This window comes from Miniopterus schreibersii (assembly GCF_964146895.1).
Source record: "Miniopterus schreibersii genome assembly, chromosome: 10".
Lineage (NCBI taxonomy): Eukaryota > Metazoa > Chordata > Mammalia > Chiroptera > Miniopteridae > Miniopterus > Miniopterus schreibersii.
Genome location: NC_138110.1, coordinates 50,261,101 through 50,330,324, shown reverse-complemented (window position 1 = coordinate 50,330,324; position 69,224 = coordinate 50,261,101). Strand labels below are relative to the sequence as shown.

The 69,224-nt window shown below is 41.9% G+C and overlaps 1 protein-coding gene and 1 long non-coding RNA gene across 3 annotated transcripts; one reads left to right on the top strand and one right to left on the bottom strand.

The window, feature by feature from the left end:
• Positions 1 to 11,304: 11,304 nt before the first annotated feature.
• RAB7A (RAB7A, member RAS oncogene family) lies at positions 11,305 to 59,833 on the bottom strand. Of its 2 annotated transcripts, XM_081148515.1 has the most exons (7): positions 37,545 to 37,595; positions 33,486 to 33,543; positions 26,262 to 26,322; positions 23,775 to 23,901; positions 18,470 to 18,688; positions 16,639 to 16,767; positions 11,305 to 12,757 (listed from the first exon to the last, which is right to left on the bottom strand). In XM_081148515.1, exons 3-7 carry the CDS (start codon positions 26,312 to 26,314, stop codon positions 12,662 to 12,664), a joined length of 624 nt encoding a protein of 207 aa, XP_081004641.1. In that variant the 5' UTR covers positions 26,315 to 26,322; positions 33,486 to 33,543; positions 37,545 to 37,595; the 3' UTR covers positions 11,305 to 12,661. The 2 variants fall into 2 exon arrangements, with proteins under 2 accessions (XP_081004641.1, XP_081004640.1); XM_081148514.1 differs by lacking the exons at positions 33,486 to 33,543; positions 37,545 to 37,595 and adding an exon at positions 59,609 to 59,833.
• LOC308562430 lies at positions 59,811 to 66,751 on the top strand. Its single transcript, XR_013999611.1, has 4 exons — positions 59,811 to 60,030; positions 64,522 to 64,680; positions 64,882 to 64,984; positions 66,426 to 66,751. It is a non-coding gene; the product is annotated as an uncharacterized lncRNA (long non-coding RNA).
• Positions 66,752 to 69,224: the final 2,473 nt, after the last annotated feature.

Sequence of the window (69,224 nt, the reverse complement as noted above, 5' to 3'; positions counted from 1 at the left end):
ACATGGAGTAAGAATCCCCAATCTAGAGACAGGACCTGAGAGCTGAAAGAGTTGTGCACGACTGGGGATTTGAACCTGTCATCTTAAGCATGAACAGTTACACATCTTCAGAAAGGATTTAGCCACCTCCGTCAGTTCTCCAAGAACTGTAAAGGCGGCTGGACTGGGCATTGTGGTGGCACAGGAGAAAAGGGAAGGTGGGAGCCACGACCTGGCCTGGGCCCAATCCTGCTTTAAGTCACACAGCCTTTAAAAGTCAGTTAGTTTCGCCCTAGCTGGTGTGGCTCGGTTGAGTGTCGTCCCGTGCACCAAAAAGTCACCGGTTCGATTCCCGGTCAGGGCACATAATCAGGTTGTGGGTTTGATCGCTGGCCGGCGTGTGTGCGGGTGGTAACCAGGGGATGATTCTCATGTCAATGTTTCTCTCTCCCTCTCCCTTCCTTTCTCTCTCTCTTAAAAAAATAAAAGCCAGTTTTTTCTTAAAGTTTTTCATGGTATAAAATCCAAGTGGTATAGAAGGATGTGAAGTGAAAACAAAGCCCCCGTCCTTACTCCCATTGCCTGGATATGGGCACAGCTAGTGGTGGGCATACAGCCGGACCTACCCAAGTGCACACGTCTGTGAACGGCACCCTCCTGTTCCTTGCAACGGGATACACATGCACACGGCTGCATCCTTCTGTTTGCTCTGGGCATCTCCACTTCACCTGGGTGTAGCTTGTTCTTTTGAATGGCTGCGGAGTCCCACAGCTGCTGTGCCTGAGTTTATTTAACCAGACCTCTTGATGGGCACACGGTGCTGGTACAATGGTGCAACCCCTATCCTTTCTTTACGGGCCAGATATATCTCCAGGATTGATCCTTACCAATGGGTTTCTCTGTTAGCAATGTTCATTCTTGATGACCTGTGACCAGGCTGCCTTCAGGGCATGCACCCCCGCTTTCCTCCTACCCATGCCTGTGTCCCCACCTGGGGGCCTGATTCCACACATCCTGCCGCACTGTGTGAGCACTCAGACCTCAGGGTTTGTTTTTCATCCATTTCATAATTTGTGACCACCCAGCTTGGTTTGCATGTGTCCTCCCCTGGACCCCACTTCAGGCACTGCCATCACCGCCAAACCCTCAGTGACCTGCCCCCCCCGGCCCCTCCTTGTCCTCCGGGCCTTCCTGTCTGTGCTCACCCCTTGCCCCACTGCCACCTCTATAGGGCCATTGCTCAGTCTGGGTCAGCCTTTTCTGGGGGGCTTGAAAGCATGTGACTTCATGTCCCTTCACAGTCTGGCTTCTGCCTGCTTTTCTAACTTCGTCTCCCACCAGCAGTCAGCCTCCTGCCCTCCGCAGCCACGCCAAGGGGCTGGGTGCCCTTTTCTCTCCCTCTCACCAGAGGCTTGACTCTGCTCCCCCCCCCCCCCCCCCAAGCCTCCTTTGCCCTCTGCACCCTGCAGCACAGAACTGGGGCCTTTACCTGCAGCCTTTTGGCGGTACAGGGCCTGGTGCTGGAGCTCAAAAAGCTTGGACCAGGAGTGAGGGGATGAACGAGGGAATGAGCATTAGAAACTAGAAAATGGTTTCTCCAGGCCCTACCCTTGAATAACCGGCCGGGCATGAGTCAGTGTAAGAGCTCCTGACCAGGTTCACCCTTGGGTGGAAGCAGTGGAGAGGGAAGCTCAGAGGAGCTCAATCATTTAAGAAACATTTACGGAGTAAAGGCCTTGGGAGGAGAGGGAAGCCACACTCTTGCAGCCCAGGAGAGGCTTGCTCCCAGCCCCCACTATGTCTGCCTTCAAGGGATTCCCTTTACTTTGGGGGGCAGTGTCTTCTAGATACAATCCTGAGCCTCCCTGACACGAATGCCAGTTTAGAGGCTGAGAGAGAGCACTGCCCTGGCTCGAGCTCCCAAGGTCCCGAGCAGCAGCCAGTCTGAACCAGCCTCGCCCGTGAGAGGCAGCCTCCCCTCAGGGCTTGGTTTCCACTGTAGGGCCAGGATTGTCTTCCAGCCTCACACCTGGGGTAGAGCTTGACATCTCTTCTCCAGAAGCCCCAAGGTTTGAGGCCCAGGGAGCCAGGACAGAATCAAGAGACCATTCTGGCAGGGAGCTCTGGGCGACCAGGACAAAGCCTGACAGAGAAACGGTCTTCCAAGTGTCTTTCTGGGCAGCCAGCCCTGGGCAGCCTGCTCTGGCCACTGCTGCAACAGGATCCCTCTTGGCTGAGGTGCAGGCAAGGGAACCTTGGCTTTATCTCTCTCTCTGAAGCAGCCTCATTTTGTGGAGACTGCTTCTGGGGGAAGACCTGAAAGTCATAAAAGATGTGGGAGCAGCCAAAAGCCTCATGCTCAGCAGACGGAGCTGGGGCACCACACAGAGTGGCCTACTTGCTAGGAATTGCACATTCCCATGGTGGGGGTATTTCTACCTCCACTGTCCAGATGAGGAAACTGAGGCTTATGAGAGACTGGGTAATATTCCCAGTGTTATCCAGCCTGCAAAAGATGGGAAAGCATATGCTGTTTACCCCACTGAAAGGCACCCCTCTGCTGCCCCAGTCACTTTTTAGTATTTTGTTTTATACCACTTATCACTTTCTGAAGTTAACTTGTTTCATGCCTGTCAGCCCTACTAGAGCAGGGGCTCTAACTGCTGCTCAGGGCCTGGCACATAGTAGGTCCTCAATAAATATTTGTTGAATGAATGAGATGGGATTCAAACCCAGCTCCAGCTCGGTACTCTGATACTTCCTGTCACAGCACTAACCCTGTGCAGGTTCTAACTCAAAGTGCCTGTGTGCTGAGCCCCACTAGGCCACCTGGCAGAGCAGGCAGTGGCCCTACAGGGATTGTGACACCTTTGAAAAGCTTAGTGATAAGCCTACTATGACCTTTGCAAGGCTCACTTTATTTCATACAGTTATTGCTTGTCCAGTCTTGGGGATCCTGAAATTCTCTACTAGTCAAGAACGAGTGAACAGCTGACTTGAGAGTTTCCTCCTGAGATGAGGTCCTCAACCTCAAACCAGACTGCTCCCTAACTGCCGTTATCTGAGGGGGGCTGGAAGAATGGGGGCATGGCTACATCAGGCAGGAGGTAGGAAGGGGATTTGTCACTTCAGGTGGCTGCTGGCCACCTGGCCCATACTATCATCATCTTCTCCTGTCTGGCCCCCTATTTCCTCTCCATGCCTTCCCCTGAGTTCAATCCAATCCTTTCCCCACTTAGAGGCAGCCAGAGCCTTTAAAAAAGTGAACCAGCCCCGCCGGGCGTGGCTCAGTGGTTGAGCATTACCCAGCATGCCACTCAGGTGTGCCAGTGGTCAGCTCAGGGGCCACATTGTCCCAGGAGCCCTTGCCTCCTCCAGATCCAGGTTTGACTTCCCAAAGGGAAGTAACAGCCACGATTTCCTCCGGTAACCATATTCATGTGCACACACAAAGGGCATGTGAAGAGCAGTTTTGCAGGCTTCCCATCTTGATTTAAGAAGAAGGGATTTCTCTTTCCCTACCCAGAAACACACAAAGCAGGAATACAAATAAACCCTGTCATCTTACAGGGCAGTGGATGCTGGAATACAATGACTCCAGCTCCTTTATAAGTTTTATAAGGAGCCGTGCGTGATCTACAGGAAAAGGCTTTCAGTCTCTCATCACTGAATATGATATTTGCTGCAGGGGTTTTCATAATGGCTTTTAATATGTTGAGAAAGGTTACTTGAATTGCAATAGACGTTTCGGTGTTTTTATTATGAAAGAATGTTGCATTTCTTTTTATATGATTGACATTCAACACACAAGTTGTTTTTTTGTGTGTTGGTCAGGCAGGTAAGTTTTAAATAAGGTGGGGTCCTCAATTACTGATAATTACAAAGAATTCAGGAATGAGATCAGTGTTGCATTTTCTTCCAATTTTTTAAGAGCAGCTAGAAAACTGGATTTTGTGTGGTATCTTCCAATTTTAAATATTGGTTGGATGTGTGCGGGGTAAGTGGGTCAGAAATATGTGCAGGATTACAACAGTGGTGGTGGGTGGGGAAGGTTAGAGCACATTTGAGATCTTGAAATTTTTAAAGGCTAAATCTTCTGTCTCACAGAAAAACAACGGGCCCTACACATAACTGTAGCTCAAAATACTTAGGGTAACATTTTTATACCAGTTCCACTCTGGCTGCCCAGTAGAATCACCTGGAAAGGTTTTAAAAGGATACCTGGGCCCCACCACACCAGTGCTGTAAAGTTCCATAAATTGAGTAGGGTCCAGGCTCTCAGTTGGTTCCAATATACAGCCAGATTTGAGAAAAAGGAAACTTCCTCTAGCCAACTTTTGGCAAGTAATTGTTTTCTCCTCTTTACAGAAGGTAGTTCGTACCTTAACAAGTTTTTAATTATTAAAACAAGCCAGGAAAGGGGAAACCCACCAAGAAGCCAGCTTAAAGAAAGTAAAGCCCAGCTGGTGTGGCTCAGTGGTTGAGTGTTGACCCATAAACAGGAGGTCAGTTTGATTCCGTCAGGGCACATGCTGGGTTTCAGGCTCAATCCCCAGTAGAGGGCGTGAAGGCAGCTGATCGATGATTCTCATCATTGATGTTTCTCCCTTTCTCTCTGAAATCAATAAAAAAAATATATTATTTAAAAATATATCTTCATTGATTTCAGAGAGAGGAAGGGAGAGTGACAGAAACATCAATGATGAGAATCATTGATTGGCTGCCTCCTGCACACCCCCTCCTGGGTATCGAGCCCAAAACCTGGCATGTGCCCTGACCGGGAATCAAACCGTGACCTCCTGTGGTTCATGGGTCAATGCCCAACCACTGAGCCACGCTGGTGGGGCAATTCTGCTGACATCTTCATCTCAGACTTCTATCCTCCGAACTGTAAGAAAATTCTGTTTAAGTCACCCAATCTGTCGTATCTGTAAGAGCAGTCCTAGCAACAAATGTAAGAGCCAATGGAAAAGAACAAGATGGGATCTGGAGGTGATAGCAGTTTGGGACATAGGAAAAGGACACGTCATGGTCAGGATCAGAGTTGGCTTCACAATTGTTTAAGGTGTGGCAGTGATCATCAGAGTCATGGTGAAGGTAAAAATGAGGGTAAATATCAGTGTTATGATCAATTTTAAAGATAATTTAATAATTGGGGTGGGGGTCAAAAGTATGAATGACGGTCTGTGATGAAAGAATGTTAAGATCAGGGTCAACACAAGGTTCAAGGTCAAATGGGTCATTTTCAGTACAGTAGCAGGATCAGTACGAAGGTAAGGTTATTTCAAGGTTAGGCTGAGAAAGGTTAGGATGATTGTCGGTGTCAAGGTGAGAATCTCTAGCAGGGTCAAGGTTGGGTTCAAAATGAAAGCAACACCTGAACACAATGTTCAGGGTCAGAATCAAATTCATGAAAAAACTTATATTCAAAAGCACTTCAAAATCAGAGTGGCTCAAGGTAAGGAAGACTTAATCTAAGAGGGTCATGGTAAGAATTAAAGTCAAGTTCAAGGTCAAAACTTAGGAAAAGTTGGCATCAGGGTGAGGGTCAGGTCAAATGTCTGAAAAAAGCTAAGGATTGCCTGGCCGGGCATGGCTCAGTGGTTGAGCACTGACCTAGGGTCCTGGAGGTCGTGGTTCAATTCCCAGTCAGGGCACATGCCTGGGTTGTGGGCTGGATCCCCAGTCAGGGGTGTGCAGGAGGCAGCCGATCAATGACTCTCTCATCATTGATGTTTCTCTCTCCCTTCCTCTCTGAAATCAATAACGATCATTTAAAAAAAAAAAAAAGTTAAGGATTAGGGCCAGGATCAAAGTCATTTTAAGTTCAGAGCAGCTCAAAATCAGGTCTATCATCAGTAACAGGATGGCAGATTCAATATCAAGGATAAACTTAGGGCATGATATGGCCAGAACAATGATCAGGGTGTTTTAGATTGAGGTTGAAGGTCATGAAAAGTATCACTGTCAGTGTTTGGTTCAGTATCAGTGTCAAGGTAAGTTTCAAGGGCAAGTTTAAAATGGGGGCAAAATATGGTAAGGATGATGGTTAGGGTAAAAACAAGGGTCAAAAATAGGGCCTGGTTCAGGGTCACTTTCAAATTTCAGATCAAGTTCATGGTAATTTCAAGTTCAGGAAGGGTTATAAGGTTAGGGTGATTGTCACTGTGCAACACTCAAGATCAATGTGAAATCCTATTCAAGGTCAAGTTCAATATCAAGTTAAAAAAAGGCGTGACACAGAACATTAATGGATCAAGGTCAAGTTCCAGGTTAATTTCAAAGCTAGTTCAACATCACTTCAAAGGGATAATATTCAGGATATCCAGTATATGAAGGACAAGATTGGAGTCAAGAAGTTCAAGGTTAAATTCAGTGACTGAGTGTGAACACTGGAAGGATCATCAGAGTGAGAATAAGGGTCAATTTTAAGGCCAACTTCCAGATAATCAAATCCAAGGGTAAGTTCAGCACTGACCTTGATTAACATGCCAGCAGTAGGTTGAAGGTCAATTTTAAGGTGAAGTCCAACTTTATTCCAAGGTTGTGATGAACATTAATGTGACATTTAGGGTCAAGTTCAGGTCAAGCTAAAAATTAGGGCAATTCATGAGGTCCATTATATTCACAGGGGGAGGAGCTGGATCAGGGTCAAGATCAAGGTCAGTTTCATAAAAATCAAGTTGAAGGTCATTTCAAAGCCATGTTGGGTCAAGATCAGGTTCATGGTAAAGAATCACTTTCAGGTAAAGTACAAGGTCAACTTAAAATTAGGATGAGACCTGGTCATAATGAGTTTGAAGGTCATTTCAAGGCCAGGAAGTATTGTGGTCAATGTGAGGTCCAGGAAGACCTTCAGGATCACAAAGAGGTAAGAGGTTGACCACCAAGGTCAAGTTTCATGTTTAGTTTCAGACTGGGGGCAAAATCATGGATCTTTCACCTCAACAGCAAACTCTTAGAGTTTGAGCCAATTAGGGTGAGTCTAATTAGTGGAATTGAAAATAATCCATATTAGTGCAAGCCACTTCAGTCTCAACCATTCAATTTATATAACTCTTAATCTCATGTTAGTGTCACAATGGACATAAGCAGTGCTACAAACATTCATCTCTATGGTATACCCTTACTGTGAGTAAATTAACATGAATCTAATTGGAAAGCATCATCAATAGTGCAAACAAGCTCAGCCCCAGACATTCTTCTAAAAGGTAACTAACATGAACGTGAGCAACACATTAATCTCAAAGATACATTCTGAGAGGTAGGAGGAATTAGGATCAATCTGAATAGGAGTCTGGATAAGAACTCTTCCTGTTAGGGTAAAAGACCTCCACTCAGAAAATTATAAGATACTGAAGAAAGAAACTGAGGAAGACACAAATATGTAGAAACATATACCATGTTCATGGATAGGCAGAATTAAATCATTAAAATGCCCATGCTACCCAAAGCAATCTATAGATTCAACACAATTCCTATTAAAATGCCAATGGCATATCTCACATAACTAGAATATTCCAAAAATTTATATGGAACCAAATAAGACCCCGAATAGCCACAGCAATTTTGAGAAAAAAAGAACAAAGTTGGAGTTATCATGCTGCCTGATATAAACTATACTACAAGGCCATAGTAATCAAAACAGCATGGTACTGGCATAAAAAGAGATCAATGGAACAGAATAGAGCGCCCAGAAATAAACATGCCTTTATGGTGAACTAATATTTGACAAAGGAGGCAAGAACATAAAATGCAGTAAAGCAAGTCTATTCAATAAACAGTGTTGGGAAAACTAGAGAGACACATGCAGGGAAAAAAAAACTAAATGACCTCCTTACACATACACAAGAATAAACTAAAAATGGGTTAAAGACTCAAATGTAAGTCATGAAACCATAAAAATCCTAGAAGAAAACATAGGCAGTAAAGTTTCAGACATTTCTTTTAAAAAAAAAAAAAGTCCTTACCCAAGGATATGTTTTTAATGATTTTGAGAAAGCAAGCAAGAAACATCGATGTGAGACAGAAACACCCATCAGTTGCCTCCCCTATCTATGCACCCTGACTGGGGATCAAACCCACAGCTTTTTGGTGTAAGGGGCGACACTCTAACCAAGCAAGCCACCTGGCCAGGGCATTGAACATTTCTTGCAGCAATACTTTTTCATGTATCTCCTTGGGCAAGAGAGCCAAAAGAAAAAATAAACAAATGGGACTACATCAAACTAAAAGAGTTTTGCACAGCAAAGAAAACCATCAATAAAATGAAAAGACAACAATGAATGAGAACATATTTGCCAATGATACATCTGATAAGGTGCTGATATCTGAAATTTATAAAGAACTTATACAACTCAACACACACAAAAACAAAATCCAATTAAAAAATGAGCAAAGGACCTGAATAGACTTCTCCAAAGAGAACATACAGCCTGACCAGCGTGGCTCAGCAGTTGAGCATCAACCTAGGATCCAGGAGACTGCAGTTTGATTCCCAGTCAGGGCACATGCCCGGGTTGTGGGCTCAATCCCCAGTGGGGGGCGTGCAGGAAGGAGCTGTTCATGATTCTCTCATTTTCTCTTTCTCTCTCTCTCTCCCCCTTCCTCTCTCTGAAATCAATAAAGGTTTTGTGTGTTTTTTAAAAAAAAGACAACATACAGATGACCAAGAGACCTATGAAAGGATGCTCAATGTCACTAATGAGAAATGCAAATTAAAACCACAGTATCACCTCACGCCTGTCAGAATGGCTATCATTAATAAATCAACAAACAAATGTTGGTGAGGATGTGGAGAAAAGGGAACCCTTGTGCACTGTTTGGAATGCAGATTGGTGCAGTCAGTGTGGAAAACATTATGGAAGATCCTCAAAAAATTAAAAATGGAAATACCTTATGATCCAGCAATTCCAGTTCTGGAAATATATCTGAAGAAACCCAAAACACTAATTCAAAAGAATATATGTTCATTGCAATATTAATGGATGGCCTGGGAAATTTTTATGCTAAGTGAAATAAGCCAGTCAGAAAGACAAATATCATATGATTTCACTTATGTGTGGAATCTAATGAAACTAAACTAACAATATAGAAACAGACTCATAGATACAGAGTATGGACTGACAGCTGTCAGAGGTGGGCGGGGGGTAGAAGGGCTGGATGAAAAAAGTGAAGGAATTAAGTAAAAAACAAAACAAAAACAAATACAGACAAGTGTGATTTCCAGAAGGAAAGGGGGTTGGGAGGAGGTAGAAGAGTAAAGCAAGGATAAATGATGACAGGAGACTTAGACTTTGGATGGTGAACAAACGATGCAATATACAGATACTATATTATAGAGTTGTACATTTGAGACCTGTTTAATTTTTTTTAACCAGTGTCACTCCAATAAATTTTTTAAAAACCTTTGAAATGATAATTATAGTAATGCTTGTATTAGTCAAGAATTCTAAAAGCTCAAAAACCCCCTGTACTGTTTAATGTACTTGCATAATATTCATGAGTAGCTAAATTACAAATTTCCATAACAAGGATAATGCAAAAAAAATCAACATTGGTAGTGTCTAAGCCTTTTATCATTAAATTTTTAAATGTTAAATATAAATAGCAAAAAGAAAGAAAAAAAAAGAAAAAAGAAGAACTCTTCCTGTCTTCCTGTTAGTACAAACTCAGTCCTGGACTCCTCATAGCTTGAAGTAAACTGAGATGAAGGTAAGCACAGCAGTACTGTATTTCACATTCATACTGTGAGACAGTGAGTTTGGATTAAACTAAGCAGTACTATTGAAGTGAATCTGTATTAGTACAACAAATTCATTCCCAGACATTCTTCTTGAAAGTAACTTATCGTTAGAGCAAACTGAGATGAACACATTCATCTTAAATTCAAATGAACCTAAGAAGTATTATTGAGAAGAATCCTTACTGCTTGGTGAAGCAGATGGACTCGTTTCTCTCAAAAGCATGTTTATGGTGAATCTAAATAGGAATATGGAAAAAGATACTATATTAGTGCCGACTTTAGTCTCAGCCATTGCTTCTCACTGTAGATAAACCAAATTTAGATGAACATAGTGTGTAAGTGTACAATTTAGGTATACACGATAAAATCAAGGTCAGCCAGACACTAGGCTGATGGGATATTAGACTCACTAGTCCCAGGTTGGAGAGTAAGGTTGTCAAAATAGAGTTCAGTGTTAACTTCAAAGTCAGGATTATGATTAGGGTCCATTTTAATGTCATTTCAAGGGAACCATGTTTATAGGATGACCATCAGTACCAAGATTAAAGTTAGGGTGAGCTATTACTGGGATCAGGGCCACTTACAAGGTTACATTCAAGCTTATTTCAAGATAAAGCAGGTTAATGTTAGGGTGACCATCAGTTTTAGGATGATGGTCAAGATCAGAAGCCAAGTTCCATTTCCATGCCACGTTCAAGGTTAGGACCAGAGGAACAGATCAGAGGAATAGTGGCCTGGTTTGTAGAGATGAGCATCACACAGGGTCCATAAACTATGGCCCAGTCACTGGGCCCCAAGTTGGAGAGGACTCTGCTTCTCTAGAAGCCAAACAGAACACCAATTAGGCCCTGTTCAGGGGGTGGGACCAGAGAAGATGTAAGCCATGCACCCCTAGCCATGGTGGAATTGTAGTCATGAGCTTCTAAGAATGCTATTTTTAATGCATGAAGTATGAGCCAAGAACAGGTACAAGGAAAGAAATCAACTGAAGAACCTGAGAAGTGGAAGTGTAGCAAACTAGAATCCAAGAGCTATGTCAACAAGCCACTTCCGCAAAACCTACACCCATCCACTGACTGAAATGCTACTATTTTCTAAACTGGTTCTAGGCATCTATTCAGTTGCAGTTGGTGGCTTATATATGTTGGAATACAGGGTGCCTGCTGCCAGATCTTCCTTTCCTACGAAAAATCAGAAATCCAGAACTATGTAACATCTAAGTACCAGCAACTACACCAATTAAAAAGACAAAACACAACACATAGACTAAGTTACACTCACAGGCTGTGCATGGTCCATAGGTCACCAGTAGTTTGAGGTTGCTCCTCTAAAGGGACAGTATGTTCTCCATTTACGGTCCCCACCCCTACCCCCAATACTATGATTCAAAAGAAAAAACAAAAACAAACTAGGGACAGGTACTGCAGGACCAGGTATTAGAAGGCCTTTCTGCCTCAAAGCACCACGTGCCCAGTTATGGAGGGCTCCTTTGCTTAATAAAGCACTGGTTATGACTAGCTAACATGGTGTCTACTAAGCCAACGGTCTGGAAGAAGGAAAAAAGACAGGGCAAAGGCAGATGATCTTTGCTCTTGTTACATTTTATTGGCATCACGTTCATCTCTTTACAGAAGAACTCGGCCCACACCCTAGAATGCAGACCTTTGAGAAAAAAGGAAGTGCTTCGTTAAGCAAGCTACAATGCAGGGGCAGATCCTAGGGAGGGCGCAAAACTGCCACGGTTCCATACCAAAGAAACAGGTTAGGTAATAATGGGCAATACTGGGGAGTCGGTGGGTAAAAGGAGAAAAAGGTTTGCTAGCCTAAGGATACCACAACCCTGAAAGGAGTGCCTTCTAGAACAAAGGTAAAATCACTAGGACAGATCTGTTAGGATTTTCCTTTTCCTCTTATAAGTTGCTGATCTAATGGGAAGTTTCAAAGTGTGGAGCGGGGGGGGGGGGGGGGGCGGGGGGGAGAATAAATGAGAATTTTAACAACAGTCATTTATCCACTGCACACGCCACTGTATTATGCAAATTAACCTTTTGGGAAATTTAGATACAGAAGGGAACTAGACAGTTTCCCCCCTGGAGAGATGAAAAGCTTTTTGGCTCTTAAGTCTTTGATAAAAGGCATACATAATTCTTGTGCCAACTGTACAGAATACTGCCTCTAGCTGGATTTCTGAATTCTGAGTTGCTAACACTATGCAATCCAGACAGGGTTCAACCCTCCATCTTACACGCCTGCATTACAGGACTTAAACACATAATCCAAGAATTTCTTACACTAATTTATACATTTTTAATTGGTTGCATATATTAACATGTACTATAAGATTCTTTTCTAAGAAGCATTACATAATAAATGGATACTGTAAAAAGATCTGATTAGTTAAAAGTAACAAGCATTAACAGATACATACAAAACTCAGCCTGATCAGACTGGGTGTGAGCCTGTAATGAAGCATGGGGCACCAGCCTTCCCAAGTGATAGCCTTCACAAGAGGGGGGTGGGGATGGGGTAAAAAGATCACAAGACCGTTAAAAAAATCAGATAACTAATTAGACACAGATTAACTGTAAACAGTCCTCTCTCCCTGGTGGACAAAAATAATAAGCTTCTGATGTTGACTCTACACCAGAACAATTTCTACAGCTGGCCCATCCTGTTGCCACATGAGGGCTGATGCAGTGGGTGGGCAGACCCTGATGCAGCCACCACAGGCCTGGGCTGCTGGAGTCTGTCTGCTTGTGTCAGATCTGTGTGTGTGTGTGTTGTATGGAGGGGTGTGTTTGGTGGGGTTTCTTTTGGCAGCTGGATATGAGAGATTACTTTATGTTTTGTTTGAAAGAGGAGAGGGGGGTTTGTGTTGGAAGGCCTAAGTGTGTTCTTGGTTTGTGAAGGGCTCTGTGCTCTGCTCTCACTGCCCATTCAGCAACTGCAGCTTTCCGCCGAGGCTTTGGCCCGGTCGTTCTTGTCCAGTTTGATGGGTTCAGGAAATTCATTGTACAGCTCCACCTCTGTTTCCTGGGCAAGGAGAGAGACAGAAAGGTTTGTTACTCAGGGCACCAGGAAATTCCTGTGGCAAACTTCCACCTAGGCATAGTGGGAAGTGGGGACAGACCTAGCAGTGAAGGGAGGGCTGTGGCAGAAGGCATTCAACCCTCAAAGGCTGAGCAAGAAGAACAAAAGTTTTGTGATAATTCCAGAACAATATGAAGAGAGAAATTCAACAGGAAGAGCAGCAATTGACATTGAGAAGTCAGGACAGAAGCTGACTCATGCTTTGCATTAGATGGCAATCTGGTGGCTTGGAGACCACAGCCAGCTCACAGATGCTTTCAGTATGGTCCTCAAGAGTTACCAACACAAAAAGAAATCAGGCTACATGGCCTGGATTTTTGGCAACTCTTGGACAGCATTTTCACAAGGCAACTGGGAGCTGAAGCTGAGTGCTAGCTGCCTCTCAGTCCTAAAACATTCCTCCAGTTCCCTATTTGCCACTTATTTTTATGGAATTAGGGTCTATTTTCTTTTCCCCCCAAAGGTTTAGGAGAGTTTTGTTTCCAAGTGCTGCATGTTTAAAAACCAGCTGTGGATGAATTTTATCACCATCTGTGGTAAGGGATCAAAAGAGAGGGACTGTATCAGTTTAGTGGGACTTTTGCTAAATTAACATTTTCCAATGAGGAGCAGGTTTCTACTTCCTGGTGTAGGAAAACAATTTGTCATTTAAGCACTGAGTACCAGGAACTGTTCTAGGATTTGGAGATTGAAGAAGGGAATGTTTCTATTCATTAAAAGTTTTTTCTCAGAAAAATTATTCCACTCACAAATAGCTATAAAAAACAACAAAAAACTCTTAGTAATAACATGTGTATATAATATATATATTTAAATATGTTTTTATTGAATTCAGAGAGAGGAAGAGAGAGGGAGAGAAAGATAGAAACATCAACGATAAGAGAGAAAGTTACTGATTGGCTGCCTCCTGCACAACCCCACTGGGGATTGACCCGGGCATGTGCCCTGCCTGGGAATTAAACTGTGACCTCCTGGTTTATAGGTTGATGTTCAACCACTGAGCCATGTCGACCGGACTAGTAATAATATTTTTAAAAATTAGCTTTCTATCTCCATCTGACACTCTCAACCCTTGCTAACCACCTATCTACTTTCTGTCTTAATAGATTTGCCTATTTTGGCCATTTCCTTTGATCAACATTTGTTTGGGCCACTTCCAATTTTTCGCTATTATGAATAATGCTGTTATGAACACCTGTGTACAAGTTTTTGTGTAAACCTGTTTTCATTTCTCTTGGGTATATACTTAGTAGTGGAATTGTTGGGTCATACGGTTGCTCTTATGTTTAACTTTTTAAGGAACTGCCAGTTTTCCAACCTAAAATAATAGCTGTTATGGACTTAATGTTTGTCTTCCTCCAAAATGAATATGCTGAAGTTCTAACACACAGTGTGATTGTATCTGGATTAAGAAAGTAATTAAGGTTAAAATGAAATCATAAGAGTGGGGCCCTGATCTGACAAGATTAGTGTATCCTTATAAAAGACGCCGGAGTTCTCTCTGTCTCTCAGTGTTTTCTCAGTCTTTCCCTACTATCCCCAATCTGTGCATGTTCACAGAGAGGAAAAACCAAGTGAGAACACAGGGAGATGGTGGCACTCTGCAAAAGATGAAGAGAAAAAGAATTTGCTAGCCTCCAAAACTGAGTGCAAATAATATTTTGTTGTTTAAGCCACCCAGTCTGTATTTTGTTATGGCTCCCAGATGATACTAATACAACAGCTATAATGCAATCCCAATCAGAATCTCAATAAGGTTTCCTTTTTGGGGAGGGTGAGGAAAGAAAAAGGTGGAACTAAAATAATATTCTTAGTCTTAGTCTAAATGGAAAATGCACCAAAAGAGCCAGTAGTAAAAAATATAAATAGGACTAGTAAGGGGAGAGTTGGTCAGATAGATCATACTATAAGGAAGTCAAATCAAGATGGTCCAAACAAGGAACACATAAGTCACTAGAACAGACTTAGAAGACTGGAAATAGATCCAAATATACATGACCGTTTATTATAACAAAGGTAATGTTTCAACCTGGTGGGAAAAATAGTTTATTTAACAACTAGCTACTAATATTTGAAATAACTGGCTATCTCTCTGAGAAAAAAAAAAAAAAAAAGGAGAGTCCCTATTTCCTGCCATAAGCCAAAATAAATTCCAGCTGAATTAGACAACATGTGACCTAGACATAGGAAACCCAGAAATTTAAAATGACATACCCAACTAAAAAATTACTTTTTTCTATGGCCAAAGGAGATATATATATATATTATATAAAGATAGCAGAGTTGGAAAAATCACTTGCAATATAGGTGAAGTTAATTTCAGCTCACGAAGAGCTCATGAGAACAGACAGGTGCCCAGGCCAAGTGCCTATGTACTGGCTATCTGCAACAGAGAAAACCCAAAGATTGGCAGAGTGTCAGCAGACTTACAGATGATAACTACCATTTGCTGAAAAGCAGGAAAGAGAAAGAAAACATGCACTGCTGGTGGCAACTAAAATATTACTGCCCTTGCGGAAAGCAATCTGGTATCATCTCTTAAAAATACATACCTTTCAATTTAATAATCTCACTCCTGAGAGGACAGCTTGTAGAAATGCAAGCATTATAATAAAGCTATAGAGACAGCAATATTCAAAGAGAAAAACTCCAACAGTGATGGTAGTCAACAGGGAACTGGTGGAAAACAACTCCCCACACATATTTATAGTTTTGCATGCAATTAGGAAAAACACTAGGTTATTAATCTAGGTGTGAGGGTAGGTTAAAGGCAGGGGGGGAAAGGGAGACAAAAAGGCCTTAAATCTGCATTCTGTGAGTTCCTTCTCAGTGTATCAGTGTTTCTCAGTAGGGGTCTACTGGCATTTTGGGTAGACCAATTCGTCATTGCGTAGGGCTGTCCCTTTTTATTATGGAACACTCAGTGCAGCCCCCAGTCCTTGGAATAACTCATTCCAAATTATCTCCCTGCCCACAGGTCCAGATGCCCTATCCTACTGAGAACCATTACCATCTATACACTGATTCCGGGAGCAAGCAGAACCCACTTGGCCCTTTATAACTACAAGGCGCTTCCTCAAATGTTCTCTGCATCCCTGATGTGTAACTCACCTCTGACACCCCCGCAATCCTTGTGTGTGACTACCACACATGACTGACAATGCTTCATGACTTGCCTTAACTCATTGGCCCTAATGGAGCTGCTAAATCAAAAAAGCCTTCAACTCCCACATGCCAACAAGTACCATTTTGTCTGTGAACAGGTGAGTGAACAACGTAAGAAAGAAAATGCAGGTAAATTTTATTTAAGGAATACAATTCCTAGAGCTTCTGGTTAACCTTTCTGATGACAAAAGTAAGTCCATCTCATTTAATCTGTACAACCACTGTGCAAAGCTGGTATTCTCGTTTTCCAGATGAGGGGATGGAAGCTCATGTATGATAAACTATCTAATGATAGCAGCAGAGCTGGGATTTGAATTCAAGTTATCCCCTCTATAAAACAGAAGGAATAACCCCACCAGGGACCTCCTAGTGGCCTAATCTCCTCAGCAGGCAAAGACAGCAAGAACATGTCCAGTCAAACAAGAGTAGCCTCAGCCGGTCTTCACTGCCAACGCATCATCCAGATTATTCACAAACAAGTGGAATTTCTAGACGCTTTAGCAGAATGTGCCATTACCTTTCCAGATAAACATACAGTTTTTTCTGGCTACACGAAAAAGAGAGACAGCTAGGAAAGAAGATTAAGAATAAGGAAGCCAGGCAGGGGCTGGGTCAATGGTCAATCACCACAGGGAGCTAGACAGCTGCCAGAGACCCACCTGTTTAAGTGCATTCCGTGCAATCGTCTGGAATGCCTGCTCCACATTGATGGCCTCCTTGGCACTGGTCTCAAAGTAGGGAATGTTATTTTTGCTGTAGCACCAGGCCTGTGCTCGTTTCGTGGCCACCTGAAAGGGGAAGCAGGGCGCATGTGTGCTCATATTAGAAGCAGCTAGCACTGACTCAATCCTTCCCAGGATTACTGTCCCTAGTCTACAGGTAGTACAGGTGAGGAAACAGACGTCAGGCATTAGGATGTGCAGCAGGTACGGGATAGAGAGACCTGCTGGCTATGCATAGTATAGCTAGGATTCAAACCCAAAGCCCACTTTCTGTTTCGAACCCATGGCTTTTAACCCTTAGCTACATATAAAAGCAGCTTGTGAAGGAAATAAGAAGCCAGCCCAGAAAGAAATAAATGGTCTCTCCTGGGACCTCAGAGGTCCTAGCACAGGAAGTACCTGACAGCTTCGTCTTAAGGTTTGTAGTCCCTTACCCATTACCGCTAATGTTACGTCACCTGTGTCATACATCAAAGTGCCAAAAAATTCTGCAGCTCTCAGTGACACCTTTGCCTCTCATATCCTAATTCCTTCCCCTACCCCAGCCCACTTTCAGGTATAAGAGCAGAACTAAGTCACTTAGGAAAGGGAGGAAAAGAGATCAATGATCAGAAATAAACTTAGAGAAATGCTATTTGAAAGTAAGATCCAGGCAGGTCCTTGAGGTGTTGGGAGAGCATTTGAGAATGACAAAATCTAATTCCCTCTTTTCAAGTGCAGTAAGGGAACTGAGGCTCAGAGGCCAAAGGCAATAATCCAGTATAACAGCCAGCTGGGGCAGCATAGGGGTTTAAACCAGGTCTCCCGGGCCTTAAAGGCTACTGGTCTGAAGGTAGTTCACACTCTCACATGCAAATACTAGAGCAATTCTGGACTTAGCACAGAACCCTTCAAATTCATATGGTACCGTAGAAGCAGGTGTCTCTCACAGGAGAGGAAATCAACAATGGACAATTGGAAAGAGGCATCCAATCAATGACGACACTCTCATCACTGATGTTTCTGTCTCTCCCTATCCCTTCTCTCTCTGAAATCAATAAAGATATATTTTTAAAATACATTATATATATATATATAAATGATTTTAGAAAGAGGAAGGGAGAGGGGGAGAGAGAGACAGAAAGATCAATGATGAGAGTCATTGGTGGGCCGTCTCCCGCAGGCCCCCAACTGGGGGTCGAGCCCGCAACCCCGGGCATGTGCCCTGACCCGGAATGGAACTGCAATCGCCTGGATCCTGGGTCGACGCTCAGCCGCTGAGCCATGCTGGCCTGGTGCAATTATGCCTTTAAATCCAAAAGACCAAAATGCAAGATACCACTGGCCTCAAGTCAAATTGTTTCACTGGAACAGACCACGAGGAGTGGCCAGCACAGGTAGCACCACAGAATGGACTTGCTGCTTTGCTGGCATGACTTTAAAGGGAATACTACTGCAGAATTCACTGTTCCTGTTTTACCACAGGGGAAGCCACAATGGTATGCCTTTACCAAGTTAGAGAGCAAGACTCCATTCCAAGGCCTGAGCATGTAACTCATTAGTTATGCCTTCCTCCACCCCCACTATGGGGCACACAGAGACTGTGTGTGTATACTGGTCCTTGAGGCATGTGGCATTATACCAATCAAAGCTAAAAATAGCACCTGTCATCACAAACTTAGCTGTCACTTTTAAAAGAAGGCCTTTTCTATGATCCAATAGCCATAACCTACATGATGGTAGGTTTATAAGTCTCCACATTTAGATTTCCACCATCTTTGGCACTTACTTGTCTGTTTTCAAGGTCAATCTTATTTCCCAACACCACGAAAGGAAAGTTTTCAGGATCCCGAGGACTGGCCTGGATGAGAAACTCATCTCTCCAACTGTCAAGGGTTTTGAACGTGTTGGGGGCAGTGACGTCAAATACCAGAACGCAGCAGTCTGCACCTCTATAGAATGCCACACCAAGGGACTGGAACCGTTCCTGTCCAGCTGTGTCCCAGATCTGTGAGAGACAAAACATTATTCTTTGGGGTTAAGAGCACTAAGAATGAGGAGATACCAGAGGAAAACGAGATGGATTATGGGGCTACCCAGAAACAAATGACTTCAGAATTCAGGAAACAGATTTCACCACCAGAGTATCCAAAACAACCCTGACAAACAGCACATGTGTGAATACATGTGTCTATGAGGGGTAACACTGGAGTTTGAACTCTGGGGTCCTAGAAATTTTTCTTATCTTAATCCAGGTGGTAGTCACATTGATAAATATTTATGTAAAATTTACACTATAAACTTAACATTTATGTACTCTGGGAACTTTTTTTGGGGGGGGTGATAGAAATATAGGGAGGTAATTTGTCACTGAATTATATATATAAATCTATGCATTTTACTGCATATAGTTTACCTGAAAAAAAAAAAATCAGTATGTTTAATAACAAAGCAAAGAAAAAACCCTGACAAAGAGATAAAGAAAAAGACAAGAACACATTCTAGAGTATACATGAAAGTCAGCTTTTAATCAAAATAACACCAGGTATTAGTGACCAGCTCAAAGAACTTCGCATCATTCACTGCCATTCTAGGTTCAAGGGCAAGGATGGATTTCCTCACTGACCTGGATCTCTTAACAGGGCTACCCTGGTCAGCCTGGAAAGATGACTAGTGTTCTGAGGAATGGTCTGACTCCCCCCAACAAGCCACCTGGTTTAAGAGAGTGCCTGGGTCAGAAGCAGCATGCAGTTACTTCCAGTTGACATGGGTCTTCAACTTTTGGATCAACAGTCTGTTTTGCAGGAAAAACACTTAGGAAAACATGAAAACTTGGACCATCCTCATAACCCAAATAAATTCTAACTTTATGTCCAAATCACCAGCCAACGTCCCCAAAGGCCCAGGGTTCAGACCAAAATGGAGGAGTATGTAGGCCACTACAATTTTATATCCAGACCCAGATTTTGCAAAAGGATGGTTGAGCTCTTCTGTGAAGCCCTTCTCAGGCAGTCAATACTGCCTCCCTGTGATCCAGAACACTCGGGGAACATGTCAATTACAACGTGTGCTTTCTTTCTCTATTTTATTTTAATTAATTAATTTTTAATCCTCACCCAAGGATACTTTTCCATTGCTTTTCAGAGAGTAGAAGAGAGGGAGGAGAGGGAGAGAGAGAGAGAAACATCAATGTGAGAGAGACACATTAACTGGTCGCCTCCCACTCATGGGCTGACTGGCAGGGATCGATCCTGCAACCCAGGTATGTGCCCTTGACCAGAACAGAACCAGAGACCCTTCAGTTCACGGGCCGACACTCTAATCACTGAGCAAAACCAGCTAGGGCTCTATTTTAAAAGCCTAAGGTAAAAAAAGCTCTCTTATTTTCATTTTTAAAGTTTTCATTCTGGCCCTGGCCAGTTTGGCTCAGTGGTACAGCATCAGCCCAAGGACTAAAGGGTCTGGGTTTGATTCCAGCCAAAGGCACATACCTTTGGTCAATCCCCAGCCTGGGTCGGGGCGAGTGCGGGAGGCAACCAATCTATGTCTCTCTCTCACATCATGTTTCTTTCCCTTTCTCTTTCTCTCTCCCTCCCTTCCACTCTCTCTGAAAAGCAGTGAAAAAACAAATCCTCTGGTGAGGATTAAAAAAAAGAAAAAATAAATAAATACATACATACATAAATAAAAGTTTTCATTTTGTATCTTTGCCATCCAGGTCATGGACCCTCTGGCTACTACCCACCTAAATGGAAAGCCCCTGGCCCGGCCAGCCTTGTGGACTATGTAACTCCTCCTCCTCCCCCTAGACGTCTTTCAAGTCTGTTCCCTCTCCAGTGTCCAGCTAGGTATGCCCTGCTTCTATGTCCTCTGCTCCCTTGATCTGTATATCTCGGACACTATCACACAGTTTAAATTACTACGGGTTCATAATAAATCACATTTAATTTTTCATGCATTCTTGACTCCATCTAATGTTTAATAATGATTATTTTCTCTCTCCTTCCAGAACAATATATGAAAAATTTAAAACCCACAAGTCACTAATCTTCCTCTACACATTAAATTTTACAGTTCCAATCCTAGTTTCCTTATACTAGTTTGGAAGTAACATGCTCTTAATATTCGGGTAACAATTGTAAAAATAGAAACACACACACATACAATTAAAGTTTATCTCAGTGTATCTTATCTCAGACCTTTCCAAATGCAATCACTTTCCTTCTGCCTGAAAGTACATCCTTTAGAACTTTTGTCACTAGAACTGAAGGATGTATGCTTTCATATCTTTCATGGAAGATATTTTCAGTAGGGATGGAATACTATGCTGACAGCTCCTTTGAGAATATATTCTATTAACTGCTGATTTCCATCATTACCTTTGACAACAGAAATGCTGCACCATTCAAGGTCATCTTTTTCCTCTGGCTGCTTTCAAGTTTGTCTTTATTTTATTTCATTTCTCAATTTTATTATGAGTCACGCAGATCTCTTTAAATCATCCTTCTTAGAATCTGGGCCTCCAGAATCTGTGGACTGGTGCCACATCGGTTCCAGAAAACTCTCAGCAAATACCACCTTTGATCTATTCTCTCTGCGACAGGTTAAAAACAGGCCCAATCTACTCACTGAGTCCTGTTTTTACCTCTTTCATATTTCCTATCATTCTTACTTTTCAGCCCCTTTTTCTCTGCTGCTAAAAATAATCTCTGAATTTCCAATTTTTGGTTATTGTATTTCATTTTTAGAGGTTCTATTAACCTACATGATTTGTTTTTTCTATGCAGATATGTAAGATTGCCTTATTTCTTTAAACATAAAAAAAATTCTAAAATTAGCATTTCCACTGGTTCTTGCCTGTTTTCTTATTTGGATTATATTTTATTATAAGCTGCTAACAGTTCCTGAAAAGTATGTGAGGATTCCTCAAGATCTAAGATGATGATGCCTTTGTCCAGAGACGACGGTGTTCATTTACTTCTAGTCTTTTAAATTGGCTACAACCTCTCAGGAACACATTCTCTTTTATACTCTGGACTCCACTCAAGTGCCCTGGGGTTCTCTAGATGGTGTTTACTCCAGAAGTGAAGCACTCCTGGATCCTAGATTACTAGTTTATGGGGGGCTCTAGTATAATGGCCCCTAACCCTGAGGGGCTAGGCTCTGACTTCTGAATCATCTCACAAGACTATCAAAACCACAGCTTGGTTCTCCAGGTCCGTTTCTCCTGGTGCAGACAGCAGCATACATGTGTAAAATCTGCACGTGGTACTTCACCCCCAGCACTCGGAAAGCATTCCATTCCCTTCTGCCTTCTGTTGCTCCTGAGGACTCATCCACCTGTTGTTCCTTTATAAGTAGTCTGTCCTTTCTCTCTAGTTGCTCTTATGATTTTGCTTTTTGGTGTTTTGCAGTTTTGAGTTTTCTTCAAGGCAATCTGCTCAGTTCTTACAGTTTACTGTTTTCTTCAGCTGTCTTTAATTTGCAGTTTAACTGTTCATTTAGTTTATTTCAATTACTATTTTTTCACTTCTTGAAGTTTTAAGTATTCCATATCCTCATTTTTAAAAATAGTATCTCTTTTCATTATGGTTTCTATTCCTTTTTCTAAAGTCTCTAGTCATTGTGAACATTTTTTGTGGTACATTATTTCCTCATGTGGCTATGAGCTCATCTTCTGTTCATGGATTCTAAGTGCCCCTATAGGGGAGTCTTATTTTTGTTTTTGCCAGGAGTGCTCAGGTTTATTTTAATTCTTCCAGACAAAGATTTGTGTGCAGAGTATAAACTCAATACACCTATGAGTATATTGGACTAAGATTCTCCAACAAGGAGGAAAAGCCCCAAGCCTGTACTTCACACACAAACTTTGCCACTTTCTTTGGTGAAGGTATTTGGTCCTGTTTTCACATTTTTCTAAAGTCCTAGACAAGTGTGTGCGTGCATGTGTTTCCAAGGGGATTCTCAGTTCTAGCTCCCCCACCTTGTGCAGTCACAACTCCTATCTCTGCTAAATGATAAAACTCAAGTCTGCAGCAACCCCTGAGCTTATCATTAACTTTCAATTCCCTCTTCTTTCCTGTAATCTGGAAATTTCCCTTTCTCAAGCCTGGCTTCTTTAAATGTTAGCTATATTTTGAACATCTCTAGGTACATGTGTGGGGAAGGTGAGGAAGGGAGATCTAGAATAACTGTGTCCTAAATGTGTGAGTCAAGAAAGTGTCAAGTCCTTACCCTCTGGGAGCATGTCATAGCTCAGGATGAACACATGTAAAAACTACCTGAAACCTGTATCATTCAAACATTTCAGTGAATCTGGTGCTTGCTAGGACTACAATGGAATCGAATTGTATTTGTCTCTAGAGACTTAGTCATCCAGGGATATCATTTTAACATGGAAAGAAACAACTGCTATGGAGGTAGGAGTTTCAAGACATCATCTGGGCTAAAAGTTGGAGACTTCAGGAAGGGGTGTATGTGACAAAGTGCATCACTGGAAGCACATGATTTGGAAAAACTGGCAGGAATGAAGAATATTTTGTAGCCAGAATGTGAAGGCTTTCAAAAAGACATATAAGGAGTCTGTATGTTACTCTGGAGAAAGAGAAGCCCCTGAAAAATTAAGCTGATACATGAAAAAACAAAAACAGATTGGCTTAATAGAAACACAACTTTGGCAGCTACAGATAGGATAGATTAAAAGAATCCAGGAAAAGAGGGAAACTAATGCCTGCTGTAAGAACCTAGGAGAGAGACAACAATATTTTTTGGCCTAAAGCACTAGGAAAGGATATTAAGAAAGGAAATAGTTAACACATTTTGGAGATACCAGTAGGAACCTGTGCTAAATTTAGAAAACAAAATAAAACAAACAAAAAACAGAAAGTCCAGTTAAATTTTTAGTATGTCTCATGCTATATTTAGAACATATTTGATGTTTTGTATTTTATTCTGGCAATTCTACCTGCAGTGAACACTCCATGAATATAACAGTGGGATTTGAAGACCAGGGAGGCGAAATGCCTAGGCATGAAAAAAGGGTTAAGACTCAATGAACGAGCATGGCTTGGTTGGCCAAGTTGAGACATGCTTACCTGCATTGTAACTAGTCTGTCATCCACCATCACCTCCTTTGTCAGAAAGTCTGCTCCTATTGTGGCTTTGTACTGATTACTGAATTTCTTGTTCACATACTGGTTCATGAGTGATGTCTTACCAACTCTGAAATTGGAGAAAAACCACAAGTATAAATCAACTAGAAAGGGAGTGACACTGATTGTGATACTTGCAGCCTTGAAGAAACCTGCCTATTGTGAAGAACGAGGAACTGAGCTCACAAGAGGGTAGACAGCAAAAATCTCAGCATTGCTCATTTGAGGTTGTACTTTCTCCTGGGTTAAAAATCCAGGGTATAGATGTGGGCCGCATGTTAAAAGCTGATATATACAGGGTGCCCTCCAAAAATGTATACACATTTAACAGCTGATAACTCAATTGATGTTTCTTTCTTTCAGATTTAACCCATTGGAATTAATAATTATTCAAAGTGTATATACATTTCTTGGGGACAACCTGTACATATATTTTATTGGTTTTAAAGAGAGGAAAGGAGGGAGAGGGGGGAGGGAGGAGGAGAGAGAGAGAGAGAAAAGGGGGAGGAAGTGAGAGGGAGAGAGACACTGACGTAAGCGAGAAACATCAACTGGCTGCCTCCTACACATATGCTGACTGGGGATTGAGCCAGCAACCTAGGTATGTGCCCTGACCAGGAATTGAACCCACAACCTTTTGGTGTACAGGGACACTGCTTCAGCCAACTGAGCCACACTGGCCTGGCCAGGGTGCTGTTTGTAAGTTTTGGTACTGACAATTCAGTAGGTAGAACTTTTGTTTTCCTTCCAGAAGGATGCCGGCAAATATTCCCCAAAATTCTCTCTGCTGTCTTGGGTGTCTCTCCATCTGATGGCTGCTATTCAGTCCAAAGGAAATAGCAAAAGAAAGCCTTTGGATTCCAGAGACACATACAACAGTCAGCCAACCTGCTGCTTCAAAGTATCAAATCTGAAACAGAAAAAGCACCAATATTCCACCATACCAGAATCTAACTCAAAGTATGCTCTTCCAGAGATGTTTTTCAGTAAGAAAATTAAGCAAGAGACGACGTGTGATTTTTCTGGTGATGAGGTTAGTTATGGCAGTCTGAATATAACACAAAAAAGCCTTCCTTGTGGTCAGTAACATCACTGTTCTTTCCCACAAAGAAGCACATTTGTTTTTTTATGCTGACGACCTGAAAGCACAGGCAGTGTTCTCCAACCCAGGCTACCAGAATCAGAATTTTCAGGGAAGCATTTGGAACCAAGGGCTAGTGTTTCTTTTCAGGCAAGTCTGGGTAACACAGGCCTAAAAGAAGTACCTATCAGTCCTGACAGCACAGCAGAATCACCAGGAGAGTGGGTGAATGTGAGTGAGTGAGAAAGAAGGGGAGGGAGGGAAACACTGATTCTTGTATGTGTCCTGACTGGGGATCAAACCTGCAACCTTGGCAAACCTGGAAGATGACAACGCTCTAACCAACTGAGCAAGGCCAAATGCTAAGTTTTATTTATTTTTATTTAAACATGTCCTTATTGGTTTCAGAGAGAGGAAGGGAGAGGGAGATAGAAACATCAATGATAAGAGAGTCATTGATCGGCTGCCTCCTACACGCCCCCACTGGGGACTGAGCCAGCAACCTGGGCTTGTGCCCTGACTGGGAATCAAACCATGATCTCCTGGATCCTAGGTCAATGCTTAACCACGAAGCCATGCTGGCTGGGCCAAAAGCTAACTTTTAAATGGCTACTCAGGTGATTAAAAACAAACAAAAAAAAACCCTTAAAAAAAAAAAAAAAAAAAAAAAGCTGGCCGGGCATGGCTTAGCATTTGAGCATCGACCTAGGGTCCAGGAGATCGCAGTTTGATTCCTGGTCAGGGCACATGCCCAGGCTGCAGGCTCAATCCCGTCAGGGGCCTGCAGGAGGCAGCCGACCAATGACAACTCTCCCATCATTGATGTTTCTATCTCTCTCCCCTCTCCTTTCCTCTCTCTGAAATCAATTGATATATTAAAAAAAAAAAAAGTTAGTAGATGATCTTGGATCAGAACCCAGTTCCCTAGTCCTGGGCTCTTTCAAATATAGGCCTGAAATAGGCATAGCAGTAGGAGGATACTGCACAACATACCCCAAACCCACATGTATTATGCACAATGCCAACAGCAACAAACCTACATAAACGGGAGTCCCTAGTCTAACCAGCTTGGAAAAAAGGGATTCCATGAAACTATTATTAGCTGAGTGGCTATTATTAGCTCAATAACCACCCCTTTCCCCAAATCATGCCAAAAATCAGAGAGCACAGTGTTACATAACAAGGAATAAACCAAATACTACTGTGTCCCAAAGCAGGGAGGCTAGGGCACTGATGCCACTGTAATTAGAGAAGGAAGTGGCAATATCAGCATGGAGGGCACGGGTTCCAAGGAGGTGAAGTTTAAATCCAAGCCAATTTGTTAGCTCAAATTGATGTGAAACACTTACCCAGAATCTCCCAGAATGATAACCTTCAGCAACACTTTCTTCCTAGAGGTCATCCTTCAAACTGAAAGAAAAAAGCAAGCACTGTAAATGGGATGGAAACACCAAGGTAAACCACTTTCTTTGGCACCAACATCTAAATGCCCCAAAGGAACTGTGCGCTGAACTTCCTACTGGCCATTTTCCCTACTATCTAGTAGGTACTATAGACAGCAGCATCAGTCATTACAACTATGGACCTCACAGTTAGGGTAAAAGAGCATGACAGGGTCATCCTGCCCCTGAGAGTAGTCTGAGAGAATGCATTGTCCCGCTTGGAAGTGGGATCAATTTGGATTCATGCAGCGACTTACAACCTCTTCCATCTCGTGGTACACATAAACTAATTACTAAAATTCTGTGGCACACCAAAAAATATGTTTTGCTGATCCGACCAAAACATAGGTGGAATTTTGATTCATTCACACCAGATGGCTGTTGTTGTGTTGGCTGCTGTTATTTTTATTCAACAATCTAAGGGAAAAGAGGTCAGTGCCCCTGACTAAATAGATATTACATGTTTTAGAGATTCTTGTGGTACACCAGTTGAAAAATCACCGGATTAATGCTCCAATTTACTCAGCTATATTCTACTTCCTCTGGGTCTCTGCTCAAATATCAATTCCTCGGAGAGGTGATCACTGTATCTAAAGTAGCACACCCCTCCCTATTTGCTCTCTATCCCTTTATCCTGCCTCATTTTTCTTCAGAGCACTTACCACTACTTGACATTTTTATGTATCATGTTGTCTGTCTTCTCCCTCTTCTAATAATCTTCATGAAGACAGTTTTATTCCCCACTGTATCTCCAGTGCCAAGTAGGGAATTATTATCCAACAGGAGTGCATGAATAGTACCTGACTTTGAGGCTCTAGGAACCAGCTTTTTCCAGAAAAACTGTTAGGCAGCCCTCCCATACCCTTCATCAGACAGGTAATCTTTGCTTAATGCTCTTCCACAGCTGACCACACCATGATCTATTTTATTTATCAAGGCAAGGCCCCTCTTGTTATAATTACCTCTCAGTCCCTAGAGCCTGACTCAGTGACTTTCAGAAAATAAGTAGCTTTTAGAAAAGTAGGAGTCCTAAATTCTGGACGTCAACATGAGCGACTTATCTAAAGACTGTTAGAGGAGCACTCCTTCTCATACAGTTGGAATCCCCAATATAAGTCTTGTGCTCTCCTCCAGAATCTGGAATTCAACACTGAATGTGAGTGCCCTCAAAAATGGCATCTTATTCCTTCTGAAAACCCCTAGCTTTGGTCCATTAGTCTCAGTAGACACTGAAATAGCCAGGAGACTATGAGTAACAAAGTAACATCCAACTCCTGACTTCAGCAGAGCTGGGAAAAATAAGTGTGTCTACCTAAACAAATAGGTAAGGAGGTAGATCCAAAACAGCGAAAATGGGTCTCAGAAAAGCTAGTTTTCAGTTTCATCTTTAAACACCTAGCTTCCTGAAGGATGAGGCTGATAGTTCTGTCTACAGTGGGAGTAACTTCATCATGAAATTCAGATCCCAGACTACCAAAATTTTTATTCTTGCTTTGCTACCTGTTATTAGCTGTATGCCCTTAGGCAAGTCATATAACCTCTCTGTTGGGATAGGGATATGGGAATAATAATAGTAGTAGTAGTAGTAATAATAATAATAATAATAATAATAATGATGATGTGAGGTCTGAATGAATAAAACACTCAGGAGAGTGACTAAAATATAGTGGCTGGTAAATGTTGACTGCTATCATTTTAATGTGTGCCAAATACAGAGATGAATAAATAACCAAACAGAGTACAGGGGTAATAAGAGAACTAGTATGTCACAGAGCATAGGCAAGGTAATTAAGCTACACTCTGCTGTTTCCAGATGCTTGCCTGTCAACTGTTCTTTTTCAAAAGGTGGTATTGCACCAAAGACCACAAACTGAAAGGAAATATTAGACCTGACTACTGCTCCACAGAACAGGATTAGAAAACAAGCACCATGCTACTAAAAGTGGCATTTTCCGTGGCTTCAGAAACAGTGTGGGAACGGGCCCAGACTAGAAGCAATTTATTAGGCATTTAAACCAGGCCCCATTACCTATACCTCTAGGTTCAAGCTGTCTCAGTGCCCAAAGCCTCATGCCCAGGGCTGGTCTATGAAGATACCATATCTTAGTGCCCCAGTATTTGTCTACAAAGCTCCCACTTGTGCTACTTGGAAGGTAGTATAAGATGACGATGAGTTGTGCAAAGCCCGTTTCCTTTAGGCTTCCATCATATCTAGGTTTTTTTGTTTTTCCTGTCAGCATACCTCAGAGATATTGCATGTCCAGTTCCAGACCACCACAATACAGTGAACATCGCAACAAAGGGAGTCACGCCAATTTTTGGTTTCCCGGTGAATATAAAAGTTATGTTTTCAATATACTGTATAGTCTAGAACTGTGCCAGAGCATGTCTAAAAAAGTGTATATACCTTAGTTAAAAATATTTTACTGCTTAAAAATCATCATCTGAACCTTCAGTGAATCATAATCTTTTTGCTGATGGAAGGTCTTGCCTCAGTGTTGGTGGCTGATGATTGATCAGGGTGGCTATTGCCGAAAGTTGGGGTGGTTGTAGCAATTTCTTAAAATAGGACAACAATGAAATTTCCTGCATTAACTGACTCTTCTTTTCATGAATGATCTCTCTGTAGCATGTGATGGTGTTTGATGGCATTTTACCCACAGGAGAACTTTCAAAGTTGGAGTCAGTCCTCTCAAACCCTGCTTCTGCTTTATCAACTCAGTTTATGTTATTCTAAATCCTTTGTTGTCATTTCAACACTCTTCACAGCATCTTCACCGGGAGTACGTTCCATCTCAAGAAACCACTTTCCTTGCTGATCCATAACAAGCAACTCCTCATCCACTCAAGTTTTATGAGATTGCAGAATTCAGTCACATCTTCAGACTCCACTTGTAATTCTAGTTCTCTTGCTGTTTCTACTACATTTACAGTCACTTCCTTGACTGGAGTCTTGGACCCCTCAAAGTCATCCATGAGGGTTGGAATTAACTTCTTCCAAATTCCTGTTAATGTTGATATTTTGACCTCTTCTCATGAATCATAAATTTTCTCCATGAAATCTAGAATGGTGACTCCTTTCAAGAAGGTTTTCAATTTACTTTGCCCAGATCCACCAGAGAAATCACTACCTATGGCAGTAATAAGACTTGAAGTTAAATGGATGCTGTGTTAGCAGACATGAAAACAACATTAATCCCATACATCTCCTTGGGTGACCAGCTGCATTGTCAATGAGCAGTAATATTTAGAAAGGAATCTTTTTTTAAGAGCAGCAGGTCTCAACAGTAGGCTTAAAGTGTTCAGTAAACCATGTTGCAAGCAGATGTGCTGTCATCCAGGTTTTTTTGTTCCATTTATAGAAGAGAGGAGTAGATTTAGCATAATCTTAAGGGCCCTGGGATTTTTACAATGGTAAGTGAGCATTGGCTTCAGCTTTACATCATCAGCTGCATTAACCCCTAATAACAAGAGTCAAGCTGTCCTTTGAAGCTTTGAAGCCAGGCACTGACTTCTCCTCTTGCCATCAAAGTCCTAAATGGCTTCTTCTTCCAATATAAGGATGTTTAACCTACAATGAATATCTGTTGTTTAGTGCAGCCACCTTCATTATCTTAGCTAGATCTTCTGGATAACTAGCTGCAGCTTCTACATTGGGACTTGCTACTCCAACTTGCACCTTTATGTTATGGAAATGGCTTCTTTCCTTAAACCTTGCTGACCAATCTCTGCTAGCTTCAAACTTATTTTCTGCAGTTTTCTCACCTCTCAGTCTTCACAGAATTGCTCTGAATTAGGCTTTGCCTTAAGGGAATGTTACAGCTGGTCTGATGATCTATCCAGACCACTAAAACTGTTGCCATACCAGCAATAAGTTTGTTTTGTCTTTTTATCATTCATGTGTTCACTGTAGTACAACTTTTAATCTTCTTCAAGAACTTTTTCTTTGTTTGCATTCACAACTTGGCTAACTGGCATAAGAGGCCAGGCTTTCAACCTAACTCACCTTTTAGACATTCCTTCCTCACTGAGCTTAATCATTTCTAGCTTTTGATTAAAAGTGAGAGACATGTGACATTTTCTTTCACTTGAATATTTAGAGGCTATTGTAGGGTTATTAATTGGCCTAATTTCAATATTGTTGTATCTTAGGGAATAGGGAGGCCCAAGGAGAAGGAAAGGTGGGGGAATAGCTGGTTGCTGGAGCAGTAAGAACAAACAGTAATTATCGATTACATTTACCATCTTATATGGGCACGTTTTGTAGTGCCCCACCCCAAACAACATCCCAGTTACAATATTAACATCAAAAGGTCACTGATCACAGATCACTGTAACAAATATAATGATGAAAAAATCTGAAATATTGGGAGAATTACCAATATGTAAGAGACTGAAGTGAACAAATGATGTTGGAAAAATTACGCTGATAGACTTGCTCAAAGCATGGTTACCACAAACCTTAAATTTGTAACAAACAAACCCCACAATATCTGCAAAGCACAATAAAATGAGGTATGAGTTTATATTCCAAACTACCTGTTATCTGTGGAGTCTCACAGCCCCATCCCCCTCTCCAGGGACTGCCTTGACCAAGGTTTAAGAGTCTTATCCCAAGGTCTGGTACCGTATTTTGGACTAGAGATCAGAATATGCTTGGGTCAAATTTCTAATCCAAAGAAGGGCAAATTAAGGAAAGGAATAAACAGAAGATGAGAAGCTTTGCAAAGAAATTCTTGAAGAATATTTAAGAAAGTCATTAATTTTGAGAATAGGAAAAAGCATTTCTATAATTTGGCTTAGTAAGTTTCACTTGTATAACAAGTACTATTTAATAATAATAGAAAGAAAACAAAGCAAACAAGGAAAACACAACCTCCCTAGTTCTGCATGACAGATTTCATGTTTGTTTCCTTTTTCCTTTTTACTCACACAGGCTGCAGGCTTGTCTGTGGCCATCTTGTCAGGATGACCGTCTTGGGCAGCAGAGGAGCCTCTTTCCTCATCTGCAAATCCCAGTCATAGTAATCCCAGAAACTACCTGAGGATGCAGTGTGGAAGTCCCATAAGTCCCCACTATAGCAGTCATACAGCCTCAGCACACAACCTGGTATTTTGTTCCTCCCACATTCACTTGGGGCTTGCTAAACATCTGGGGGTTGTTGCAAATGGTACTCAATAGCTGATCAGAAGAAATCACACATGGTTTCACCAGGACATTGAGCTATGTTATTATACTCAATGTTCTCCAAGATCAAGAATGGGACACTTGTTTCTAGAAAAAAAGCTAAGAAAAAAGCAAAACAAAACCTGAACACAACTTTTGCCACAAGAAGCTGCCCAAGCAGCAGTGGCATTAAAATCTCCACTGGCAGTTTTTGTAACCCATTTCCATCACCATCTTCATGGATTTCTGAATACTGAAATTACCTTTTTAAAACTTACAAAGTTAGAAATTTGTAACTGGAAAACAGTTCCCTAATGCATAGACAACTTCTTTTTACAGGAGAAAATTAATCAGGCAGAGCAGAAACAGGTGTATACAAGGTCCCTGACCTCTGTTCCTTGGAAATGAACACTTTAGATAACATCTATTAATCTGGTTATATATAAATATCTTCTACAACCTTTCTAGAATAAAGTATATTCAGAACACATTTTCTTTCTTCTGCTATCAAACCAAACTTCATCAGTGTGCTTTAGAATCAGTTCCCCAGAAGAACAGGCCTTTTTGGGGATAAACACTAATGTGCTGAATTGATAATCTTTCCCTCAAGTATATTTCTTGTGTAATAAATCAAAACCTAGAATTTCCCTCCATTTGCCTGGAGTTATCATCACTTTTCTCATCTCTGAAGCAGAGAAGCCAACTGACCATATAGGCAGACACAATAAGAAAACACCAAGAAGGTAAAAGGTCAGGGGAAATACTGTTCTAGCATCTGACTGCACAGGGTTAGTGAGGGCAGAAAAGGCCTGACAGAATGCAAAGGGGTGAGTGTGTAGGGTGAGAACAAAGGACTGATGTGGGAAAAAGGAGAAGAGCAGGGAAGGAATAGTAAGTTGGGGGTCAGTGGGCCATTTCAAAGTCTGAATTTCTGGAGGTAGAACAATTTGCATGGTGATCAGAAACAAACAACTAGGCTCAAGTGAAGATGGGGCTCTACAGGGAGTTGCAGAATCAAAGACGTGAGAGCAAAGTTTTGGGGAAGCCATAAAAATAAGTGTAAAATGCAGGGAATTAAACTGAATCAAGTATTTATCAGATCCAAGGGTACAAATCAATTAAGTGGCAGAGCTGGAATTATTAGGTGTTAGTGCAGGCCCAATAGTTAACCATGCCGTTCTGCAATACTACCAGCTCTCACCACAGAGAGGATTCTGATTTACTAGGGCTAGGAAGCAGGCCTCCATTAGGCATTTTTATAAGTCCCTCTGGCGACTGAGACAATAATCACTGTTCTGATTTACATGTGTGTCTGATACAAAATTGTAATGATGGCACTAAATATCTGAATAAATTTTAAAAGTTTCAACAAGGCTGGGACAGTTAAACCAACTGATTTTTCTATATTCTATTAACATTTTATTTGCTTGGTGTTTCCAAGTTGCCTACCTATGAACAACTAGATCTTTTTTTATATTAAAAATTTTTTATGTTCACATTATTGCAGACTTTCCCTATTTTCCCCACTTTGCCCACCTCCACCTACCCCCGCACCTCCCCCTCCCTTGGCCTTTACCACACTACTGTCGGTAAAGGCCAAGGGATATACACACATGTATTCTTTAGCTAATCCCTTCAACTTCTTTATCCAGTCACCCCCACCCTGCTCCTCTCTGGCACCCTCCAGTCTACAAATCACTAGATCTTTCTTTTTTGTTTTAAAATTATTTCACAAAGTTCCCCTAAACCCCAAGATTTCCAGTACCCACTTGGCACCATACAGTTATTACACAATTATTGACTATGTTCCCTATGCTGTACTTGACATCCCCGTGAACAGCTCTATCTCAACCAAAAAGATGACTTTTGTGCTGCCCTGTCCCCCAATTCACTACTTCCAATTAAAGTACTGAATTGTAGAAAATTCAGGAAAGTATAAAGGAATGGAAAAAAAAGCCACTCACAATTCCATCTCCTAGAAGCAATCACTATCAGCATCAAGGTTAAGGTCTTCCCAGTTTTCTGCAAATGGTTGAGATTATACTGTTTATAACTTTGCAGCCTGTCTTTTCTACATTAAATAATGTTATTAACATTGAGATTGCATGATATTTCAGCATATGGATAATTTCACTCCTTTCCTTATTAAGCACACAGTTGCTTTCAATTTGATGAGATGAACCTCTGTATATAATCTCACATATGTGTAAACAGGTAAACAGTATGAATATTTTGAAGGCTCTTGAAATATACTGACAAATTATCTTCAAGAAATATACTGACAAATAATTTTCACCCCCACCAGCAGTGAACTAGTATTTTCATTTCACTATACCCCAACTATCATTAGCACAGATCATTGTTAATCATATACAGACATACCTTAGAGACACTGTGAGTTCAATTACAGACCACTGCAATAAAGCAAGTGTCTCAATAAAGTGAGTAAATCTTTTTGCTAGTACAGGACCTTGCCTTCAATTTGTAAAAACAAAAACAAAGGAAAAAACACACACAAAAAACCCACATCTGTGTGAAGCACAATAAAACAGTGTGTCTGTAGCTAGAAATGAGGGTCAACTGGTTCCATTAGCATTTCTTAGATTAGTAGAGTCAAAGATTTTAACCATGTATTTCTCAGTTGTCTAATGGTCTTTGCCTATTTTATCTACCAGAATGTGATTTACTGCACAGTCTAAATATAGCACAGGGAAGGACGAATCACGGAGACATTTCAGAAGTGGTAGGCTTCTGAGCAGATTCAAAAGTACCATTCTAAACTTTAAATAGCATGAAACAACTCCATCCCATTTTCTTCCAAGATTCTATGCTCTGTCCCTGAACATTAGAGAAAACCCACCTTGCCTTTAAAACTGATGAACTTCACAGCTCAGACTGAGGTAGGCAAGCAACACTAGCTAACGAGGTTTTGGAGAAGGTTACAGGGGAGAGACAGGGAAGGCATCTGAAGTTATTTAATACTACAGTGCTGGCTGTAAAGCTGAACAGTAGTGTCTGTTATAGGTAGATCTTTTTTTAACTTTCTAACTGAGGAATCAGATTAGGGTCTTAGGGCCCAAACAGTGGAAGAGCATAACCTATGAAATAGCAATAAATAAATACCATTTACTGAACATGCTCTGTGTTAGGTATTGCACCACAGACTTTACTGATGTCATTCATTTACTCTTCACAAGCCCCGAAGGTTAAATTCTCATTTAACAGATGAGAAAACAGAAGTTCATAGGTAGTCACTGGGTTTATAAAAATATTCGTATGTAAGATTGGAGCCCAGAACTGATTACAATGACGCTCATCTCAGCCACTATGTTGGGCTAATCACGAAGATCAAAAAACGCATTTCATGCTTCAGAATAAAACAGAGGGTGAGATGGAGTGCACAGACAAAACAAAACTGGCACAAGTTGATAACTGAGGCGGATGGTTACACAAGGTTCATAATACTGTTCTCACTACTATTAAATATATTTGAGGTTTTTACATAATAATTTTACATAATGCAATTCATACTTACAACAAAGTTTATAAGAAAAATAAAAAATGTCTAAGTTTATTTTCATTAATAAAAATACTTTGACAAACATATGGCAAATATACCCCAGATTGCCCTACCCAGTTTGGCTCAGTGGTGTCAGCCTGTGGACTGAAGGGTCCTGGGTTCGATTCCGACCAAGGGCACATACCTTGGTTGCAGGCTCAATCCCTGGCCCTGGTTGGGACGCATGCGGGAGACAACCAATGGGTATCTCTCTCTCACATCAATGTTTCTTTTGATGTTTTTCTCCCCACTCCCTCCATTCTCTCTGAAAAGCAATGATTAAGGCTTGATAATCACCTCTGGTTATTTGTGGTAATCAGCCTCTGTATGAAGAGCAAGCAAGACTTTAGTCTTGCCTTGCAACCATAGAAATCTGAGGTTAGAAACGCCCACCATAGGGCCTAAATTAAAAATCGTTATGATTTTGATAAAAACAGATAACTTCTTTTAAGATCAGTTTGAGCAAGAAAGGGGAAAAGAAATAATATGAATTTGGATTCCTGTCTCAGAGTTTAACATGAGAACAGAAAAGTCAGAGTAAGAGCAGGCTTTTCAACAAATAATACCATCAAGACAATGCCAATCAGCAAACAGGCATTGCACAAGGGTTCTAGAAAAGCAGGAGATAGCCATAAAATGTCATAAGGAGAATAGAAACAACTGTCAACACCACCTCTAAGCCAGGAGGTGGAAGGGTGGAAGTTAGGTTGGTTACAGAAGGTAGGTTTGCTTGATGGCACAGGGAACATAAATAGCATAAGTACAGGAAGACTGGCTACACAGAGGCCTAAGCTCAAACAGACCAATTTTGATGTATGTCAGCTCTCATCACCAACTGCTTCTTTTGAAAGCTCACTATGTGCTTATCTCCAGGCTAAGCATTTTATCTGTATCATCTCATCCGGGGAGGCATGATGGCTAGGACAACTTACTGCTAGATATGGGATAGTTTCAGGATATTCAGTATGTCCTTTGGGATGGGACTTGAAGTGTGGCCAAGGGTTAGCAAATGTAAATACTGCAAGAAAGAAGAAAAAGGGAGGGGTGTAATAGACTGAGTTAAAAATTAAAATGGCCTGCCTGGCTGGCGTGGCTGAGCGGTTGAGCACTGACCTATGATGTAGTAGATACATGTTCAAATGGTTGCAGGCTCGATCCCCAGCAGGGGGCATGCAGGAGGCAGCCGAGCAATGATTCTCATCACTGATGTTTTTCTCTCCCCCTCCCTTCCTCTCTCTGAAATCAATAAAATTATATTGAAATAAATAAATAAAATCAAAATGGCTTCAAAGTTCTAAGCCCAGGGGAAAGGCAAGAGAAATATCACTGAACAGTCAAGGAAGTCAGAATTTTACTTTTAAGCAACCTTTGCCTTGTTTTTATTATTCTGCTCTCCCTTAAATCACCTAGAGCACCTTCAATGCCCTTCATCTGGCTAATCCCTAATTTCCCTTCACTTAATGCAACTATGTTTCAGAATAATCCTAAAGCCTTAAATCTAGGTTCTACATACCCAGGGCGCCAGGGTTTATCTGTAGCTAGTTTTTTTGGTGTTTTTTTTTTTTTTAAACTCCTTTTAGGTCAAATGCTGCTTTCACTGAGAAGTTCCCTCTGACTTCCCTGGAGCCCCAAGACACACTCAAGCCTTCCTTCACCAGCTTCCATTACACTCTCCTTCACTATCTGGGGTAGGTGAAAAGCTCTACAAGGCTCTGTCTCAATCCTAGGTTACTGTAGATGTGGGGCAGGAGTTAAGAGGGCCACGCCCACTTTTGTTGTCCTTTTGACAGCACATAAGCCTGTAGGCAATGTAGAACTGGAAGACAGCCACCTGCAAGACTATCTCCACTTCCGCTGCCATCTCCGAAAGAAACTCCACTATTGAATCATGGTCCTCTAACAGCTCTGTTTCTACCTATGTTAATCTATGTGGTTGGCTCCATTTTTTCGGAGACACTGAAATTTATACAACTTGAAAAAATGGTCCATTGATAAGGCATAAGTTTTATGCTCCATATAAGACTTTTACTATAATGATATTAGAAAACAGGCTAGTAGTCTGTTGTTCCACTTAGAACTACTACCTTTAGGGATAAAGTAGGAAAAGTTACCAGAAGCTTTCGAAAGGAAACTTTGAGGGCCTAGGGGATAGGGCTACTCTTTCATTACAATAAAAATATCTAGTGAGAGAAACACATTGAGTTGCCCAAATATGTTACAGAAACATCTTACTCTCTCTCTTCCACAGAGTCAAGAAACTCTTCTCTGATATTTAGTTTCTGATCATCCCACGAATAGAACTCTTAAGCCCCATTACTACCAATCAGTCATATTAATCTTGTTAGTCATGAAATAAATATCAAAGGCAAGAACAGACACTAGACTATAAGCAGAAACCACATAAAATGCAAAAATAAACACTATTGTGATAAAGACATGTTAAATTGATTTTAAAGGTAATTACCTTAGTTGGGAAAGTTAGGGAAGGATTCCTCCAAGAAAAACTGATTGAACCTGGATCTGAAGGGGGAAAAGAGAGCAAAAGAGTTTTCCTGGCAGAAAGAACAGCATATACAAAGGGCTTATTGCAGAAAAAAACCAAAAATCTGGAGTACATGGCCAGATCTCATGAGACATGGTAGGCCATTATAAGGCCCTTACACCAGAGCAACGAGAAGCCCACATTTTGAGCACTTTTACACAGCAGTGTTACTGAGAAGTCATCACCCTGCCGGCCATGGGTGGTGAGGGAGTGCTAAAGCAGGAGACCTTAATGGTGGACCAGTGAAAAGGCTGCTGTAAACTTCAGGCAAGGATGACACCAGTAGTGATGAAAGTGAGGAAAAATGGAAGCATTTTAGGGTTTGAAGAAAAGATGGACAGCATTAAGTGATGGACTGGATTGGGAAGGATGCAGGAAATGAGAAAAATGCCAAAGAAATCACTGAGGTTTATGTTTAATGCAACCTAAAGGGTCTTGAGTCAGGGAATCCTGAAACAGAGCCAGGAGTTTTTTGGAAGGGAATTATGTTTGAGTGAGACATGCTAAGTTTGAAGTGCACTTGACACACAAAGAAGACACGGTCTTTAGTCAATTAAGTATGTGTTTTATTTGATTAATGCTCAAAATGTCTTTAAATGGTAAATGTATAATTGAGTGGAGGACATGGACCAAAATACAGACGTTATAAAGGATCTGAGTAAGAGTTACCTTTCATGGTAGGAAAAAAACAACAGTGAAAAGCAGACATATTGTGGGTGGGGCTAAACTCTAACAACCCAGAGTGGAATCTGCCAAAAGAGGGAGCCCACATCTAGGACATAGATGGGGGAGGGGGGCAGAGAACAGGGCCTGTGTAAATTCCTGTCTTGCTGAAGCAGTTTGTACTCTGGAAAGTTCAAGAGCCACTGCTTTAAGGATCTGGTAAGGAACATGCATTTTGAAACTCACATTCAATAACTTCCATGTTATAGTTTACAGGGATTTCCAACACTAGGAAAAATATAAGCTCAGCTGAATTTTATTTTATTTCTCTATCCTCCAATACTGTATTCAAGGGCTGGGAGTAATCTTGCAATCAAATCTATTTTTAAAAGATACAGTCGTATTTAATTATATTGTTGCACTGTTAACTGAGGGAATGCTGTTTGTGCTAGGATTTTATGACTGAAGTCTAGATGCATGTGCTAAAATGGGAATGCCAGCCTTCACAGGATATGAAGGGCAGTACAAAAAATAGCAGATGGCTGGCCTTGCCTTCTAGAGGTTTGCTGTCTGGTAGGCAAGAAGACCTAATCATTACACAGAGCAGTAAAATACAGTACATTAGATTAGCACAACAAGGGAGAGAACACTATCAGCAGAAATAATGAACGTTTTCAAAAGAAGATTAAGCAGCCGTACATGCAATGCCTAAGCATGAGTCAGTGTGTCAAAGCTAATCGAACAGGATGTTTCACTTGTTTTCAATCCCTTACAAACTTCAGAGAAGTTCCCAGGAACTGAAATGAGGAAGAGCAAGACTGTGAAGTGTCAGGTCTGAGGAGCAGCTGCACATCACAGAGATGAGAAAGAGTTGTCTAGGGCCAGTTGGCATGTGGGACCAGGGCCTGAGAGCACGCATTCACAAGACTGGATGCCTGAGTTGGCACACAAAAACTAAAGCCCAGGCTGCCAGAGGTGCTTCAGATGACGACACAAGGGAGTCATCCAGTCTAACCTTGCAACATTTCTCCAAAATATGCCTCATTTCCACCCCCCGAAATGCCATGTGTCAGCTGAGCTTCCCCCTACTCCTCCATTGTATTCAGGAGTCTGCTCATCTGGAAGGGGCAATCTTAAAAGCCTGTCTTCCTGGACACCAATCCTCAAACCCCAAGGTATCTGGATGTCATGGCCCTCCCTTTTTTAACACCCTAAATTATGATTACCTGTTTATCTGCCTGTCACCCAACCGGGGGCAGAGGAAGAGGCAATTTCTCCTTGAAAGCACCCTCCTCCATCCCTGAATCCCCAATTCCAGCAGTGTCTGTCACATGTGAGGGCTTGGTAAACAACTATTGCTTAATAGTGCACACACCCGAGGCCAAGGAAGGGACCTGGAGAATGGTGGTGTTTCTTGGTTTAAATACAGTTCCAGGGTACTGCTCCTGAGCGTCTTCTTCTAGGCTCAACTCAGGATTGACAATTCTTAAGTTTCTCAGTACAAGGCTAGCTCTTATTCAAATGAAGACTTTAAGCCTCTTGCCCACATCATGACACCTGATATACATTACTCTGCAGGAAAGGCTGGCTGACACTTCTGGCCAGGGCAAAGTAGCTGAAGCAAACATAGTACTAAAGTGTTGCCTATACTCTCACTTATTTATTTATTTTTTTAAAATATATCTTTATTGATTTCAGAGAAAGGAAAGGAGAGGGAGGGAGAGAGATAGAAACATCAATGATGAGAGAGTCATTGATCAAGCCCACAATCCAGGCATGTGCCCTGACCGGGAATCGAACCCCGATCGCCTGGACCCTAGGTCGATGCTCAACCACTGAGCCACGCCCAGCCGGGCGCCTATGCTCTCACTTAAAAGGTAGAGCCATTACTTCCTTGATCTGTGATACTTTAGCAGTAAAGGCTGAAGGGAGTAAGCAAAAATTTGGAAGGATTATGCAAGACATAAAGAAATGTGGGTGGCTTGGATGGTTGGGCATCATCCCGTGCACCAAAAGGTTGCAGGTTTGATTCCTGATCAGGACACATGCCCGGGTTGTAGGCTCAATACTGGGGGGGTGCAGGAGGCAGCCGATTGACATACTGCTCTCACATCAAATGCTTCTCTCTCTCTTGCTCCCTCTTCTCCCTTCCTCTCTTCCACTCTTAAAACAAACAAAAAACCCCAACTATTCTTAAAAAAGAGAAAGCAATGCCTTGGAGCAGCCCCTTTTCCTCACCAAGTTTCAGTAATTTTTGTGGAAAGCTCCACATCTCACTTGAGTCTATCGTGGCCAAAAGAAAATCAGTACATGTTCACACCAAGGAGTGTGACATTAGAATGCACAGTTACTCTTTCTGTTACCATAAGCAGAACTTAGTGTCATTAAAGCAGTAGTGTCTCTTCTGTCTAGCCCAGATAGATTATCAGAAACTTTGTGTAGATTGAACAGATTTAGGAAGTTTTCAGCCATTAAATTTTCAAAAATGTCTTATTTCTTCCCCTCCCCCATTCTCTTTCCTATGAAGTGTGTTTTGGCATGCTTGATAATGTCCCATAGGTCCCTCAGGCTGTGTTCTTTTTAAATTTAATTTTTAAATTACAGTTGACATACAATATTATATTAGTTTCAATTGTACTGTATAGTGAGTGGTGTGATTAGACATTTACATACCTTACAAAGTGATCACCACAATAAGTCTAGTAACCATCTTTCACCATAGTTATTAAGATATTATTGACTATATTCCCTATGCTGCAACATTACAGCCGCATGTCTAATTCTGTAACTGGCAGCTTGTACTTCTTAGTCCCCTTTACCTTTTTCATCCAGTGTTCATTTTTCTTTATTCTTTTCTCTTTCTGCACCTCAGACTGAATAATTTCAATTGTTTTACTTTCAGCTTGCTGATTCTTTCTTCTGCTTGCTCACATGTGCTGTTAAACCCTTCTAACTCTTCCTTTCAGTCACTGTACTTTTCTGTTCCAGAATTTATTTTATTCCTTTTTATAAGCTCTCTTTGTTGAAATTCTCATTTTGTTCAGACACTGTATTCCCAATTTTCTTTAGTTCTTTTTCTTTAGTTCTTTAGTTCTTTGGTTGAGACAGTTGATTCATATCTTTGACTAATAATTCCAACATCTAAGTTTCTTCTGGGATGGTTTCTGTCAGATTTTTTTTTTCCTGTAAATGGGGCATACTTTCTTTTTCTTTTCTGGGCCATACATTCTTCTTGTTTCTTTGTATGTTTTGTAATTTTTTTCATTGAGAAGTGGACATTGAGTATTATAATATGGTATCCTAAAAATCTGATTCCCCCACTCCTCGGGGATTGCTGATTGTTGTTTGTTGAGAGCTGGAACTGTGCATTTGCAAGCACGCCGCGCCACTCACTTCATGAAACACTTCCCTACCCAATCAAGTTCCAGGGGTCAGAAACAGTTGATTACAATCACTCCTTCCAGCTCAGTGGTTGACTTGGTAGATGGAATGACCATTAAACTTCCTGCTCCATCATTCTGCACGACATCACTGTGGTCTATTGTTTTAACTTAAATATCAGTGACCCAGTCCAATTTTTAGACCTTGACCAAACTCGAATCATTCAAGCCACTGAACTGCTGCTAATTCACACAACAGAAAATGCCAGGTACATGTTTATTCTTAGCATATAAGGTTTGATTTGTTTTCCAGTTTTGGTAAAGGATCAGAAAAAATCATTCCTTCCTTAAATGTAACTCCTTCCTTAAATCTCTTATGACCACAGAAGACTATCACAGGAAAGGATTTGATATGTGGCAAAAGACAATCTAATAGCACAGACTCAAAACACCAAACTAGTGGCTCCTGGGTTTAAGCACTGTAGTATTAAGTAAAATGCAGTACTAAGAGGTGGTTGACAAGGAGCATGACAGAATATACTTCAAGAATCTTTATTATGGGGCCCTGGCAGGGTACTCAGTTAGAGAGACATCCCAATACACCAAGGTTGCGGGTTTGATCCCCAGGGTCAGGGAACATACAAGAATTAACCAATGTATGCAAAAATAAATGGAACAACAAAACAATGTTTCTCTCTAAATCAATAAAATAAAAAAATTTTAAAGAGTCTTTATTCTAGGAACAACTGCCCAGTGCTCTGAAGCTACAGCTGGAATTAACACTTCTAACTCTGTGCCCAGCAAACATTAAGAACTTGAATATTTCCTAAAATATTCAGCTTCCTTTGTCTTGATACAAGCATCTTTCTGGAAGCATATCTAAGAAAGGATACAAACAATGTTCCATGTAAGCTAAGTACTTAGCTCTCAACCCTGAAACCTTCTCTAAAACATACAATTTTTAAGGCAATTAATTTGTATCAGTAGGGTTAAGCCAGGAGTCACAATATTTGGGAAATTGATGTTCAAACAGTCAGAAATTTTCACCAGACAAGTTCTTCCAACAAAAACAACCAAATTACATCAACAACTGACCAGTCAGTGGCCATGACTATGACATGATCATTGGTGAGTAACAAGAAAGGAAGTTGAGAACTTCTATATAATTAGTTTTTCTAATTGATACAAACTGGGGTACCACATCATGCCAGAACTGCCCAGGCATCTTTGGTTAATGCTGTTTTTAGCCTGCTTCCTGAGCTTGCCCAAGCCCACCCTGGTAAATACATACCAGGAAGACTTACATGTATTATTAGTGAACATTCTAAAATGTAGTTAATATTTCAAAGAAACACAGAACAAGTTATACTTTCATTTGTGTTTATTAGGTTGAATCCTATGAAAATTTTCATAGGTCAAAACCAAGCAATTTTATGGGGGTCACTATTATCTCTAGCTAGGAGAGACTGAAGTGGGACAAAGACTCGTTTTCAAGGTTTCCTTTTGTACAACTGGATTTATCAAGTATATTAATTACCTATTCACACACAAAAATGAACACCTGTCCAGAAGCCCACTATTAAATCGATTTTCATACTACATCATCCCCTTTTGTAGGTAGATCTTCACATGTCACACAGCCAAAAGGAAAAATTCTTCCAGGACAGGAACTATCTTATTTCTTTGGCATTTCCCTAGCATAGCACCCAGCAAAATTGTTCTACTGACTACACTTCTGCTTCCCCTATATCACCAGACGCAAAGCTTGGTATTCTCTACCAAAGCAGTGGGGAGCAGAAAAACTAATTCACTTCTCAGATACTGACATGCATTGCTTGATTTACCCTGTGAACAACCACAGGTCAAGTTATTCATTAACTGTGTACACCATCTGCTCAGGGAGGGCCTGTATTACAGAGATAGCCAACATGAGCTCCTGCTCATCAACCCCCACTCCCAAGAGAAATCTTTTTAATACCTCCTCACCTCTCCACAGGGCTAATACAACCGGCCACAAGGTTCCACCCTTCACAGACTGTCGATGCTCTACAACTCCAGACAACTTTATGGGTTCACAGAACAGCAAACCACAGAAGACTGTCATTTGAGAGGGGCAGCTGGTCAGTTACATGTAGGCAGGATTTCATACAACAACATGCAGAAATGATTAGCTACACTTTTATAAGATAAGAGAAAAAAAGGAAAAAGTGGCTGATCCAGTGTACTTTTTTCCTGTTTAAAGGGAAATCATTTCTCCCAATTCAGGTTGCTAACGTTCCTTCAAAAGCCCTGAAAATAAAGACTGGAGCAACCACCTACTCTTTATCTGTGGAAATTAATTAACCCCTCTTTATTAGTTTCAATTAATTAATAAAAAGAAATGTTTTTAATGCATGCCTAGTCTGGGACACTCCTATGGGATCTGCTATTAACAATGCTCCACCAGGAGTAACATCTACTTTGTCAAAGTTAGACAAGAACAGTTAACAGTAAAAATCCATCTAGAGTACAGATTATGAAGTAACTGTGTATGTTCAAATACTTCAAGACCAAAGAAGGCAAAACATGAAATCCTTTTAAAAACTTTATGAGCATACTTGTGCTTCTTCTGTTACCATGGTGTCCTGAGGGGGTCATGGGCATTTTTCTCTTCTCTGCACTCCCCCTCTTGTGTCCATAGCTCTGCATGAGATCCTGGACCTAGGTTAAATGTTGGCTTTATCCTTCTTGGTGCTCACACCCGGGTAACTTTCCCATGAATGTGGCTTGGAAGACCAGCATGGACTAGGATTCCAAGGTTGCCTCGTGTGTGCGTCCCTCTTTGCCCGGGTCCCTTTGGGAGCAAGTCCTGGGTAGCCTTGGGGAGGCGCACTTCACTTGGCGGAAAAGTGTCCCTGCATATCTGAGGAAGTTTTGCATGTAATGGGACAGACGCAGAAAGCACAAGAACAAACACAGACACTACTCTCCAGTTGTGTTAATACTCAAAAGGAAATAAACAGGTTAATGTGATGTAGGCCTTCGGAGGAATCTAAACAGATTTGAATGATTCAGGAGCCACCCTTTTGAAAAGCTGGGGTAAAAACATTCCAGACAAAAGGATGCTGGAGGAAAAGGACAAAGCCCACAGCGGCTGAGTGGGTCTGGGAGGCTGAGGGAGAGTGTGACTCCCTGGGCACCTATTATAAACCCAACACTAGATGCTGTTCATTCATTACCTAATGTGCATTACAAATTTAAGCGGTGGGGTACTATTATAATCCCTAGTTAAGGAAACTGAGAGGTAGGTTAAGTGACTTAAGGTTTTTAAAAAGGTCATTGGATTCAGTGTGGAGAATGTTTAGGGAGGGAGTTACAGTGAAGGCAGTGTGGAGGTAAGGTTTTTGAAGTAGGCAAGTAGTGATGATGGCCCAGATAAGGAAGATTAACGGAGATGAAATATGCACAGACAAGATATTTATAAAGTACAATCAACAGGATTTGTTGATGGATTGTTTGGGGTGAGGGAAACAAGGAATTCTAGGATGACTCCTATGTGTTGGGTAGAAAAACGCCAAGTAGCTGGTAGTGCCAAAAAAAGAAGAGAGAAAAATAACAAACAAAACAAAACACCAATACTTGCTTTCCAAAGTATTTTTCAAACCATTACATCACTTAGTAGGATTAAAAGATATGTGCCATTTCCCCACCAACCCAAAAGTGGGACTGCTGGGTCATACAGTAGTTCTATTTTTAATTATGAGAAACCTCCATACTGTTTTCCATAGTGGCTGAACCAATTTACAATCCCACCAATAGCACACCAGGGGTCCTGTGCTTCACATCCTTGCCAACACTCATCGTTTGATTGATGGTAGCCATTATGACAGGCATGAGGTAGTATCTCATTGTGGTTTTAATTTGCATTTCTCTTAGTGATTAACAACACTGAGAATTTTTAAAAATATGTCTATTGGCCATCTCTATGTCCTTTTTGGAGAAATGTCTATTTAGGTACTCTGCCATTTTTAAACCAGACTGTTTGTTATTTTGATGTTAAGTTGTATGAATTCTTTATATATTTTGGATATTAACCCTTATCAAATGTACCAGATTTTGTTTCTTCTTGAATCAGTCTTGGAAGATAGTATGTTTCTAGGAATATATTCATTTCTTCCATTTTTCCAATTTGTTGGCATATAATAGTTCATAATTATTTTCTTATAACCCTTTATATTTCTGAGGTATCAGTTGTCACTTCTTTTTCATGTCTCACTTTATCTGGATCCTTGTTCTTTTCTTCTTAATCAGTCTGGTTAAAAGTTTATCAATCTTGTTTATCTCTTCAAAGAACCAGTTGTTGGTTTCCTTGATTTCTTATATTGAGATTATTTTATTTCTTCAATCTACTCACTTTAGAATGTATTTGTGATATCTTCCTAGGTCCGTCAGTTGTAAAGTTAGATTGTTTATTTGACATTTTACTTGTTTCTTGAGGCAGGCATGTATTGCTATAAATTTCCCTCTTAGAACTGCTTTGGCTGCGTCCCATACATTTTGGGTGTTGATTTTCATTTGTCTCAAGGTATCTTTTGATTTCTTTCTTGATCTCGTTGTTAACCCATTGATGGTTTGTAGCATGTAATTTAACCTCCATGTGTTTGTGTATCTTTCAGTTTTCTTCTTTTAATCGATTTCCAGTTTCACAGCATTATGATCAGAGAAGGTGCTTGGCATGATTTCAGTTTTTTAAAATTTATTGAGACTTGTTTTGTAGCCTCGCATGTGAACTAACGTAGAAAATGTTTCAAGTGCACTTGAAAAGAATAAATATTCTGCTGCTTTGGGGTGAAATATTCTAAAAATATCAATTAACTCCATTTGGTCTAATGTGTCATTTAAGGCCACAGTTTCCTTGTTGATTTTCTGTCTGGATGATCTATCTACCCATTGATGTCAATGCAGTGTTAAAGTCCCGTATTATTACTGTCGATATCTCCCTTTATGTATTTGTTTTACATATTTTGATGCTCCGACACTGGATGTACAAATGTTCACAAGGTTTATAATCCCTTTATCATTATGAAAGATCCTTGTCTTGTTATAGCCTTTGTCTTACAATCTATTTTGTCTCATATAAGTCTTGCTACCCAGCTTTTTTTTCATTTTCATTCGCATAAAGTATCTTTCTCCATCCCTTCACTTTCAGTCTGTGTGTGTCTTTCTATCTGAAGTGGGTTTCTTATAGGCACAATATGTCTTGGTCTTGTTTTCTTATTTATTCAGCCACCCTACATCTTTTGGTGGAAGCATTTAATCCACTTACATTTAAAGTAACTGATAGATATGTACTTATTGTCATTTTGTTATTCATATTTTTATCTCTTCCTCCTCCGCCTCCTCCGCTTCCTTAAAGAAGGCCCTTTAACATTTCTTGTAATACAGGTTTGGTGGTGATAAACTCCTTTAGCTTTTCTTGTCTAGAAAGCTCTTTATCTGGCCTTTGATTCTAAATGATAGCTTTGCTGGATAGAGTATTCTTGGTTGTAGGGCCTTACTTCTCATCACTGAGTATTTTGGACCAATCCCTTCGGGTCTGCAGTTTCGGCTGACAGGCTTATGGGAGCTCCCTTGTACATAATTAATTGCTTTTCTCTTGCTGCTTTTAAGATTCTGTCTTTAACCTTTGCCATTTTAATTATGATGTGTCTTGGTGTAGGCCTCTTTGGATTCACCTGCTTCGGTACTATCATTACTTCCTGGATTTGTATGTCTACTTCCTTTGCCAGCTTAGGGAAGTTTTCTGTCATTATTTCTTCAAGTAGGTTTTCAATTCCATGCTCTCTTCTCTGGTCCCCTTTGATTTGAATGTTCTTATCATAGATGTGGTCTCAGAGGTCCCTTAAACTATCCTTAACTTTTAAAATTCTTTTTCCTTTTGATTGTTCTGATTGGGTATTTTCTGCTACCTTTAGTCTTCCAAACCACTGACTCAATCCTCTGGTTCATTGAATCTGCTGTTAATTCCATCTGATGTATTCTTCATTTCAGTCCTTGTATTCTGACTGGGTCTTTTTTATGGTTTCTATTTCTTTGTTTGAATTGTCACTGAATTCATCTTTTCTTCCCCTAGCTTCACTGAGCATCCTTATAACCAGTATTTTGAATTGTGTATCTGGTAGATTGCTTGCTCCATTTCAACTGGGAAATTTCTTTGTCTCCTCATTTTGGCTATGTTTGTTTCTATGTATTATGTAAATCTCCTACAGCTCCCAGTCTTGGCAGGGTGACCATATATAGTAGGTGTCCTGTGAGGCACAGTGCTGCAATTTCTCTGGCCACCTGAGCCAGATGCTCCAGGGGTGTCCCTTGAGTGGGTTGTCCCTTGTGTGGGTGGTGTGTGTTCTCATATTATAGTTGAACCTTGACTGCTGTTGGAATGTCAGTGGGTGGAATTGACCTTCAGGCTGACTGGCTGTGAGGAATGGCTGAGGCTACAGCTAGCTGATGGGCTGTTTTGTGGGGAGCTGACCCCAAGGAGCAAATTCACTTAAGCAGGGATCTGGTGCCTGTCGAGTCTATCTTTTGGGTGTGCCATTTTTGGAGCTAACTGGGTGGTGCTCTGCTGTGGTCTGAAGTTGGCTCCCAGGTGTGTTGGTTCTGGGACTTCTTGGGAGGGACTCAGGTGCAGGCCCAGATCAGGAGACCCAGGGACCCCTGGTAGGAAGTACAAAGTGATCTGCAGTTTGCAGCTGCCAATGCTGGGCTTTGAGGCAGCTGGGAAAGACTGTGCTTCCATGAGTGCTAGGCTTGGGGCCACTTAACGAGAGGTACAGGGTGTACTGAGGCCAGTGCTGCTTGTTCAGAGTTTGTGGACATTTGAGAGATTTTAGGCAAGTCTACAGCAGGGTCCGAAGCTGGCCACTTGTAAGGAACCACCACTGAAATAGGTTGGGGCCACTGCACGAGTTGGGTGGGCTCTAAATGAATCAGCAGGGTGTTAGGCAAGTTGATGAAGACTCAGATTTGGCACCTGCCTGGGCCTGCAGGCTGGGTTGGGGAGAGCTCAACAAAGGAACAATAGTGCCTGCCAGGAGTTCAGTCCAGTAGAGAGCTTCCCCTCCAGTCCTTGACCTGAAGCAGACAGTTAAGTTCCTCAACATATGTCCCTGGTATTTTTCAAGCTGCTGTCTCTTTGCTGAAGCTTTGGGCCATTGTTTGTGAGTTGAGTTTGTACAGAGGCCCTTTAAAAGGACATCTGGGTGTACGGCGGCCCTCCATCTAAACCTGATATAAACCCCACTAATTTTAACAGCCAGATGTTCTGGGGACTCCTCTTCCTAGGCTAGGAATCCTGGTGTGGGGCTGGAATCCCTTGATCCTTAGAAAGGATTTCCACAGCTAAGATATCCCTCCAGACTCTTAACTGCCACTCATGGGTGTGGAACCAACTCTTTCCATATCTCCACTCCTCCTACATGTCTTGAGGTGGCTTCTTCTTTATATCTTTAATTATATAAGTTCTGTTAAGCTAGTCTTCAGGTGGTTCTCAAGGGTGGGTTTTCTATCATTTAGTTGCAATTTTGATGCAGTCATGAAAGGAGGCAAGCACAGTATTTACATACTCAACCATCTAGACAAGTAGTCTACTGATTTCAAACAATGTGAAGAATTTGCAGACATTTCTGTTTTTAAGCCAGTTAACAACAGATGTATATGTATATGCATCTATCAAAAGCCACTAGGGGAATATATTTTTAGTTTTTTAAAATGGTTAACTTTTGGGGGAAAACAGATAAATCAGTCTAGAATCTGCCCTGAGGACCTTCTCCCAGAGGAGGTAAGACACACATATAAAATGCACTCACAGGGATTCAATAAAAGGTGAGAATAGTACAAGCTGAAGCAGCCAGGAAAAGCTTTAAAATGGAGCTGATGATACCTGAGTCAGTTAAGAAATGAAGTGGCAGAAACCAAGCTGAAGGGAGCAGGGAATATAGTATGGAAAAGATATGTAAAGCAACTCAGGGCAATATGGGATGAGCATCAAAAGGCAGCCAAAGCAAGGAAGACAAATTAGAGACAGTCTGTAGAGGTCACAACCACGGGGAATGAAAAAGTATCGAGTTCTGTGGACAGGTGTTAAAAAGAGACAAAGGCCCAAAATGGAGTCACTTGTACTAAGCCCCATGTCACCAAACTGAGAATTAATGCCTGGCTTAATTACAGTTTTAGCTTCCCCCAGCAATGGAATCTTAAACTAGTCAATCTGGAATTACCTGTTTAGCACTAGTGAGCTAATCTGCTTGATAGACCCCTGAAATCCCCCGAAAGGAAGGTTACTAAAAATAGTCTACTCTTCGGTAGTTTTTTTTTTTTTTTTTTAAATATATCTTTATTGATTTCAGAGAGAGGAAAGGAAAGGGAGAGAGAGATAGAAACATCAATGATGAGAGAGTCATTGATTGAGCCCGCAATCCAGGCATGTGCCCTGAACGGGAATCGAACCCCGATCGCCTGGATCCTAGGTCGACGCTCAACCGCTGAGCCACTCCCGGCTGGGCAGTAGTTAACTTCTTTGTCCTGCCCCCTCCTCCCTATAAAAGTCTTTCATTTTGTACAGCTCTTCAGAGCTCCTTTCTATCTGCTAGGTGGGATGCTGCCTGATTCATGAAACGTTGAATATAGCCAATAAGATCTTTAAAATTTATTCAGCTGATTTAAAATATATATATATCTTTATTGATTTCAGAGAGAAGGGGGAAGGAAAGAAACAGAAACATCAATGATGAGAGAGTCACTGATCAGCTGCCTCTTGCATGCCCCTCACTGGGGATCGAGCCCACAATCCAGCATGTGCCCTGATTGGGAATTGAATCGCAATCTCCTGGATCACAGGTCGATGCTCAACTGTTGAGCCACACCAGCTGGGCTGATTTTAACATAGGGAAGGAATAGGACCTAAGCTTACTTCATGCAAAGGATATTTCAAGTCACATAAACTGAGGTTATCACACTTACCATTGAAAATAAATGGATTTCTTAGGAAAGTGACTTATGAGTGATGATAGGCAGCCTGGTATCATTTTTAGCATTTTAAGTACCAGCCAACTAAAACAAAAATTTACATATGAAGCATTCTTGCCCCTAAAGCATTTATTACCTATTAAAGCAAACTAGCACCATTTCCCCAAATATTTCTAACTGCTTTCCAAGTCCATGGTAGAATCACATTTCTTGGTCTCTTGTGCAATGTGACTCATTCTGTCCAATGAGTTGTAAGCAGAAGTCATTTCTGGGCTGGGACATTAACTGTAGGAGCAAGACCCTCCAACAGTTTTTTTCACTTTGTCAAGAGAGCCAGCAATATTCCATATTGTGGCTGCCCCTTCAGATGGAGTAAGAATGACGCAGAGCCCCCTGGAAACCCATGCTGAACATGCTGCATGAGCAGAAAATAAACCTATGTTGTTTCTGGCCATTTTAAGATTATTTGTTACTACAGAATAACCTAGCATACTCAGTCTGATAATGCTTAAAAATTCACTAGCTGGAAATTTACATTTCAAATGAAACATAGTCAAAGCATCCTTCTTTCTAAAAAATAAACAACTAAACAAAACACTTAAAACTAAACAATAAAATTTACATAGATATACTATTCTTCTCAACACTATTAGGGTTAAAGAAACCTGCCAACTGAGATATCTGAGTGTGAGGCCCAGTCCCACGACTCCATGGCACTGAGCATGTCCTTTCAGGACTTTTTCTCATCTGAAAAAAGATTGTGACAACTCAAATTCTGCTTAGTTTGAACTTTGAAATGAAGCTTAAACAAGGTAACAGTTGAGTTCTATAAAATGTAAAGAGATTGTTTATATGTATACTTTGTTTCAGGTATCACATTCATGTAGGGAGGGGGAAAAAGGAAGGCAACTTTCATAAAGAAGCAAGTTCCTTGGGAGGGAATTCTTGTTAAGAGGACTTAGCAACCCTGGCTAGTTTGGCTCAGTGGTTAGAGCGTAAGCCCGTGGACCAAAGGGTCATGGGTTCAACCCTGGTCAAGGGCACGTACCTTGGTTGCAGGTTTGATCCCCGGCCCCGTTGGGGCTCATGCGGGAGGCAACCAGCTGATGTCTCTCTCACATGGACCTGTTTCTCTCTACTCCCTCTTCCCCCATCTCCCCTCCCTCCCTCCCTGAAAATCAATGAAAAAAAATATCCTCAGGTGAGGATTAAAAAAAAAAGAGGATTTTGCAGTCCAGATCAACAGATGATGCTCCCCCAGTTTTCAAGCTTTCTAAATTTAGTAAGAGGCCAGGATGATGGTGCCTTTTCCTTCTTTTTGGTATGGCAGACTGGAAAGCAGACAGCTAGTAAAACAGACAGTTACACATAACTATTATAACAAAGCTTTTGATATCAACCCTAGATCACCTCAGGCTTTACCCAGTGAAACACATTACCCATAAACTGCTAAGAGGAGCCCACAAAGGTCTGGCTGGCTAAAGAAAAACCAAACTATCTTCCACCATCCCCATTTCCTAATCCAGCTCCTACTCTTTTAACCTGTGTTAAAGGCACTGCTGAAGAAGTAAAATCTTTGGTTTAAGCACAGCATTTGCACTTCAGGCCTGGTGCCACCAATCTCTAAATGTGTGTTACTTTGGATAAATTATAACAAACATCAAAGCCATTCCTCGTCCATAATTGGGATACCAAAACCTATCCTATTCTAGTATTAGCCAGTGAAATATCACTTTGGCTGATACTTGTTTTTTCTAAGATTTTTTAAATTGATTTTTAGAGAGAGGGAGAGAGAGAAACATCAATCAGCTGCTTTCTGCATGTCCCCCTACTGGGGATTGAGTTTGAAACTTCGGCACGTGCCCTGACTGGGAATCAAACCAACCACCTTTTGGTACACAGGATGACGCCCAACCACCTGAGCCACACCAACCAGGGCTTGGCTGGTACTTTTATTTATTTATTTATTTAAAAAAATATATCTTTATTGATTTCAGAGAGAGGAAGAGAGAGGGAGAGAGAGGGATAGAAATATCAACAATGAGAGAGTCATTGATCAGCTGCCTCCTGCATGCCCCCTACTGGGGATCGAGCCCGCGACCTGGGCATGTGCCCCGACCGGGAATCGAACCCCGATTGCCTGGATCCTAGGTCGACGCTCAACCGCTGAGCCACGCCCGGCCGGGCTTGGCCGGTACTTTTAAGTATGAATTGTTTGGCATGGCATTGAAGTGCCTATTTTCCCCTCTGTCCCCCCAATCTGGCCCCTATACATATAGTCATTCCCAAACTGGAAATACTGCAGTCCCTTCACCTGCTTTACCATTTCTCTACCTCTATTCATTTCCTTATGCCTTCCCTACAACTGTAATGGCTTTCCCAAGTCTTCCCTCCATATCAATTTATCCAAAAATCTACTCAGCACCCACTTAATCCAACCAATGATCGCCTCTAGCATTTTCTTTAAGGTATTTTTATGACTCTCATCTGCCTTGTTTTCACCATTATTCCTAAACCTCCAGTGCTTTTTAATTTATACTCCACATAGCTGCCAACAGTCTTTTTTCTTCTTTTCTTTTAAAACATGTTTTTATTGATTTCAGAGAGGAAGGGAGAGGGAGAGAGAGAGATAGAAACATCAATGATAAGAGAGGGTCATTGATCGGCTGCCTCCTGCACGCCCCTGCTGGGGATTAAGCCCGCAAACCTGGCACGTGCCCAAATGATGGTCTTAACCTTTCTTATGTACAGTACATGTCTAATATACTGTTTTATTATTACTTAATCCTTTTATTTTCCCCAGATTTACTGAGGTATAGCTGACAAACTCGAATATATATATATATTTTTAATTTTTTTTGTTAATCCTTACCTGAAGGTATTTTTTCTATTCAATTTTAGAGAGAGAGGAAGGGAAGGAGAGAGTGAAAGACAGACGTCGATTGGTTGTCTCCCACACATGCCCCATCGAACCTGCAACCCATGTACATGCCCTTGACAATGACTTGAAGGAGGCACAAGGGGACTTCTGAGTTTATGGAAATTTTTCAAGTTCACTTATTTATGCACTTTTCTGTGTGTATGTCCTACTTCAAATTCTGTTTAATAAAATATATTACCCGGCCAGTGTGGCTTAGTGGCTGAGTGTCAACCCATGAACCAAGAGGTCACTGGTTCAATTCCCAGTCTGGGCACATGTGGGCTCGATCCTCAATAGGGGGTGTGCAAGAGGCAGCCAGTTGATGTTTTGCTCTCATGGATGTTTCTATCTCTCTCCCTTCCTCTCTCTCTAAAATCAATAAAAACATATTTAAATACATATGTATAGAAATGACAACTTACTGAAAAATAAGGGAACACTACTTATCCAGTGTCACCATGGCAAATAAACCTTATTCTGGAACAGGATGCATCAGGTTCTTTACCTACTGCCATTAAACATTTGAAAAATGCAGGTAGTCTCGTGATCCCTAGGAGATAATTTCCAGCTTCTCATCTCTGAGTGTTTATTAGAAATCCCACGTCAAAGGATCCAAGAGTGTCCAGTCTCCTTCCCAGTTAAATTTCTCACACCATATTTTTTGTTCAATTTTATTAAAGGAAAGTATTAAGGTATACATTCATAGGAAGAAAATAATCAGTTAATACCTTGGTCTTCCTCTAGGTAGTGAATTTAATTTTTTCTTCTTTTTACTTATGTATTTTCCTAGCTTCCAACCCCCTCCCAAGAACTGACAGATTTAATAATCAGCAAAAGAGAAATGTCATTTAAATAAAATTAGTGGGAGAAAGATACATTTTTTTTTAGAAGCAGTCAAATGCTGAGGCCTTTATGGCAATCATGTATAATAAAAAAGGCAGGATGGTGCTTCAGGAAGAACAATGAGCTATGTTTCAACGGACCTAGATTAGCATTCTGGGTAGCTGGGCCACCTGAGCACCCAGCCTTAGCTACCTCAGGCAGAAATACAGAAATGGCTACCATCTAAGCCTACACAGTTGCTGTAAACATTAAATGAAATCCTATGCAAACTGTAAGCACTACACAAATATTAAAAAGCATTTAAAGATAAATACTGTGTAAGAAGATTTCTACAAAACATTAATGCTCTTTAACAACCATCAACTGAATGGCACAGGTCAGGGGATTTAAGAGCAGCATTTAACCTGTGGGCTGCTCAGATGACCCAGTTATTTCAGGGATCCCCAGATCTGTAGGTGCACAGAGAACTGTTAGTAGACTGATTAAATATCATATGTAATAGGTACTGTTTTTCATACAGTCTACGTTGCTACAATTGAGTTTTTAACGATTAATTCATAGTAGCTTTGCCACGTATTCTCAAATAACTCAAATGGAAATAAAACTTTTAAATTAAAATTGCATACAAAGACTGGAGACCAATGATGTAACTATTTATTTACAATGCAATTATTAAAAATTTAAAAATTTTTTCAATTATACTTTACATTCATTATTCTGTATTAGTTTCAAATGTACCACAATGTAATTTTTAAAGGATTCCAAACTGAGCTGGATAACTCCAGGAAAGCCAGGAGTAAGAAGCAAGGTATCTTTACTTGAAAGAGTAGGGGAAAACAGAGCTGCTCCTTCACTGTACCTGGCAGTAGTCACACAAGTGCATTAGAGAGCCAAGCAAGGTTACAGAATTCCTAACACTGCCCAAGTGCCGAGGCCTCCCTTAATATGCTTCCTAAGATCTGTTCTGTACTGACACAAAGCAGTCCTAGGTGACCAGGAAATGGACAACAGAATCAGTCAGACGGATACCCATGGCAGTGATGACATCACCTAAACAGAGCCATAGACACGGCTTGAGGTCCCCTGTATTAAGCACTGCATCTTCAGGCAAATGAACAAGGTCAATACAGTATGTCACCACTGGACCCACACCCAAGCTCTCTTCCTTCCCCCAAAAGACATTTTGCTAGTAGTTATTCTTAATTTGATTTTGAAATCACAGACTGTAGTACTAAAATTGAAACTAGTCAGAAACACTGCTAAAAAGCCTGTTCTGATTTCACTCACATCACTTTTACCACAATCATCATGAAGAAGTTTTAAGACATAAATGTAAACTATTTTTCTGTTTAATGCATATGTGGGAAGTAAAAAGCACAAAATAGAGGGAAGATGTGAGAGTAAATAACTGAAAATATAGACACTGCAGAATGTTGCTGTAGCAAACCGTGGACAGGCACTGAGATCTATTAGATGGCATTAATAGATGAGTGTTTGATAACACATAGGAATGGATGCCTGAGAATACAATGGCAATGTTACATGGGAGATAAGAGTTAGCAGAAAGTCAGTAGCTGCAAAATGGGGTGGAAGGGAGCAGTTAATTTCTAAAGCTTCAGTCTCCTTTAGAGAACAGCATCAGTACCAACCGGAACCACTCTTTAGTTTTACTTAGGGAGGACTCCTCTCCTTACTTCCCTGGGAGACCTTGTCACTAACTACCAGTCCAACATCTGGTCAAATCTTTCTTAGCCATATGTGTTGAATTACACAGATGGAACTTTAGACGACTTAACACAGGAATAATGATAAATATGTCAAATCTCAGAGAGGAACAGTACATAAGATGATTGTGACACATGTGTGATTTCAGGTCTGGGTTTGCTACATCTTTGCACAGAAGGACTAATATCAAATCAAATGTTAAGGCAAAAATGTTATTAGTGCAGATCTCTTTAGAGATTTATTCAAAGCTAATCAAATAATCAAAACGTTTGGCTGTGGCGTCAGGAATTGAATTCAAGGACACACTTTACTATAAAGCAATGCTCTTTAATTACAGGGTTTGAGGGCTTATACCCAGTTGGTGCAAAAATAAAATAAAAATATTGCCCCAAGTTGTTGCTAACAATTTACCTGGAGGGATATACTAAAAAACCTATTTTTTTAGTGCCTTCTCCTACATTCCACCCTGTTTACTCATGCAGTTCTTCCATAAATACAAATTCAGATCCCATTCTTTTTTCTTATTATTTTTAAAAAATATGCCTTTATTGATTTCAGAGAGAGGAAGGGAGAGGGAGAGATAGAAACATCGATGATGAGAGTCATTGATCAGCTGCTTCCTGCATGCCCCCTACAATCCAGGCATGTGCCCTGACCAGGAACTGAACTGTGACCTCCTGGTTCACAGGTCAATGCTCAACCACTGAGCAGTACCGGCCGGACTCAAATCCCCTTTTAAGGAAGAGGGAGCCAGAACAGTTGTGGGAGATGGGTGTCATAGATGTTTTTGGTTTTGTTTGTATATTTTTATTGATTTTAGAGAGAGGAAGGAAGAGAGAGAGAGAAACATCGATGAGAAATATCAATCGGCTGCCTCCCGCACACGCCCCCCCCACCCCCAGGTATCAAGGCCGAAACCTAGGCAGGTGCCCTGACCGGGAATCGAACCAGCAACCTCTTGGTGCACGGGACGACGCTCAATTCACTGAGCCACGCCAGCAGGTGGAATAGGTTTTATTTAGGATGACACTGGTACGGTGACTGGTAGGCACTACATTTAACTTCCTTCATCAGCTGAAGAAAAAAAAAATCCAGCATGCCAAATGTGCCTTTGTTCAAAGAGCACTGCAACAGCTAGCATTTGCAGTGTTAAATGGTAGGATATGAACTCCCTCCCACCCACTACAAAAGGAGAAACAAGTTTATTGTTGAAGGTTACTATTTAAAAAACATGATCAATTAGAAACTGTAATATTCTCTTCCATACTATCTTCAAGAGCAAACCACACAAACGCTGTTCAAATTAACAAAGCCTTCAAGTTAGCCAAAACACCACACTGGATTACTATGGATTCACTTGCTGAGATAAGAAACAACTCCTCTTTCCAAATGCCTCAAAATGCTTGGCCATGATTACTCACCATTTAAATTCCTTGAGGACAGGAACAATGCCTGTCTCTCTGAGTCAATATCCAGCAATGCCTGATACGTGGTAGATACTCAAAACATTTGATGAATAAATGAAAAGGTACTTATCATTACTTGCCTCTAAACTTACATATTACTTAAGGCTACCATACTTCTTACTCACTTTAAATATATTAGGCCGGGTAGCAAAATTTAAAAAAGAAAAGAAAAAGAAATTAGAATACAACAGTGTTCCAGTACTAAGCTTGAGTTTGGACAGTATCTTCAGCGGTACTCACAACTCAACCCTGGCAGGGTAGCTCAGTTGGTTAGAGCATTGTCCCTTTACGCCAAGGTTGCAGGTTGGATCCCAGGTCAAGGCACATACGAAAATCAACCAATGAATGCATAAATAAGTGGAACAACAAATCAATGTTTCTCTCTCTAAAAATGAATAAATTTTTTTAAAAAAAGAAAATACTTGTAACTCATTCTCCAGGTCTTAAGACTCAAATCTGAACAAACTCTCCCAAGTGTGAAGAGAGAAACACACTAATAGAAGACTATTATTCCATGGATGAGAAGTCATACGGCTAATAAGCTGCTTAAGTCACAAGGAAGAGACAACAGCCTATTCTTTTGGAATCCAAAGAAAAGATATAGCATTTTCAAGAAGAAAGAACCTACGGGTTGGACACTATGCACTAAAGTTTTAAGAAAGGTTGACATGACAGGATTGCCAGACCTACTTCATTTGACAAAAGACAGAGGTAAAAAAATTTTTCAAACTCAATTAAGTACTTTGCTAGAATTCTAGAGCTCCTAATTTACTGGCCTTACACTACAAAAAGATGTTAAAAGTCACAACCGAAAACGGAATATTGTATGGTTTCAAGGTAGAACTAATATTACCAAAGGAGGGTTTCAAATGACAGCACTAGAAAAGAAAGGAGGCAGAGAGAGGGAGAGGGGCAGGCAAAAGATAAATCACAAGTTTCAGGGTCATCTGAAAGCACTACAGCCATGGACTGAGTACAGTGCTCTGGAGTCTGACTGCCAGGGCTTGAATCTCTGCTCCAGAACTTATTAGCTGTGTGACTGTAGACAAAAGACTTAACCTCTCTGTTCTTTGATTTCCCTATCTATAAATGGGCACAATAATGGTACTTTAGAATGGCTGTTTTGAGAATTAAGATAATTTGTGCAAAGATCTTGTCATGCTGCCCAGCACACTGTAAGTGCTCAAATGTTTGCTATTATTATTCTCCATTTTCCCACTTTTAGGAACCACTATGCAGCAAGAGGGCCGCCAATGCGCGGTTGTAATTCAAATACAGCTCTACAGCCAACCACCATCTTTCCCCTAGTAAATCTGACAACTTCTTTGAGGATTAACCGTAACATGTTTACGATAAAAAGTTCCCTGCCTCCTGGAGCCAGAGGCGCGTCACATGTATACAAGTGTTTGAAGCTAGCCCAGTGCATGTGACCTGACTCACCGCCTTTATTCAGCTGTCGTCAGGGAGCCTCTCACACTAAAAGAGTCAGGACCTGTTCAACTGAAGAGACAGATGAGAAAGTGGCTCAGACCTGGGTGACTTGACCAATGCCCGCGCGGACGGCGGCGACTGGGTCGCGTTCCCCGGCGCGGCAGCTGGGGATCGGCTCCGACAGCCTCCAGTTCGCCGCTCCAAGGAACGCAACCGGCTAGCGCGTCCCGCCGCAGCACAGGGCTCCGAGTGCCCAGCGGCCACCCAAGTCAGGAAACCTTCCCAGGTCTCCGGTCTTGACGCCGCCAGTAAATAAGGTGTCCGTGACCGCCGGCCCGGGGTCGGCCACCCTGCCAGAGGTCACAGCCGGCGACCTCCGACCTCTCCCAGGCCCGGCCTGCTCTTGGCGCCTGAGCAATGCGGCCATTCTCCGCCAAGCCCCGGCCGGACCCAGAGCCTGCCCAAGAAAGGGATGACGCGAGGCCTTGGCGACTGAGGGGCTAAAGAGGGGGATGGGGCCAGGCAGCCGGCCGGGCTGGGCCCGCTGCTTACCTCGGCCGCTCCGCTGAGGGCTCCGAGCCGGGCGTGTCACGAGGGCTCCCGCCGAGAAGACGCAAGGGAGGACAGGGACAGAGAAGTCCAAGTTCCAATTCCAGCAGACTATTCGGCGCTCTCCGAGACCCCGGCACCAATGCAGCCGCCGCCTTGGGCTTTAAGGCCAAGACTCCGGCTCCCACTTCCGCCACCGCCGCCGCCCGGAGCGGAAGTACCTGTCACGAGGAGCTCTACGTCAAGGGTGCGGGGAGGGAGCCCCGCCTCAGCCCTGCGTCACGTTCTGGCAGCCTCGGGCCTGAGCCTGGGTCACGTGAGACAAACATGTCTGCTCCCGATGGTTGTTTCCATCTTTGAGGCTCCCGCGGAGAGAAGGACCGCGCCATGTTAAATCCAGAACCGACGTTTCAGCCATCCTCTAGGTACGCCGGAATAATGAGTGGGAGGGGTAAGGGGGGGGGGTACGAGGATAAACTGGGCCTTCCATTAGTGTCCCTCTCTCCAAAGGCACTGATCAGCCAACCAAGTGGTCATGTATGCCCAGAGCTGATCAGGATCAACAAAGTTTGCCCTAGGAAGGGCTTTCCCAGGGAGAAATCTGTGAGTAGTGGGAGGCGAGACAGTAGCTATGTCGCGAACTTACAGCAGGGTGAGGAAGAGCGTCCGTGTTTACAGTACTGAGCACCTACTCTACACCCCTGCTGCACCTTTGGATAGTCTTCCTTTGCCCTTAGTTTAACCACTTGAAGAAAGATTATTTTCGTCGTTTTGCAAATAGGGAACCGAAACCCAGCACAGGCCACTTGACCTAGCTCACACAGTAAGTGGCAGTCCCGGGAGTTGAACCAAGTATGACTGATGCCAGTGTGTGTGATGTTTCTAGTAAACTGTAAGTGATTCCGCCAGTGCTAGCAGGGTGATAGAGACGCAGAGGTGAATTAGACATTAACAAAACAGTTCGTCCGGCAGAAGAGTGAGGACTTATAAAAGCATTGATTTCATAATCTTTAGCCCAATCTTTGGATTTTTACAGCTTGCGCTCTGAAACTGCTTGAAGAGTATAACTTTGCCCTTTGGGGCTCTGAAACAGCCTGCAGAGCCAGCAGCGCCACCCCCCACCACCCCTCTGATGATTGTACTGTTTAATAAATTGTATTCCTCGCATCATCGTTGTTAAATAATACTCCCTATTGGCCCTGGCTGGGTAGCTCAGTTAGTTAGAGCGTCATCCTGATACACTAAGGTTGTGAGTTCCATCTCCAATTAGGGCACATACAAGAATCAACCAATGAATTCATAAATAAGTGGAACAACAAATCGATGTTTTTCTCTCTCTATCCTTTCCTCTCTCCCTCTCTAAAATCAATAAATTAAAATAATAATAATACTCCCTGTACTATAATTGTGTGATCAAACACTGCCTTTTTGTCCTACAGTCCTGGGCTGAAACTAGGACTTTGATAAATGCCTAATCACCTATTACCCATTGTTCTCACCTCACAACCCCTCTTGCTTCATCACTAAGTCAGCCATTCATTGAAAGTCCAGTTACCCCCACCTATCAGAAAACAAATGATGTAAGTTTATGGTCTTGTTTCCTCTAGCAACTCATCTCTTTGGTCAGCAGTTCCTTGCAACCTTTACCTTTATATCCTGCCCTATCCCCTCCATTTTGGAACATATTCTTGGTTCATATCAAGCGCTACATTTCCTGGTTTGCAAATCATTATATGAATAAACTCTCTAAATTTATTTATTTTAATCCTTACCTGAGGACATGCTTAAAGAGAGGAAGGGAGAGAAAGAGAGAGAGAAACATTGATGTGAGAGAGAAACATCAGTCAGTTGCCTTTCGTAGGTGCCTGGACTGGGGATTGAGTCTGAAACCCAGATATGTGTCCTGACTGGGAATTGAACTGGCAACCTTTTAGTGCACAGGACGACACTCAGCCAACTGAGCCACTCCGGCTGCGTGCTAAATTTCTTTTTTAAAAGGTATATCCGGGCTTTTGTTTTCAAGAGCTCTTAGGAGCGTGGAGCAGCCAACCCCATCTGAGCACATTAAGATCGACTCAGAACTTCATCTTCAACAGTATGCTCTTCTCATAGTCTTTTCCTATCTTAGTTCATGCAGACTTCATTCTTTCAGTTACTCAGTCCAAGAACTTTGTACTGCAATTGCCCTGGCCAGTTTGTCTCAGTGGTTAGAGTGTTGGTTGCGGACGAAGGGTCCGGGGTTCCATTCTGGGTCAAGGGCACGTACCTGGGTTGCAGGTGCAGGAGGCAACCAGTCGATGTGTCTCTTTCACGTTGATGTTTCCCTTTCTCTCTTACCCCCTCCTCCCTCCCTTCCACTCTCTCTAAAAATCAATGGAAAAAATATCCTCAGGTGAGGATTAAAAAAAAACTGGAAAAAATACCCAAAAACTTTGTAATTATTCTTGACTCATGTAGAGAGTTGAATAGTGTCAATGTAAGAAACATTCAAACCTCTGAAGAATTTTTGTGAGTTTATTTGAACCAAATTGTCTACAATTGCCGGGAAGCAATATCTCAACAGATTAAGATAATACTCCAGAGAATGGCAGTTTTGCACCTAATTTTATGCATTACAATCAAAAGAGGAGACATATGTGGGTTACAGGAAATCCACCGGTGATAGATTAGGGAGGCGGGAGACAGTAAAGCAGGGAAACCTCTGGGAGTGGATAAAAAGTAAAATGATAGACAGTACTTCTTTTACATAGATGAGTACAGGATAGTTAACAGTTAACAATTAACTCAATAACAATGAAGGGATCTGTGGTCTCTGTAGAGCGGTACCTGTGCTTTTTCCAGAGGGGTCTGGAAAAAGGAAATTTACTTTGACATTCCAATGATATGTTCTCGTAGATGCAAAAAGACAATAGACAGTCTCAGTTAAAGTAAAGATTGACCTTTGTTAGTGAAGATACTGGCCTAGGACATGACTACCCACCATAAACTGCTTTTAGTTTTAAAAGTTTTAATTTCAGACCATCCTTTGGGTTACTTTAGGTCTCTGAGTTTGCAAGGCTGCCATGCAGGCCTTCCCTGAGCTAGTCAGGTTAGCATGAGGCCCCTTTCATCCACAATAGTGACCCCCCAAAAGATATTTACACATCCTGTAACCTATGGATGTAACCTGATTATCCAGGTGTGCCCTAAATCCAATGACAGGTGTTCTTATAAGAGACACACAGAGTACAAACACAAAGAGGAGTCAGAGATTGGAATGAGTAGCCACAAACCAAAGAATGCCGACATCCTCCAGAAGCTGAAAGAGGCACTAACAAAGGAGGGGGAGGCACTTTGATTTTGGAGTTTTGTATTTGAGATGTATTTGAAAGGATATATTTCTGTCGTATTAAGCCACTAAGTTTGTAATGATGTGTTTCAGCAGTCCCAGGAAACAAATTTAACTCCCTTCTCTATCTCTTGTACCCCTCATCCAAAGCTTTCAAAAGATATCCAACCCCGCCAGGCGTGGCTCAGCGGTTAAGCATCCACCTAGGATCCAGGTGATCCGGGTTTGATTCCCAGTCAGGGCACATGCCCAGGTTGCGAGCTCAATCCCCAGTCGGGGACATGAAGGAGACAGACGATCAATGACTCTATCATCATTGATGTTTTCATCTCTCTCTCCCTCTCCTTTCCTCTCTCTGAAATCAATAAAGATATATTTAAAAATATATATATATCCAGAATGTGACTTCTTACTATCTCTGCCACTGTTTGGTCTGAACCTCCATCATTTCTTACCTGAATTATTGCAATAACCTTGGTTTCCTGCCTCACCTAATCTCCTGCCAATTCTCAGTACAGCAGCCAGAGTAATTCTGTGAAAATGTCAAACCATGTCATTCTCCTGCCCAAAATCTTCCCATAGATCAAAGTAAAACTAAAGGTTTTACAAGCAAAAGGTCCTACCCCAGCTGACCTCCCAAATACCTCTTTGACCTCATCTCCTTTTAATGTCTCCTCTGATCAGTCTATTCAAACTATACTGAATTTAAGAAAAGAGAAGGCACCCATCTAATTCAGGCCTTTATAATTGTATTTCTTTCAGTCTGGAACACTCTTCCCTCAGATATCTGTATGGCCACTCCCTCACTTTACTCGGGTCTTAAATGTCATCTTCTCAGTGAAAATGGCCTTCCCTATTTAAAACTGAAGTTCCCCTTTCTATCACCACTAAGTGCAAAACCCCCACTTGCTATCTCCCTGGGTCTTCGTTTCTTTACTTTGCTTACTTGTTTGCTTACTGTCCATCTCCCCCATTAGAATGGCAGCTCCATAAGGGTGGGAATTTTTGTCTCTTTTATTCATAGCTATATCCTTGATTCCTAGAACAGTGCTGAGACACGTTAGCTGTTCAATTAGTACCATTTACAGAGTGTTCAGGGGAATGGAAATTGGAAATAGTCTCAAAGGCAAAGAATTACGATAATTCCACCCCATTCTGCACCCATTAAAAATGCTAAGTTTGAAGATAAAGTAGCAACTAGATAACACAAAATAAGGCAGAGCACAAAAATAAAAGGGAAAAATAAAGAGACTTGTGAACCCCCAGTCTTCTAAGAAGCCGACTGAGAAGCTTATTCAGATGCAAATGTAGACTATTTCTTTTGGAAAAGAAAGGACTCAGAAAAAAAAACCCATGAACCAAGAGGGTGGACTCAGCAGCTGCAGAGACTCATTCCCAGGGTGCAGGATTAGACCTGAACCAAAGAACTGGCAATATGGACCTAACTAGATTTCAGAATTGCTACGATGTAATGGTAGCTATATCATTCCTATGTTTCCCCTTTTTGAACAGAAGTGTCTGCTCTGGTTATCTTATGTTTGTCAACTCTGTTTCTTGGGCCTATGGAGAGCAGATAACACGTCTGTAGCTCACAGGTCTTCTGATCAAGAGGAACAGTACTCAAGAAGCTGTTCTGGAGGAATCATAGCTGAAGAGCCTCATTGCAACTGGACCTGATTTACATGACAATATCTATTTATGAGCCAATGCCGTACTGGGAGGAAACTTTTGGGATCCTTGGGAGGAGGTGAGTATATTTATGCATGTGAGAGAAATATAATTTGTGTCCAGAGGTGGACTATGGTAGATTAAAGATGGCAGTAAATTCTTTGCTACTTCTTTGAGATGTGGAATCTACTTCCCTTCCTCTTGAATTTGGGTTGGCCTTACTGACTTGTTTGACCAATAGCAGAAGTGATAACCTGTGATTTCCACTGCTGGATTGTAGGAAGCCTTACACCTTTTGCCCAGAACTCTTGAAACATCCAGGCAGGAGAAGCTCCTCCTCAGAAACCACCCTCCATGCTGTGAGAAGTCCAAACCATGTACAGGTACTCTTTTTTTTTTTTAAATCCTCCCCTGAGGATATTTTTTCTACTGCTTTTCAGAAGGGAGAGAAAGAGAAAAAGAGAGAGACAAACATAGATGTGAGAGAGACACACTGATTGGTTGCCTTCTGCACACACCTCGACCGGGGCCGGGGATCGAGTCTGCAACCGAGGTACATGCCCTTGGCCAGAATCAAACCCAGGACCCTTTTGTCCGTAGGCCGATGCTCTAACCACTGAGCAAAACCAGCTAGGGCAATGGTAGGGATTAGACCTCATACAATTGTCAGAGTTGGTAGAAAGTCTATGCAGGCTGTTGCTTCTGTGCCCAGTGTTGAGCCCAACACCAGCCACTGCAGGTCAGCTGGAGCAGGAGTCAGGAGGAAAAGCTGCATGTAGATGAGAACAATGACACACTGGACCCCATGAGGATAACTAGAGCCCACATGGACCAACTGGAGCCCATGTCTGTCTCTCATCACCTCCAACTTCAGTCCTTTGTATGGGTGACCTGCAGGAAAATCTGGTGCCCTTCACCACAGAGCTGCACATATGCATGGCCAGGATTCAGAGAGGCTGAAGGGGGAGGTCTGATGGAGGTTGGAGGAGATGTGGATCTGGGTGCTGCCTCAAGCAAAAAGATCAGCAGACCAGTGACACCATTCACTAGGTGCCCCAGTGCCTGGCACCCTGCATGATTTTCAGAGTGTAAACAATATGACTGCAGTTTCACTTTTGCCTTTCAAATCTCATGCAAAGATCTCTTATGACTAACATGGATACAGATCCATATAGAGGAGAGAATTCTGGGAAATGTAGTAATTGATGCACTACAAATCTACCATGTATGGGGTAGAGGTGGGAGCTAGATTTATTTTTAAATTTTTAAGATCATTTTTAGAGAGAGAGGAAGAGAGAGGGAGAAAGAGAAACATCGATGTGGGATTGGAACTTCGATCAGCAGCCTCCTTCATGCCCCCTGCTGGGGACTGAGCCCGCAACTCAGGCATGTGCTCTGACTGGGAATTGAACAAGCAAACTTTTGGTGCACCAGACGATGCCCAACCAACTGAGCCACATGGGCCAGGGCTCAGGTGCATATCTTTTATCCTATCTTTTCAGTTTTAACCATAAGTTTGTATAAACTATCAAATATTAAAAATTAAAAAATATATATCTTTATTGATTTCAGAGAAAGGAAGGGAGAGGGAGAGAGATAGAGACATCAATGATGAGAGACTCATTGATTGGCTGCCTCCTGCACCTTCCCCACCGGGGACTGAGCCCGCAACCCGGGCATGTGCCCTGACGGGGAATTGAACCGCGATCTCCTGGATCCTAGGTTGACGCTCAAGCGCTGAGACACACCACCTGTGATAAGAAGCCCTGGAAGGTTTTAAGCAGAGAGAGAACGTGTGTATGTGAGATGTGTCTCCCTTCACAGGTCACTTGCACCGCAGTGCCTTTCCTGGACGCCAGCCTCTCTTCCCCTGTGCCCACAGTGGGCCCCGCCACAGCCCATGGCGCTGCGTGCGTGGTGTCTGTTTGTTCATCTGTTCTTCATCTAGACTGGGGCGCTCCTCAAAGACCAGTGCCTGCTTTGATCTGTCTCAACGTCCCCCGCACCCTTTTGGGCGTTGGCAAACCTCATCACCATGACTGAGCAATTCACAGGAGAGGAAAATGTGGAATTATTCTCTCTGACACGGCTTTGCATGATTTATAAAGTTCTCTGGGGTTTGATATCGAAACATGACTGGTTTTGCTCAAGGGCTCCTCTCTTGGTAGCTTTTATGAATTCACTGGCTCCCTGTCCCTCCCTGCCTGCTCGCTCTCTCCTCCTTCTTAGGACTCCCCCTGACCCCCAGCACTCAGCCTGAGTCCCTGTGTCATTAAGAAACTCACTCGAGCTCTCTGGACCTCAATTTCCTCATTCTGCAATGGTGTTAATAACCCAAATTCTCTGAGTTATTGAAAAAATCAGATGTGAAAGTGATTTGGGAGTGCTCCATCACATGCAGGGAAATGACTGAAGTTATATGTCAGTTGCTGTGAGAGATAAATCTCAGGTGGTGGCTTCAAGCATTTTTCTGCTGAATTTGGTAAAGGAAACAAAGGTTCATTCATTCATTCAAGAGGGATCAGTCCTCAGCTTCCAGGACAAACCTAGGGACTCAGAGATAAACAAACCACAGTCTTTATGCTACAAGAGGTCCCAGTTATGTGCATGTGGCTGGCGGGGTACCCACGAAAAGACAACCACACAACCCTGTAGATTCCTCTTCCTCTTTCCACAACTCTAGCCACGGGCTGCCTTCCAGAGCCTTTCTGCGCACAAGGCTGCATTGTAGGCCTCTGTTCACAGTGACCCTTTTAGGAACAGGCACTTGACCAGCTCCAGGGCAATCAGGGCCAGTAACTCTCAAGTCTAGGTCTTTTGGGGGGTAGAAGGAGACAGATATATTGGAAGAAAAGACTTTTTCTCTATGGAGAAAGAATAACACATGCCTAGAATTTCTGGGGTACTCTTTGTCACTTTGAGGGCCAAGTGTGAAGCTAAAGACAAAACAGAGGAAAACAAAGATGGTGAGGAATATGTCTTAGTGATAAAATTTGGGGAACTTGTATCCAATGATGCTTGAATCCACCAGCTTCCCTCCCTCCCCCATTTTCCTCCACCTCATCTCCACCCCACCTGTCTGACTTTACCACATGCTTCATGGAAATTCACAGCCACGCCCGGAGGCTGGTTTCAGCAGGAGCTGCAGCAGCTTCATGGCCCAGGCCCTAGCTGACTGGACCCACAAAGGCTTTGGCTCTCCTAGAGACTGCCCAGAAGAGTCGGGAATATAGGCCAGAAATGTCAGGAGTGAACATCCCCATGGGCAAACTCTGACCAATGGAACTCAGGATTCGGTGGTAGGGGAGGGAGCTGAGAGGTGCAGTTTCTGCCTTTACCTTTCTCCAATGGACTGTTCCATATGGCCTTCGTGGAGACATCTTATGAATCTAAATTTGTCAGAATTAGCAAGTAAAAATACTCATACTAAAGCAGCGTGTTCGTCTGGTATTCAGATTGAGCTGGGCGTCCTGAGTTGACCTAGCAGCCCTGTGTGTCACCGAACAACCAGCTATGTTTGCTGAGACAGTGTGCCTAGGGTGATATAACACACTACCTTGTACTTGTTTTCCCTTCTCCCCCTTGTTCTTTTCTCACTTCTCTTTTTCCTTCACCCTTGCTGCCCACGTACTGAACTCCACAATATAAGTGGCAGTATCGTAAGCTTGATCTCAGGCTGTTTTCTAGGGATCCAAGCTAAGACAAGGCAGTTCAAGTTAGTTTTTTGTCACATCCAAAAGTCCCGATGAAAACTCAGCCTGTTTCCTTTTCTGTGGAACAAGGATGATAATTCCCACCCCACTGACAGCCTGCAATGGATGAAGAGATCAGATGATCTTATGAAGGGCAAGGTGGTAACACCAGAGCCAACAGGTCTTGGCAGTCACCCCAGAAGACAGGAGATTGAGTCCCAGAGCTGTCCCTGCCATACTGAGTTAATGGGCTGCGAAATGGGGTTGCTATCCCCTCAGCAGCTGTGGATTCTTCCATGTTCTCTCACATGGATGGCATCTCCCCTGGCTTTACTTCATCAAACCACTGCACCTGACTGTTTCAGACTTCAGATTAACAAGCACCAGGGAGCCCTGCTTCCATTAAGTCATTCTTTCCACAGTGTGGATTGAAGCCCTCCTCTGATTCCTTTCTGACAATGCTGTGGGTGGTTCATCCTGCCTTTACCTAAGCAACACATGCCCCTCCCTGTGTGCACCTCTGATTCCCTTTGTCTAAAATGGCCCTACCATTGCCCGCAAGGCCATATATCATCTGGCCTTGTCCATAATTTGTTTACTCATTCAACAAACCTGGCTTGAGCAGTTACTGTGTGGCAGGCACTGTTCTGAGCACTGGAGAGAGAACAGTAAACAAAACAGACAAAAATCCCTGTCTTCATGGTACTTACATTCTAATGGCAGACACAGAAAGTATGCCATATAAATAAGTAAAAAATATAGTATATTAGATGGTGATAAGTTTGATGGACGGAAAAGAAAGCAGGGAATTGGGATGGCTAGTGATCCTGCCCCCATCTAGTCTCACTCTCCCCCCTGATCAATCCATTCTCACCACACTGGCCTTCTTCCTGTTCTCAAATACGTCTAACTTGTTCCTGCCTTTGCCCTC

Coding starts and splice junctions, on each gene's coding strand:
- RAB7A (XM_081148514.1), bottom strand. CDS start 26,314: ATGACCTCTAGGAAGAAAGTGTTGCTGAAGGTTATCATTCTGGGAGAT. Junction 16,768..18,469: donor TTGACCTTGAAAACAGACAA/GTAAGTGCCAAA, acceptor TTCCCCTTTCAG/GTGGCCACGAAACGAGCACA. Junction 12,758..16,638: donor CACGGAATGCACTTAAACAG/GTGGGTCTCTGG, acceptor CTCCTTGCCCAG/GAAACAGAGGTGGAGCTGTA.